This window comes from Nestor notabilis, unplaced genomic scaffold (genome assembly GCF_000696875.1).
Source record: "Nestor notabilis isolate BGI_N333 unplaced genomic scaffold, ASM69687v1 scaffold21342, whole genome shotgun sequence".
NCBI classification, from domain to species: domain Eukaryota; kingdom Metazoa; phylum Chordata; class Aves; order Psittaciformes; family Psittacidae; genus Nestor; species Nestor notabilis.
In genome coordinates this window covers 1-58,294 of record NW_009919961.1, presented here as the reverse complement: position 1 = coordinate 58,294, position 58,294 = coordinate 1, and the positions used below count along the sequence as shown (strand labels likewise).

The following is a 58,294-nucleotide window of genomic DNA, read 5'->3' as shown; positions in this document are numbered from 1 at the left end:
CCTCTGATTTTTCAGGCTAGCCTGCCTAGGTCATTGCCTGAGGCATCAGAAGAAATGTTCCATATAAGGCTAGAATAAGAAGCCTTTCTGAGATCAGTAAGAAGTCCTAAAGATATTCCTGCTTTAGTCTTATCTCTCCTTGCTTCAGTTTAACCATTTATATATTTATCTGTCATTTAACTTTGTATCATTCTCCATAGTGAAATCCAGATAAACTTTGAACTTCCGCTAATTTTACTCTATACCATGGGGGGTTTTTTTGATATTTTCTAAAGATAGATACAGTCCGAAACACAACAACCAGATTCCAAGGTTTTCTTTCCTTGCCATGTGAAAAGGCCAGCTGACCCAACATGTCCTGCCCAACTACCTGCAAAGGAAACTGAGAGTGTACCTTTTCACACTGTGATTCAGACTCCTTGGGATGTTTTTTTGTTTCCTGCGTTCAGGGCAGCAGTGCCTTGTACCTGCGTTTAACCAGTTATTTCTATTCTGACCAACAACAAGTGTCTTTGTATCAAGTCAGCAAAACTGCAGCGCTGCAGGGAATACAAATGTTGTTAGACTGCAGAATTATTTACCTGGAAAATAAGGAGGAGGGAAAACATGACAGCGGTAATTCATGGCTGAGCAGCACCACGCACAGTTCTTTTCACCTTAATATGAAAATGGTGAAAGTTCACACAAACCATTTATTACAAACTGCTTAGGCAAAGAACCTGAGAATCAGAAAGGACTTTTTCAAAATATGATACTTGCCTAGAAGACATAATGGCTGCAAAAATGTAGCTAGTTGGTAGTTCATCAGTTGGCTGTTGACTGTTGTCATCCTTATTCAAACTGATCACTAGTTTATTACTTTTTCTATATCCAAGGTTGGGATGATCTAAGAAAAACTCTGATTACAGTTTCCCTCAGCTGACAGCATTTCTCATTCCTCTCACAGAAAATCTCATTGCCTCCAGTGTGCATGTTGACCAGTAGCCAGTTTTCAAACCAGGGTAAGGAAATTGTATTTACTTGTTGTGCAGCTTGTTGTAGATCAGAGAAGGATTCACATCAGTTTCTGTTTCCATCCTTTACATCTGTAGCTGAAGTTTTAATCTTTTGCCAGAAGGGGTTTACCAGAGCAGGTTAAGACTGAGCTTGGGATATGCTTGCATATATCTGCTTAAAGATCTGTTTGTTTCTTTGGTAACCAATCTCCTCCCTCTGACTTTCACAAATCCTAATATTAGCCATGCCCAGCTGGCAAATCCATTCATAAGATACTTGAATGAGGTGTGCTTGGCTAATTGTATCCACAGATTAAAATATTCTGTTAGGCCAAGAAACTGTTACACCTGAAAATATTTCACAATAGCGCACAAGATCAGCAGTGTTATTTGTGAAGACCTAGACAACTTTTCTTTTTTAAATCATTGTGTTAGCAATTTAAATGGACAGATCTGATGGTTCATTTTGCCTTGTGGGTACTATCTGGTGGTATGCTGAGGATACAAAAACAGCTGTGAGAAAACAATTTTGGCTTGAATTTAATAAAATACAAGAATAAAAAAATAAAGATACAGAAGAAAAAGACAAATTGGAGATGAAGGAGGATAATGGAAAGATGATTGGGAAAATCAAAACTTTTTAGTCTTCCTTTGTTTTGTCTTAGCTAATTAATCTTTCATGTATTATCCACTAAAAGCTCTTAAAGAAAATGAGAAAATTATTTACCAGAGTACTTACTACAAACCTTATTGTTCCATGTCTTGTTCAAAGTTTTCAATTAGCATCTTTAAGCAGAAAGAAGCAGAAAAGAAATATCCAAGTGATACCTTTTGTGAGCTTAGATCTTAGAACATTTTCATTTTAAACATGATTTTTCTATGATTTTACTATCTGGGATTATTGGAACATTAAAGCATGCTTGCAGCTACAGTACCAATGTATTTAGGCAACTTAATTTATTATTGAAGAACCTTGTTTTTAAGATTGATGCATTAATTCCACAGACAAATATTTTTTTAACTAAGAAAATGTTCATCTTTGATGAATTGAATTTGAATTAGTGTCAATGTTTGCCAGAGAGATGCAAATATAACTGTTGATCAATCTAAATCTGGCTGATTGTAATCAATTGAAAAGAAAATAAAAATCTGCCTCAAACTGAGGCATCAGCCTCATAGGACAAAATGTTTTCTTTGGAACCATTGCCCTCTGGAGGGGGAATGAAAAATCACGGAAGGGTAAAATTTCCCTTTTATGTCACTGTTTAACTGAATTTATGCTTTACAGCCCAAGAGTGGCTCTATAGACTGACACAAAAAGGAATGCTCTGTCAGAAAAGCCACAGTGGCCACAGTGCTTATGTCAGTGAAGGCTGAAGAAGTAATCCCCATCTGTTTGACAAACTACTCTCCTCCCCTTTATCTCTAAACTCCCCTTTATCTCTAAACTCACTGAACATCCACTCTACAACAGATGTACTTTCTCTTCCAACTTCATCTTGGATCTGTTCCAAGCTGGTGTCATCCCCCTTTATTTGCCAGAACCTTTTTTTTTATGCAATCCCTAAAGAATTCTTGCCTGCCTGATGTCAGACTCTCTTATTTCATTCTCTTTCTTGACCTGTCTGCTGGGCTTGGTTTTTGGGGGGTATCTTCTTGTTTTGTTTGGTTTGGGTTGGGTTTTTTTTTTGGTGTGTGTGTGGTTTATGTTACTTTATTTTATTTTAAATTATCTTGATTACCCTTTCCTTCTTGATCTTTTATTCTTGCCAGGTTTTTAGAAATTGTGTTCTCTTCTTTTTATCTCTACTTTCATGTCTGGCATCTATTTAAATAGACTCTTTTCCTTCTGTCTCTGAGAACTTCACAGGGATTTTTCCCTTGACCTTTAGTTATTGATTGCTTATATCTTGGATAATCACATTTAAATGTCACCTTTAACTGAATATGAATGAAAGGAAGCTCCTTCCTGCTCACACTTTGTCTGTATATTCTCCCTGTGTTGCAGAGGAAATGACAATATCTCTCACAATGGTCTTTCCAGTTTGATTTATAGCAATCTGATGTCTCCTGACTACAAATCTGGTGACTGTTTTAAACCTAAGTAGGACACATGCACCAGCAGTATGAAAGAATAGAACAGCAACACTAGTCCACCTGTAGGCCTACTGTGTTCAGTATCTAGTGTTCCAAAGAAGAGTGCAATATACAAAAGTCCAGAACCTAAATCAACTATTAAGCAAGGTAAAAAACCAAATATCTCTTGGCCTCTACAACACCGTAACAGAAACCCTGAATTTTGAAATTAATACAGCAGTCCAATTTAATTTCAGCCTTCCTTTAGCTAGGACAAGAAATACCAACTACTCAAATATGGTCATGTTTTTCTCTTTGAAAGCACTAGAACTATTTCTTACTTCCTATCCAATAACTACATTTTGCACTCATGTTCCTCTGAGTGACTGAAACTTCCTCACTGTCTTCAAGTATTCTCTGCCACTCCTTAATCCTTCAGATCTGAAACTGCACAACTCCAAGTAAGGTCACAGTATTTACAAATAGGGTAGTAAACCCAGCAGAAGTTCAGCTGTAGAAAAAGATTAATCTCCGTAAAAGAGGTCTCAAGCCTGGAAGTACTACTCATGTCTCAATGAGGGGTCTTAAGCCCAGAAATAGGAATCATTCCCAGAAGATGGGTGACCCAAGTTAAACCTGGAAGTGAGGTTGTTAATGTAACAGGTCGGGCCACTATTTTTAATCCAGAAAAATAATGGACAATAGAAATTATCTTTCTTGCCACTGTTTTCCCTTCCCCTTTTAAGTTATACTCAAATTAGTGATCACCTTATCTGTATCTTCATATGTTTGCTGCTGCTTGTTCTTCCTTCAGTAGTTTCTCCTTGGTTTTGTATGTTAGTCTCTTTATGATTGTATACCTGTGTATCTTTTTGCTATTGTTGCAGTCATCTGTGTGCCTGCCTGTACACAACTCTCCATCTTTTGTTTGATCTTGAATACATCTGGAAAGATCTGAAGGACATATTTAAGTCTTTCTGGAAAAGAAATCCTGCTTTGCTATTTATAAAAAGAATTAATTTGTATCATGATGCACTCTCTTCTTCCCATTTGCAGGCTGGATGTATCTTAAAGCCCAAAGTCAACACAAGATTATTTTTGGATTTTACTGATAACCTGCTTTGCTGTTAACTTGCATATACATTTTTTACTGGGTTTACGTGATAGTTTGATTCTTTGTTTTAATCTGTGAATACAGGGCAAAAGCCAGTTTTTATTGCTACTTTTTACTCTGTGGAGCTTCTTTTCTTATTCTTACAAACATACATAAAGAAAAAGAAATAAACCCCTGTAACTCACAGATCTGGGAGAAAACAGGGGAAGAACCAACAAAAAAGACAACAAAGTTTCAGCAGTTGATGCCACCTAAAGAAAATACTTAGGAGGTAAATCCTATGACATTTGTGGATTTAGATTCTCCCCAGGTGCAATTGTCTTTCCCGAAAGGCAGCTTAGTAGTGGTAATTGTGTGAATGACAAAATCCTCCTATCTCATAATGCTGCAGTGTGAAGCTTAAGCTTTATATATTTTACAATCAAATGTATGACACTACAGTATACTGCACATATTTTATAAACATGAAATGTAATAAATCTGGAGTGTCGTGGCACAGAAAAAGTCAGGTATGGCATCCAGTTCCTTTGCAGAAGTCCATGCTGATCCCAGCATAATGTCTTCCCTACAGACATAAGGTGCCAATAGATTTCCATTACCACATTTTGAGCAATGAAGGCATAGCTGCCTGATTTGTGAAAATGAATTATGAAAGCACCACAATATACTTGTCCTATGTTGCCATAATCAAAACTGCTATACTTACCTTTCCTAGGAAAGTGATAGCAGCTACGTAGTTATCTTTAAGGAAGAAAGGAGTTGTTTTAATATCAGCAGAATAATAATTTCCACATAGCTATGTGGAGCTATATGGGTGGTCTCATTTGTCCTTAGATAAACTGCAATGACAGTCCTGTACCATTCTCATGAATCTGCACCTTAACAGAAAGTTGCAAAACCTTCTTTTGGAATATATTGCATGAATATCACTCTATTTTGCAATATTTCCTAAAAAGTGTAGTCAAACACATTATGCTTTGTCACTCTACACACCCCACTCTGCTTGCAGATCTTCAGCGACTGTCATTCTCCCAGCAGTAATTTTTTCTTTCAGAGGAGCTGATAGACTGTACTGGCTCACTGAGCCAACACTGCATACCAGTCTACTGAATCAGCTCAGTATAAGACTGTAAGTATGTAACCCAGCAAGCATCCATGCTGAGTTATTTTTCTTTGCTCTAGGCACACCAATTAGGAGGTATTTTTTGCCGCATTTGCAATGCAGGCAATTCAGCCTTCTTCCCAGTGTTGTAATCTGGGAAACACAGTACTCTGAAGTCACTCATTCTTTGCAGCATTGGCTGAGAGTATTTTAGATTGGATTCCAGTGAACTGAGGCTAAATAATATTTCCATTTACATGGTGCAGCTGTCCTTTTTCACACCCTGTCTCTTCAAGGGCTGTCAGTGTGGCCACAGGTTAGGGTACTATGTGTGTAAGAGTGACTTTTTGGCAGCACAATATATGCTCAGACTGATCCTAATTTCTGCAGGTAAAGGACTATGTCTACCTGTTCAGTAAGAGAAGAGAAACACAATGTTCAAGAGTTGTAATTATTCTAGTGTTACATTGCCACATTAATGACTTCAGAGCAGCTGTCCTGAGTTTAGTGGGCACCTTTGTCCCATTTACCACAGCATAAAGTCTTTGTGGAAGTATTTTTTTCTTTCCTCACCTGCCTCATCAGCTTGTCTTCTGTTACAACAAATGTGTGTAACTGCGGCAAATACATTTATTTAACAACAGTTCAGGTCTGAGAATTCAAAAGAATGAGTTTCATTAATGTTGCTTCTCGTATCAACATCACTCTTCTCAAAATGTGCTTGAACATCCAATCCCTTTGTTTTGATGGATTTTAACTTTTCCCTTAGGACTAGGTTATGTCTGATGCCTTATGCGTTGGCAGGTGGTTTGGATACAAACTAAATTTCTCTTTGTTAGTGTGTAGTGTAGGTAGTGTGCAATGCTTCTCCAGACATGCTATTTAGCTTATAAGGGAGGTATTCCTAATTAAATGTTTAATTTATTGCATTCCATTCTACGTTACTTAGCATGGGCAGTATATCTTGATATGAAATCAGTCATAGTTATTACCTCTGTACTAGCAAAATAGCAACTTCCAATTAATGCAAACAGCTTTTGAATGCAGCATACTCTACTTAGGAGTACTCAAAATCTCTATCATTCATTTACCAGTGTTACAATTTTAATTTCATGTTCACTTCTAGTGTGCAAGCTTAGTGCGAAGTGGTAAGCGTCTTCAGCCAGTCTACGTGTAGATGACAATGAAGAAACTATTACTGATCCTTATTTTGCAGTATTAATGTTTGTTCTTGTAGTAGACAACAGCACTTCATAAATGGTGTATCATTCAAGTGCTTACTGTCCCATCAGCAGAAAATATGCTGTACAACCATTTTCTCAGGGAACACCTAAAAGTTTCTTCCTTGTCAGTAATTGCTACTTTGCTCTTTTGTTAAACAAAATCTAGAAACTTCTTTTCACCATGGAAAATAATGTATTTTCCAGTTATATTGAATGGTATTTCACTATTGTTCATGTTTTGGGCAATATCTAGAATTCGAATTTGCCAGCCCTTCCTAGACTGGAATCTGATTACACATGGGCTGTTCTCAAAGAGTATTGAGTTGTTCTATATTCTCAAGGAACAATGGATTGAAAGTTGTGAATTACGTAATCTCTGTGCTCATTTGGACGAAAGCACACAGAAAGCATCCATCTCCCATGCTTAGCTATGCTTGTGCAGAATTTATGCTTCAAAAGTTCAGAAAATTCTGCACGTGCTGTAAACTACTCAGGAATGTCCCTGCAACAGGTAGCAAGAGCAGCAGCAGCAGATATTTAGTTTGCTTAATGCAAAATATTTCATAGTGCAGCAGGTACGTTCTCAGTATTCCAATAGGATACTAATGTTTATAGTGTCTAGATAATAATGACAACACTAACAACAATACCAAATTCTTATCATATGGCTCTCATATGGCTCTCACTAGTACACTGCATGATGATTTTCAAAAAAGGTCTGGCTATCCTCATTCTACAAATGAAGCAGCTGAGGAACAAAAAGTAAAAGTGATTTGCTAACATTGATTTAGGAGTTCATTGGCAAAAATAAAACCTGTGTTAATATGATTTTGTGCTCACTACCTCATATTACTCTCTGTCGCTTGTACCTCTGAAATGTTCTAAAAGTTGCTTGCATGAGAAACTGTCTTGTCCCTCTATAAAAGTGTAAGCCATAGTCAGGCATTATGAAGTTAATTCAAGCATCTATTTCTTTGCCTTCTGCTGCAGACTACAAATCTTCTCCCTGAAAAAATGGTCTCAGTCACTGAAAAATGTAGATTGCACTGCCAAGGATCAAAATTTATTTGTTGTTGCTAGTTGTGAACTAATACAGGGAAATGCAGAGACCGTGTTTCAGTAATAATGAATTGTAATAGTAAGAGGTTCTGAATGGAATTGAAGTATGCAAGGGAATTTTTTCTTCTGTGTGTATATCTTGTCCTTGTTCCAACTGCATCTGATGTCCAGGATGCTTTGCTTTATTTTCTTTCATTTCTTTTTAGTGAAAAATGGCCCAGGTATTACTTGAAGCAGCCTACTTGATTTTTTGTCACTCTTGAAATTTTCTGAAAAGAAACATCATGAGCATGAGGAAGACAGCACACAAAAGTAGAGAATGAAAAAGAAGCACAAGGAATCAACAGTGCAAAGGACAGAGAAGATAAACATTCATCAAGAACCACAAAGACAGAACTGACTTGCCAGAGGGAATTGCTTTGCCTTTGTGGGAAGTTTATTAGAATTGTGCTTGGTATTCCAAACTGGCCTTTCCCAATCTCTCCCATCCTATTCTTCCTCAGTCACTCCTACAAGGTGTCTCATCTACTCACCCTCACAGCAGAAACCACCTTTAGTCCTTACAGAACACCTGAGAGGTGTAAAAAAAACCTGCGCATAGCTGGTGTCTGTTGACATGGTATTGTCATACTTCTCAGCTGCCTGGGGGTTATGTGAAGATAATTTCTGTTGTGGAGACTGACCAGTAGTTGAGAAGAAGACAAGAGAGACTGCAGGTCTAAGGAAGCCCATGAAGAGCACACGCTACCTTTGATTCAATATGGCAAATTCAGGAATTGATAGTAGGATGCAGACTGGGAGAAGCATGATCAGAAAAGGAAGGAAAAGAGCGAAAGAGCAGGGACACAGTTACACAGGAGGAGGAATGAATCTTTGGAGGAAGGTACCATTTAAAAAGAAGAAGACACATAGAGTAGCATTGAAAGAACATCAAAAGTGAGAAAAAGAATAATCTAGAACTAGAGAAAAAGAACAGGAAAGCTGATCAGAGGGAAAGCTGAAACGTAAGTGACTGGGAAAAAGAAACAGACAGAGAAAGAAGCAAAGACGGTAACAGAAAGAAAACAATGGGAAATACAGTCAGATTTTTTTCTTCCCTATAGAAAATGCACTGCAAATATATGACTACAAAATCTATACAAAAAAGTTGTTGTTTATACAGAGTACAAAATGGGCACTAAACTCTAGGGTGGAAGTGATGGAAATAAATAGGCAGATCCCCTTTCCTCAATGCAACAAATCTGAATGCTGGATTTGTCAAGACAGGCTTTTTTTTTTTTTTTTTCCACTGACTATTATGATTGTATGTACGTAATAGGAAAATATATCAAGCATTTCTGTTCTGATCACTATTTCTTCATTATTACAATTTTCACAATAAAATCACAAGAAGCACAATACTATAGCACTAAGCCCAAGTAAAATATAATTTAGGTGCTTGGCACTGTTTGTGTGTCACAGACAATTTAAAAATGCAGGAAATGAATTTGAAATGAAGAGTACAATAATCTAGGACTTTGCACAAATTTGTTATTGCCAACTAAATATGTCATTATTTGCCTCCCTTTCATGCGGAGTGCTGAGAAAAATTATTGAGCATGTACTAATTTATATCTCCTCATAACCCATTGCTCTCTGTCAGTATCCCCATTTCAAAATGAATGGCTCCTAAGAGAAAAAGAGAGTGAAAAAGAACATAACAATGAGGTATTAAAAATTATTAATGTACCAAAGGGTATGTAGAGAGAGATGCAACAAGATTTTCAGTCAGATAGATGTGTTTTAGTGGACGGAGACATGTGCAGACAGAGAAAAAGAGAGTACATCATAAACCAAAATACTTTTCCTTCCAGGTCATGGAAATCACTTTAAGATCACCAACTGGCAATTAGGACAGTGAACTGCATGCAGCCTACCAGCCAGCTACAAAGAGAAGCACACGGGAGCATCATGTTCACAAAAAATGGTGTTGATTGAACAAGAGCTTTTTCAAACTTTTGTGATTTAGTAAAATGGAGAAGTATGCAGAGAGAACAGCTTTTTGTTTAAGAGACTGATTCATTCACACACCTCATGATCATGAGTATAAACATAAAATGGCATTAATAAGCTTAGGGGCTCCAGTTTTTGTCATTCCTTGGCAGGCATAGATAGCAGTGTTTAATGGAGACGTATAAAAAAGGGGAATGCAGGATGTCAGAGAGGATGCTAATGCTAATCACAGTGTGACATTGTGGAGAGTGCTCCGAAACACATCCACATTCTGCTTGGAACATGAGTCCAGACCTCATGCTTAGAGGACACTGCAGACACACTATCTGGAGGTAACTTCATGCTCAGGCATGGTTTTGGGGAAGCCTTACAGCACATCAGCAGAGGACATATGGGCCAACATTTTAACTTTGAACTGTCCTATGCCTGAATCTTTCTCACCCTTTCCACCATCCTGTATTTTATCTGATTTTGCAGTGAAGTTGCAATGGCTGCCATCAGGCAAAGGCCTTTCTAGAAGAAACCTGACGCTGAACCCTGGAAGGTGAGATGTGATCACATCAGGAAAAGAGCAAAGGGTACCTTCTAATAACATGAGAAGTGCTGATCTGTTGGCACATATAGGCATATTTGTTCTAAGGAACTCCCAGCTCATGAAGTTTCAGCTTTTCTCATCTGTAATTGAATTAGGAATAGCAACGGGCAAGCAAGTCAATATTGGAAAAAACATCATACCTGGAGTCTGTGTTTTCTTTTCCCTTTTTTTCTTTGTTGTACTTGCCCTAAAAAAAATAAATATATATATATATAGTTCAGGAAAAAAAAAATAATCAAAAAACCCATCATGCCATTGCCAAGAAATTCAGGAAAAAGTCTTAGCCTGGTAATACCATTATGTACCAGGATCAATATTAAATATGTGCTAAATAATATAGTAAGCTTTGTTTTGAAGCACAGGCACACTAATAGAGATACTTGAATGGTATAGACTGCACTTAAATATAATAGCACTGAAGCACTGAGCATTCATTCACTTTTGCTTGGCTCCTGTCTGCGTGGACCTAGTGTATGGGAGAGTGGGCAGGGGGAATGGCCTTTCTAAAACCCCTGAACATCTGAGAAACCAAAGTCTAGATACTTGGAACCCCCACCCTGTATTCTTCAGGTTCCTAATCCATTAAAGCATTAGGAAAATCACAGTAATCCCGAAAAAGCGCTGCAGACAAAGATGACACATTTCACTTTTCAAAGTCAGCAGCAGAAATTAATTATATTAGATTCATTTTCCAAGCATACCTACCTAGTTTTCCTCTTTTCTGAGCTTTTGCTCTTCATATCCAGAGAAAGATTCATATTCTTTGACTGCATGGTGATTTCCTGCCTTGCTGGTTTCAGGCTGTTGTAGAAGGTTTCTCCTTTTATTCTGCTCTCTTCTGTGTGATCCACTGTATCTGAGAGGGGAATTTGGTTGGAGGAGATTTGCTTAATAACAACTTCTTCCTCTGCTTTGGGGTTCAGCACACCTTGTGGGTCATCCCTCTTAAAGGAAAAAGGAAAGATTAACAGATGTGAGCAACTGACATAAAGATCTGCACACACGGTTGATCAGCACAGCTGGAACTTTGTGGTATTTTCCTACAGTCCCCTATATACTGAATATTCAGCTATAAAGTGGTGTCAGACCATCCATAGGAAACGTGATATATTTATCTAGAAGAGAGACTACTGTTTCTCCTACATTATCAGTTTGTTAGTGATTATTGGCCCGCAGCTTTGCCTAGAGGTGACTATGCCGTCCATCAAGGGATAACAGGTCCAAAGCTTAACCTCTGAGATTTGTTTATGGTTTCACCTCCAAGTTCTCTGCTTCTGATTCATGTCCAGGACAATTTTATCTCCAGAGTATTCTCCTCTTTTTGCTCATATTCAGAAACTAAGAAAAGATCTTTGCTTCCCATTCTGTCCAGATTTTGAGATTGGTTCTTATGAAAATCTTTCTGAGCATCCTGCTTTTAAGTAGCTGAGGCAGAGATACTCGTTTCTCACATGCAGACAGTTTTCTCACTAAACAGAAAGAGAGCAGGGAGGATGTAATAATTCAAACTTAAAAACTATCAGTGGAAAAGCCAGTAGTGAGTGGAAAAGCCAGTAGTGAGTGGAAAAGCCAGTAGTGAGTGGAAAAGCCAACACCTCAAGGTATTGAAACACAAGGTACTGAAACTGGAAAAATAAGACATCTATTCTGCAAAAAAAATTTGAGATTCCAGGTCTGGGTCATGATTTTTGTATGCTGAATCACTAGTAATATCTGTTGTACATGCAGGACCTGATATTCATATCAGGCCAGTTTATGTCCAGAAATTGGAACAAGGGTCTAGTGTCTGACATCCAATAAGAGAGAAAGCAGAAAACCCAGAAGAAAGGTGGCTATGTAGGAATATTTGAAGCAGGAGAATATAAATTAAAAAATTTTGTAAATCCTATACTTACTTTCTTACAATCTATGTATTCTCGACTTAACCGGTGTGGTGGTTAGATGTGGCTGTGCAGATTTTTCAGCCAAATCTGAGTCTATACTTTCTGCAAATCTAATCTTAATATGATAGCTTTCCCCTAGATTGTTTTCAGTCATCTGTTTACCTCATCACTGATTTTTCTTGAAAGAATCATCTCTCACAGTTTTCTCCTCTCTCAAAAATTATATTTTTCTAGTTCCCTTGTATTTTTTCTGCTGCACATACACAAAGTTGTTCCTTATCTCTGTACGTGCAGCATTGAGCACTGGCCATGTGATTTTGTTTTTTCTTCTCCCTGCGGATGTGGCTGTGCTTGGCTGAGAGATGAGCTGGCTTGAATGGGAACTAAAGACTCACCAATACTGTGCTGACAAAATGTTTACTTGGAACTTTGGGGAAATAGAGTTAGGTAAGATTGAGCAGCATCATTAGCCACCCAATTGCTTCCTAAGTGTGACGCTAAAGTAACAGGTCCCTTCTGTACTTTAGTGAAACTTCTGTATGTGATATTCTCTTTAGGACCTGAAGCATTTTTGCTGACCCTCACTGTTGTCCTTGTTTCTCTCTTAGCTACAATGAGCAGCTGCCTTCTGCCTGCCTGCTGTAACATTTCCCTCAAGAACTTTCTCTTTCTGTCCTTTGAATGGACCAAATGACTTTGTCCTCTTTGCTTAATTAGGTGTCAGCCCCTGCAGGGGTCTCAGCTGTGCTGCATCTTTCCTTCTCTGCTTTTTTTCAGTGTGTTGTGGTCAAACCACTGAAATTCAGTGGTTTGACTGAATTCAGTCAAAAAGAACTATTTAAGAACATACCCCCAACTATGAGGGAAAGCTGAACACCGAACAATAAGTAGTATGCTATTTACTGATTCGCAAAACTTTAGGAGGACCCTGAAATTCTGCAGCGAGTTTACAAGCCAACTATTTTGATAAACAGAACTGTAGCTCCTTTAAAGCACTCAAAATATATGACTTGAGAGATAGTACAGAATATGAGCACAAGTGATACTTTCCAATTGGTCAGCTTGAAATTTTGATACCTGTTTGCTGAAGACCCACCTTTTCCGATGGGTCGTTTGAGCTAGGAACTTTCTTGGGACACGTGTCAAAATCCTTGCATTTTACATCTACTTCGGTATTGCTGATATCTTCAGGGGGTTTCAGGAGAGAGATGAGCTGCAGCCACATGTGGAATAGGTGTTGTTGCTGGTCTGGTGGGGCACAGAGCTCTAGGTAATAGGAACGGCCATTTACTAATTTCAACATGAGGTGATGATTAACTGTGCTGTGGACAGAGAGTTCCACAAACTTCAAGGGGAAGAGCCTATAAAAAAAGGGGGAAACTCATCATTAAACACAAATGGAGAATTCTCTCAAAGAAGATACTGTGTCTGTCAGACCTACAGATAAAGTAAGACTGAAAGTGATAAACCAGAATAGGAATGATCTGCTGAGTGGACTTGGACACTCTTCTTCTGCATGACCCTAGCTAAATGTGGAAGAAATGCTGGGCAGTAGTGTGCAGAATGGAGGTAAAGGAAGTTCGCATCTCTACAGTGTCTTTATTCCACTACCCTATTCGTTTGCAATCCTGTACCCCTAATCTTCCTACCAGCTTTCAGCTTCTGATATATTTAGAAAGTAATAAGTATTTGTAATTATCAAGATATCTATATGCACGTGGGTAGCATTGGCCTGAAATTATGACTGGAATGGAGCCTAAAAATTTGTACTTGAATTTAAGAGTTTCTCCCAGCTTTATGGTGTTAGTGCTGGAACAAAGAGCCAGTGCAGGTATGAGGCCTGTTAATAAACTGACCCTTCAAAGAAGGAATATGCTGAATGGAAATGAGAAATACATTCATATTTCTTATTTATTCTTCAAAGAAATATTTAATCCTTCTCAGTGCTAACTCACCTGGTAAGTGCTAGCTGTTCCATAGGGGATGGCATCTCTGAGAGTTTCCAGAAGTTTTTCATACTTTCATGTGGGAACAGGGACACTTCACATGCTACCAGCATTGCCTCAGGCACTAGTAACGTGGGATCGGCAGGACAGATGCCGATGGTCACGCAGCTGGGTCGGTTATGGACAGAAATTGGTTCCCCTCTTTGATTAACCTGAACAACAACAACAAAAAAAGCCCCATCAACACTGACATCTGCTGTGTGACCTCTCAGAGAATATGCTACCAATACATTTAACGGTGTTTTGGCTTGGGGGCCCTAGAGCTTATGTATTGGATTGGTGAGGGTAGAGGAGAATGTGGAATAACAAAACGTGAATGAATGTGAATGAAAACAAAGGAAAGAAGTTGAAACATAGTAGAGGAGGACTGGAAATCGCTGGCTTTTTTGCAGTCCAAATAATTTGGTATCTGATTGCTGTGGTCAGAAACCTCTTGAGTACCATTATCTGTTAGTGTAAATACAATGGAAGAGGCACTCTGTTCTGATGACTCACTGTCTTTGTCAGCAATCCTGTGATAGTAATGAGACCTCGTTACAAACCAGGGTCCTGCTAGGCACTGTACAAACACAGGAAGGAAAATGATTCCAGGTAATTTATGTGTAAGACTTGAAATTACAGAAAGAAAAACGAGAAAATACAAGGAGATAATAGGTGGCGAATGTGATCAAATCACATGTGATGTACCATTGACAGGATCTGGTTTTGACAGGCAGAGAAGAAGTGTGTCCTAAAAAGAAATCTGAGGGAGGATAGTGCATTAAATTAACGGATATCCAGTAGAATCTCCTCCCATGTGTGAGAGACAGTATGTAAAAATGATCAAAGGCTTTTTTTTTTTTCTTCCTTCCATTTAAATGTAAATGAGTCAGTGATGGAGCTGTTTTCTTGAGTTGACTGGTTAAAGGCAACTGCTTCCTTGATAGCAAATGAGGTCTGATAAATAAAGCAGGGATAAATCATAAAGTACCTTGAAAATGGGGACTCATAGCTAATTAACATTCTCTATGTGTATCAACAGTGCAAGACTGAATTAATCAAGGCAAGACCAAAGGATGTTGCAATTATCACAAAGTGAAGTAATGAAACCCTATGAAAAACAGAGCTCAGATACATCATGCAAATAGAATTCAGATATCTTAGACTCACTGTGAATGCAGTATTGTAGGAGTGCAGACTGTTGCCACAGTCTTGCAGGGTTCTTTGGCCAGTGCTTAGGCTAAGTAACAGGCAGGGCGGTGATACTGCATGCAAGGATACTACAAGGTGCAACTGTGTGGGAGGGATTGCCTGGGAAAGGCTGGCTGCCATATAGGCTAGATTTGATGGCTGAAAACATTAACAGGATAGCACAGAACCAGGAATTTGCTAGAACAATTCTAGCTGCTGCTATAGGAAGGAGTGAACTGCTGACAAAGAAGAGTGAAAACACCACTCTGTGTTCCTTCTCTAATTTGCAGCATTGCTGTTCATAGGTTTCTGAACTGTTGCCTTTAGAATATGAGCATAATGAGTCTCTAGAGAGAGGAAACATTACCTATGTGTGTGTAGCGGACAGAGAGTAAGAATAGTGAGAACAAATGAATGAGGAATACCTGTTGAGCTGAGAGAGGGGAAAAAAGGTAATAATTGCAAGCAACTTTACCTTGAGCATGCCAAATAATTTAATTTGAATGACTTTTTACCTGGACAAACTTGCTTTCTAAGATGGGAGCAGAGATAAAAGGAGCATATTCTCCTTGGCTAAGAAGTTTCTGGAGGTCACCCATAATGGATGCCTGACTTGAACTGATGGTCTTAAAATCAAGCTTGCTATTCATTTCGCCTCTCTAGAAAACAAAAATAAATTTGCAAGTTAAAGGGAATAGAGATCAGAAGGCTTGTCACACCCTCCCCTCCAATAATTATGAAAACAAACATAATCTTTTTTGACAGGCTTTATTATACTGCTGAAGAATAGAACCTCACCCCCTCAAACTTACATTTTTAAGAACATGCAATCTCAAGTGCAAAAGGGAACTTAGTAAGGCTTTCTCATAGCTCTTGACTCCTCTTTTACTATTTAAGGGAAAAAGGCCAGTGAACCTCTAAACACTAGTTTGCACATGCTGTTCTACACTTCATTATGTTCTTCTTGTTTATAAGTAATTTTTGTTATTTTTGTCACTGTTAAGATAACTTTCTGTATTTGCCAACAACAGTAGAAACCCTTGAGCTGTTCTCAGTGCTAGATAGTGACGTCTATATTTGCATCTCTTGGACCACATGTTTCTGTTAAGAGTCAAGAAGAGACTTAAGAGATGTTCTGAAGTAGAAATTCTCCAGCAGCTGAACAGGCTGACTTTAACACAAAAGCTGGAGAATAAGTAACATAATATTGATTGACTCATTGAGGGGAAAAAAATAATATTAAATGCTACTTGTTAATTAAATTTTGTACATCTTCATTAAACAGCTAATTTCTATTAACCCAAGTAGATGCAAAAGTCAAATTATCTGTTCATAACTGCTCAGTAAGTGGCAGAATGCCAAGAATAGAAATACCCTGCTAACAGGCTTTAAAAAAAAAAAAAAAAGTAGGTGTAGTAGACTTCTGCTTCCTATTCTTTTTACTTATTCTACTTTTTACCTTATTTTACTTAGATCAATCCATTTCTTACACTTATGAATATGTCTAAGAAAAGAGAGGGCACTAGTCCCTTCTGCAGAGCCTGCTGGAATTTTCCCAGCACTAGAAACCAATGATTGGCAGCAGCATCATGCACAGGCTTGATGATATGGTTTCCCTTCTTGAGTTTCTTTAAGAAGTAATAACATGAAGAAAAGTAGCGTATGAATCTGTATACATGAGGCAGCAAGTGTTGTAACAGGCAGGCAGAGTGGTTTGGAAGAACCCAGCCCCATCACTGCTGACATCACAATACATCACCTGGTTGAGCTCTCATCAGTACTGACAGCAATTTCATTTCTTAGTTGCATCAGGGCACAGGGGTAACAGGTAGCATAGACTCACCTGTAAAAGAAGAACATTAAGGGTATGATAACATCAGAGGTTTTTGCACAGCTATTGTTCATGCAGCTCAGGAACAGCAGCATGGTCTGCTCCACGAGGGATGATGAGCTGGGAGCCAAGGTGGACCTTGTCAGAGGCATTGCTTTGAACAGTCAAGGCACAGTCCTCTAATCCTGAAGGATTCAAAGTGAATGGGCTGAGCAGGATGGTGGTAATAGGGTCCACTAACAGACACAGACAAGATGCAAAACCAGATCTGGAGTCCATCCTGAGACTGTGTTGCACGAACCCAGTCAGTAGTAGCAGGAGGCAGGACTGGAGACAAAACTGTAATAAATGTCCAAGAACGTCCACCCAGGAGTCAGAGCTGGCAAGAGATACACCTACAGCTTCTCTCTAACAAGAGCGACCTGCCCAAGCCAGTGCTTATGTGTAGCTGAAAGAACCACAGGCAAGGGCTGTCGGGTGGACCCACCCACCAGGTGAAGCTGCTCAGGGCGGTTAAGGCCTATTGGTGCACTCAGGGCCCTGGCCTGAGTGTTAACGAGCCAATCTAAAATGGCACTTGTGGGCATGTGTCTTGCTCAGGTTTGTAAATTTTATCTTCTCTATATACATTCTTTTACTGGAGAACCTTTTAGATCACCCAGGTAATACCATAATCAACCTATGATATTAACTCCTCCTGTTCACCTGATGCCATACCACTGCTGCTTCCAACTTAGCCTGGTGTTTGAACAGGGTTCAGGCCATGACTGAGCACCAGGATTCTTGAATAAGAATCAGTATTGCAAAATGAGGATTATGTTGCCTGACAGTTTGAAGAATTGTTGTGCAATCTCCCTTGCAGGTACACAGCCTCCTTTGGGTAGGTACACAGCCTCCCTTGCTTAATAGGGCCCACCACAGAACAGCCTCTGGACTGTCCAGTAATACTATGCACTGACATAGCAAGCTCCAGTAGAAATTCTTTCTGCTTTCTCCACTATACAAGACAACTCTGATCCAGCATGGAAAACAATGGTGCTTTTCTTTCCCCGCTTGGTATCAGCTGTGAAGGATAAATAGCATTACTGTAGCAAAACCACCACCACCACCAAGCCCTTTTCAACATTGAATTCCCTTTCCCTCTCTAGTCAATGGAACTATAATTACAAACACCACCATGAGTGAGTAACTGAGCTGGAGGAGACTGACTCCAATGAAGTCAAGTGGTCACAGCTCTTGTGTAAACCATGGAAGGTGCAAGTCTACCTACCCTATACACACATACACTCAGCCCTTGCTTGTAGTGTGCAGTAAGTGTAGTATGTGGATACTAGAGGAATGACAGTCTGAGCTAAGAAAAACTTAGGAAGCAGTAGAGCCCCAAGGACTGTCGTTTTTGTGGGAGATGAGGTAAATCCAGTAGTCTTGTGGAAGTGAGGCTGCTGCAGCAACATGTCCCCAGGTGCAACCAACAATAAGGCTGAGCATGTATTCCCTCCCAGGACATACAACACAAACACACACACAACATGTACACAGCACTCACACAAATACAGCATCAGCGGCCTTATCCTGTTCCCCTCTCTGGCTGATCAGGATGAAGGTCCATTAGTGGAAAATACAGACATGTATATATGATATCTATCCCTTCAGCAGCTGGGCTCAGGCAGTATCTGGCCCCTGGACCCCAGTCTCCCCAGATGCTAGCACCTGGACATAGGAACCCCTGAGGCTGTAACCCCACTCCTGTTGCTGATACAGACCCCTCACTCAAACACAGATGTGTAAAAACACATATACACATCACGGTCTCTGCAGCGGCCAGCTTTGGAGACACAGTTCACCCCATAGCTGGTCCTGGATCCTTGGTCTTTCTAGGTCTCTTGCACAATGGAGACACCTATATACATACAAAACACACACAAATGAGTCTCATGTGACCCACAGACCCCCTGGTGTCTCCAACAGCTGTCTGGGACTCCTCTGTTCCCCCCATAGCTAGCTCCTCCCATGGTCTTGCCTCTTCACCAGGAAAAGAGTTAGAAACAACATCTAATAAGACAGGACAGACTGTAGTGATCAGGCAGGGCACAGGGCCTGGCCAGACAAGCATACCTGTTTGCACTTGACCAATCCTCTTAATCCCTTTATCGCTCTTTTTTTCTACATCTGTTCTTCCCCAAGCCCCTTACACCCATTCCTTTCACCACTTTTGTTTTTTCCCTTAAACATCTCATAAATCTCGTGCAATCCTACAAATGCTTTTCCTCTGCATCCTGTAATGTGTCCTGCCCTCCCAGACAGTAACCTCCCATTGTCTGAAAGGTGACTGTGAGAGCCCTCCTGTTGCTTCATGTTGATGGGTTTCAGATATGGGCAGGGGCTGAGGTACTCCTGCAACAGCCCTGGCCAGGGCCCCAGCCAAGGCATCCCTGTGAATCCTTAACTTGTGTTTCTGCCTGCCATTGTGCCACTGCAGTGATGGGTCTCTGGTGGGCTGGTAGCTCCTGTGATGTGCCAGGGAGTAGCTGGCACAGGGTGTTATTTGGATTCGCCTAACTGCCATCTGCTCTGTGCTCCTTTGTGTGTGTGCTTTTTATCCCACTCCTTAACATAGGACTGTTATTTTTGTTATTTTTTCTTTTAATCTAACCCTAGCCACCACCTCTTATAAAAACTCTAGTTAATGGGGAAGCCAGCAGCATGACTCCTTAGCAATGTGGGCTGCCAAGAGCACATTAAATCCTGTCTTCTGGTTTGTTCCCTGGCTTTTCATAGCATGTTAGCCAAATTGATTAGATTTGGCCCACAGGGAGTAAATTATGGCAAGTCAGTCATGGACGTACAGTGCCAACTACCTTTTGTTTAGATGGGTTCAAGTACCATTGCATCTGCATGTGTACCTCTCCCCTCCTGAAGGACTGGCAGATAGGTAGCTCTCAGGCCATTTTCATTTTCATTATCCAATACTTTTAGTGATGAACAGCTACCTAGCACTGGCACCAAAGTCCTGACAGACCGTGTTTGCAGAAGGACATAGCACACCCCAAACAACCAGCTGTAATCAGCATTGGCTCCAGTTTACTCACCTACAAGTTTCTGTGAGCTAATTCCCTTGAGTGCAGCACATGCACCTGCCTCAGGGCACTGCAAAGGCACATCCCAAGAGACTGACCACCAGTCTTCACCATGAGCATGCCTCTTCCAGCAACCTCATCCAAATACAAGCAAGCTATAGGAAAATATTAAACCAATTTTTTTTTCACTGCAGCTTCTCCATGTGTGCATGAGGGTGATCTTCCCTTAGGTGGGATTTATTAGGTCAGCTGGCAGTAATGCACCAGCATGCTAAAACTAAAGCATGGCTGAAGAGGCTGTCAGCACCAGTGGACAATCCAGCTGGCAATAAACCACAAGAAAAGATGAGGCATAAGACATAACAAGGTAAAATATCAATATTACAGCATAGCTGTCAAGCCATCCAAGGTCTTTTCACACAGTATAGAACAGATGTTCAGATGAGGTAATCAATGCAATCTCTATAAGCAGATTAAACTGAAGGTAGCTAAATGAAAGGAACAAGAACTGTGGATGGATTGCTGAAAATAGAGTGGAAGTGACTTAAAACAGCTGAGGAAATTCAACACAGATAAAAGTAAAATTACGTCTATGAGGAAAACATTTTCTGAACTGTCATTGTAATTACGTTCCTAGGTTGACTACTACCAACTAAGAATGAGGCTTTAAGGTTATCTGTATTTTGATATCCTTAAAAACACATTGGTCAGAAGCACTGAAGAACAAAAATTAGCTATTAGGAAGCAGAGAACAAAGAGAAGTAATTGTTATGTGGGTATGTGAGATGATAGTGATGCCTTTTAATGTGTGTGTAGTTCTGGTCTCCTTGTCTCAGGTAGAATATAGTAAAATTGAAGAGGGTGCAAAGAGGAACACAAGCATAATCCAATTTATGGACCGTCAGAGACAGAACATGACCACAAAAGGCAGACTACATAGATTAAGGACTCTTAATCCAGATGATAGCCATCTATGAGTGGTACAGTGAGGATGACTTCTCTGTCTGCCTCAAAGTGAAAACTAAGTGGCATCAAACAGAACAGGCAGATTCAGAAGAAAACAGAGGAGATGATGCTACTTCAGACCGTGAAAATGTGGGACTTCTTGCCATGAACACTGTGGGTGCTGGGGGACTATTTGGAAGATGGATCATTATCTACTTGTAAAAGAAACGTATCTAAAAGTGCAAAGGCCACACAGTGCAGGGAACTTTGCTGTCTCCTTCTCAGAAGTTTTTGGAGTAGACCCACAGAAGCTGCCTTCTCCTGGTACCAGCCATTGCCAGTGTAGGAAGTTGTGTCTGCAAACATCTGGGTTGACTTCTAGTGGCCCAGCGTCTGGTCTACATGTTGTTGCAGAATTGGGTCCTCCTTAGTGGCCCAATCAGCACAACATTTCAAACTGATGAAGTCACTGGTGACTCAGCCACAACAAACATCCGAGTTGGGAAATGCTCCTGTCAGACAGGTAATAATGTGTTAAGCTGTTTTTGAAAAGATTTACATCCTTGATGTGCTAACTCTCATTTGTCCTACTGATCTTTCTGATTCCTGTTTGGTAATGGAATCCTTTCAAACCACCTTGGGACACGGTAAAATCCACATGAGCAGAATGTCGGGTACTGACAAAATCCACTTTACATGCTTCCTAGTCAGTCCGGTGGGACAGTTTTTTTGTGCCAGTGGCTGGTAACATGTCAGTATTGCAATATGACTTCTGTTTTTCTCATGTAAGCAAATGCATCTGGATATAGCTTTCCATCTGGCAGTGTTCTATACCTCCAAAAGGATTATATCAGGGTTTTGAGATTTTACCTGCTGCTGTTACAGACGTAAACTTACCTTCTATCTTGTATTTTTCTTCTACTTTTGAATCCCTGGTTGTCAAGATCATGCCAATGTATTTGCTTTCTCTGGTATGTTGAAATTATCTGTGGAGTTACAGGTGTACAATCGGGTTTTGGTTTTGTTGTGAATTAACTCTGCAAAAATTAAGTTGGCTGCCTGTATCTTTAAACCCAAATTGGGTCCATGCAAATGCAGAAGTCCTTGCATAGGGTCGGAGCATGCTGGATGTCACTGTACAAGGCTGGGATGGAGCAAGTAATCCCTGGCAGATCAGCCCAACAACTAGAGAACTACCATGCATCTGTGCATTGCCTTTTTGAAGGCTTTATATCCCAAGAGCTTTGTCAGCTTGTGTGCAACATGGCAAAGATGCAAGTCTTAATCTAATGCTGAACATGAGTCACTAAGCCCTTTCAGAAAACTAGATCATGAGGTTGCAACACTTGCAAAACACACGGGCTTTTCTTCCTCATGAATCAGCAAAGAAGTGTCTGCATTTCAGTGCTGTGTTTAAAGCCAGCATAGCACTCACCTTTCCGAATGGAGGCTGGGTTATACTTATCATCAAACAAAAGTCAAGTTTGAAAAAATCCCACCAACCCTGAAAAAAGTGAATAAAAGGAAACAGAGAAACAATGTGAATTTTTTTCACTCTGAGTAAATAATAGCAATTATGTTACGTATACAGCTGTTGACAGTATCATGCTCGAATGGGGTGCAAATGGTGTGTTTTGTCTTCTGAGACTGGCTGGCTTTAGGAAGGTGAAGGCGTTGCCAAACCTTTCAGGAGTTACAGTTATTAGAGATCATGTTCTTCATTGTGTGGTTAAGGGCCCTAATTGCAACTTACTGACCAAATACTACTATGGGAAACTGTATCTTGTCTGTATTCTGCAGATTACTGATTTAGCTATCATCAGCTGCTGCAGTTATTCTCCTCACTGCAAATCCTGTGTCTTCATCAATAATTGTGACTTTGACCACCTTGTCCCCTTCTCCTAGGAGTCTCTGATTTCTTTGGCTACATACATAAATGCCCTTCTCTGTCTAACCTGAAGTGCTATATTTCGGCTTTTTCATGCGAGTAGCACCAGCTGAGTTTAGCTTTAGGAAGGAGACTACCATAGATACAAAGCATTTAAGCAAAAGGTTTATTACGTGGAATTTTTGGAAATTAATAGATTTCCAATTTTATTTGGAAATTAAAAGAAGAAATATTAGGCTGGACATATGTTCCTGAATTTATTTTGGATAAAAGTCTATTAGAAATGTTCAGAAAGTGTCAGCATAAATGACAGGCAATATTCACATTTTTTTCCTGATACTAGAAACTAGTTTCAATTTTCCAGCTAAGGCAAAATAAAATCATTGGCAAATTTTGTGCTTGAGCATTTCAACACCTACCCTTTTCCCTCTTATTAAGAAGAATGTAAGGATCATTACAGGTCAGTCTGATCTACTGCTTGATAGCCTGAATTGGGGTCTGATGCCTCATCTGATGCTCTCCTACTCTCCCACTTAGTTCCTCAGGGGAAGTACAAAGCTATATATCCAGATACACTAAATAAATGTTCCCAAGAAGGACATTCTGCCTTTAAAAAACTATTGAACCTGATAGCTAGTGAATATGCACTTCTTGAGTTGTGTTTTCAGCATTAATCAGTACTTACGGCTTTTTGCTATCTCAGTCTTACTTTGCTTGTCCTTTCTTTGTCAAATACTGGTACCTGGAAACATCTCATGTTATGATGTAAGAAAACAAAGCTGTGGTATGTTTCTTTTGAGTTTATGTATATTTTTCTTATCTAACACAAAACCTCATGAACAGTTCAGGTGATGGTGCTAGTTTTGAGAAGTTGAGTATTAGAACATTAATAGAGAGCCATAGGAAGTGCTGGATCATCTTAGTCTGGCATCTGCTTTCCAAAATAACAAGTCCCACCATAAAGTCTTGACTCCCAGACATAGTTCCTGCCCTGCAAGTGCTGGCAGAGGTGTCGGTCTGAAAAGCTTTCCTGAGTATGACTTGAGGTGGGCCTTGGGTGCTGCTCAAGGTATTACATGAAGGCAATGAGGCTGGCATATGCCATCCCACCACTGATAAGACTTTGAAACAAGGCAACTGGAAGGAAAAGGTGGATCCAGGTACTACACCTGGCACTCATGTGGTCAGTGCAGGTATGTGCCAGTGACCTGAATACCATCTTTACTGGGCATGAGGCAAGCAACACGTGTTCTGCACTGAGACATGTGAAAGAAGACAACCTTTAGCACTTGGTGCAGAGTGGCAAGGTGGGGAGGTCAAAGACAGAACCTGCAGGCTGATTTCAGTTCCATATTGTCCTTAAGCAGTATCCATGTTGTAATACGTTTTAAGTGCAATCCTTCAGCTCAAGAATCAGAAAGGTTAAAGATTCCCTGTTAGTTATCTCTGGTCACACAGATCTGTAATAACTACCTACAGATCAAAGACATTTCATGTTTAGCATATTTTAACATCAAGACAGAATTAATGTTGTAATTCAAGTCTTAAAATTAGTATTTGGAAGAGGCCAGTCTACCCTTCTACTTATCTGATTGAATACAGCTGATTTTTGTATCATGTTTCACATCCAGGGGCACAATCAAGGTTTTGGTACCAGGTAGCCAGGGTACAAAAGCTGCTGCAGGATTTTGTAGGTCACTGTAGTATTATCCCGCTGGATGAATGAGACTCAGAAAGCCCACTGTGTATGTTTCTGACCATGATCCTCCCCACATATACACACAAAGAAAATGATGTAAAAAGAAGAAAACTACAAATGTTGTAACACCCACCTTATCTTCAGTCTTTGCTGGTGTTGCTTCTTGTTGACTAAGTTACTATTCTGATTGTGCTAAAGCCTTATCTAGAGAAGTAAAAATAGTGAAATATTCCTTAAAGTGTTTCCATTTGCAAGTCTCAACCCTTGAACCAAAGTAACCACATACTTGAAGATCCCTTTGTCCTTGATCTTTTTTCTGAAGCTTCCAACCTTCCCTGAAACTGCAAATTGGGAATGTTAAAGAAGTCATTTGAATTTATCTATTTGTATCACATTTATATCCATTTATATTACAACAACCAAGGCAGATTCTTCAGATTTTAGGCTTGATAATTGAGACTTAGTTGTAAAACGATTCATTACACTTGTCCCAGAGTTACCTCTCCAATATATGCTATGGTTTTTGGTGTTAATGAAGGCTGGGCTGTGTGCCTCTCTTGGAAAGTGCAAAGTTTATTTTCCTGCATAAAACTTCGAAAACTGGTCAGAGGCCATTACAAAAAACAGAGGGTGGCCAAAGCAGTTTATACTATCTGTGATTAACCTCTAGATGTTTTATTTGTTACAATGGTAATGAAGAGTTACAATGCTAAGATACCGTTTGAGATGCAGTTTAAATGCAGCCCAGAGTTACACACAGCATCGCGCCAACTCTTCTCAGGCACATTTGTTTTGCGTAATGGTTTTAATATAAACCAGACCCAAGGTATTTCTGGCTGGGTTTCCTCACATTTCTCTTTCATCTTTGGCATTTCCAATTGCATATACAATCTCCCTCAGGTGGTTGTTACTGGTGTCCTTTATACATTTCCAATTTTCATTATATATGCTGCCAGTAATAACTTCTAACTATATAATAACCCTTTGGATTATAATAGGCAGTGTTCTACATTATTTCTCAGAGATGAGTTAACTCTTCTCTCTCTTCCTCCTTCTGTGATTTACAATATTGGTACAGTCAACACAGGCATCATGAATTTAACTTGATACCATCCTGCTGCTACACAGAGAGATCACAAACGTGGACATGTACTTCAGAAGAGAGAAATAAGATCAGACTATTTTTCTGAATGATGAGTCCCTGGAGTGTCTTCAAACATGGTGTATGCCCAACCACCTGCCTTCAACCTTTTCGATGGTCTGTGCAGGGAGTATTCAGGCTGTTTCACAGCAAACAAAGAGTTTGGTTTTAAAACCACCACAGGGATGGCCTCTGTGGTTATCACAGACATACAGCTCTGCTCCACTGTGGCGGTCAGGGTTCAAAGCCAGTTTTCTGTGTCCTCCCTGAGTAACTATTCAAAAAAATACTACAGACAAATGTCTGGCTTTTTGAGTGGTGTTGGTGGGATAGCATTTTACCCCTGAACTCCTAGAAGCAAGGTGTTGTAGGGCACTGCTAGGGTCATAATCCCAGATGAAATGTGAAATTACCAAAATACATAATCTGGTGAGTGCTGGAAAGTCCCAGTATCTCATGGAAATAATAATAAAAAAAGGATGCTCTATCAAATTCCACACAGTGCAGCACAAGGGCTGCTGCAACTGCTGTGCAATTCAGATGGGAAAAAAAAAGTATTCTCCAGCTTTGACTAGCCTAACTGTAATCCCCACCAAAAGCCGCTTCCATTTTGTCCCTTGGGAAGTGAGAGTGCTTACTCTGTATTTTCAGTTCACTCGTGACACTTACTGTACATGAGGGATGGACCCTAGGTTCCACATACTATTTCCCTTCCTGTCCTCTTCCCCACCCCAAATATCCTCTTCAACCACTTTTTCTTGGTTCAAACAACAAGGCTAAACAGGGGAAATTTTAAATAATGATTGAGGATTTTTTTTATTCATTTAAGTTTCAATATCATTACAGAAAATGTTATGGTACAGAGTTGTTTAACATTAGTTTTATTTCTTTGCTCATTTAATTTCCACATGAATGCTGGTAACACTAATATCTGTACAAGATCAGTCTTTGATTTTTTTTTGTTTTCAGTTCTGTACATTTTTAAATGTATTGGTTAAAAAGGCTGTCAGCACTTAAGGAAGCAATTTTTTTGTTTGTTGAAATAAAAGGTATCCAGTTACTGCCCAAGAGTACGGAGCTGGGTGGCTGCCGGGACAAGAGAGATCCCTGAATGCGCAGCGAGGTGAGAAAACCTCGGGGCTTCACTGGGTTCCCAGTGCAGCCACTCCGCTTTTGGCACTGTGCACATCAACACGAGATACAAGATAAAGAACAAGCAGAAGCTCTCTGTGAAGCAGTTATGAAGCATACTAATAAGGGAAATCCAAGTGTTGTCTACGCTAGTATAAATAAGCAGACAGCCTTGTTTTAAGAGCATAAGTAGTTGTATCTTAAAGATGAGAAAAAACACAAGTTCTGCAGGCACCTACTGCTGTCTACTAAAAGCTACCGCTATTAGAACTAGCATTGAACACACAAAGCAATTGCAAGGAAAGGAAAAAGTTGCTTTGATATAATCAGAATAAATTTCTTTGTTAAGATTTGTTTTAAAGTTTTTTTTTAAAAGGTATTTATTTAAATTCCATTTGAAATATAGTTCAAGATGTTGACTATACTGATCAACTTTTATCCAAATCAGAAAAACTAGCTGTGCCGTTGCATATTACAGGATACAGTCAATGATATGTGGACATGCATCAAAGCTTCGCTCTTGCTGGTGGCATCATAGCCTTCCAATGACCATGACATCCACCACCTCCCCCTTGTGAAGCTCCACATACTGCTCTGTCTTTGGAGGTAGCATCAACAGTCCATTGGCACTGCGCATACTCATCAGACGACTGCTCATCTGATTCCCTACGGGAGAGTGAGAGAAGAATTTCAGTTAAGTTTTCCGCTATGTTCAAATACTGCAACACACCACGTGAGAAACAAGAGCTGTTCTTATGAAGATGTTCATGGTGCTAACTAACTTATTCACAGAGCTGGGATCTCACTGTTACAAAGTGGATAGAAACACAGAACTCCACGGAGAATTAGCCTCTCTTCACCTTGGCTCTCAAAACGTTCATTCCCGCTGCTGACTGCTTCCTACCCAGCCTTCTGCATTAGCTATATCTTATGGTAAATTGCTTTTCTGTTGGAATTTCTAATCCTATAAAAATTACTTAACTTTTCAATTTGTATACTTAATACAATTGTAGAAAGACTAAAATCAGCACATTCTAGAATGTTCTTAATATACTGTTATAGAGTAAATAGAATGAATTTATTCTCTCTGAATAGTCTCATTTAGCATTACTAGCTTAGCACTAGTAGCTGAAGTAGCTGAAGCCACAAGCACTGATGGGGAGAAAACTTTTGATAAGACTAATGTTGCTAACAGAGAACTAGTTGAATCTGGCAGGTGCGAGCAGAATGAAGAAGATAAGGACCAAGGAAACAATTCCAAGAGAATGAGGTAACCTCAGAAGAAGGCCTGGTGACAAAGAAAACCAATAAGAAATCAAGAGATGACCAATCAGAACTAAGTGAGTGGACTTGGGGATTGGCTATGGGTATAATCGGAAGGTGTGATCTGGGGTACGGGTCCCTCTCCAGAGGCACCCAGCTCGAGCTGTAACCTGAGAACTAACAAGACAGGAACTGGAAACATTCACTTTGACTTCACACTTTTCAGCGCGATCCCAGGGTTGGACCCTAGGTGGCCGGCTGAACAAATCCGTATCATACACCTCCTCAAAAGAGTGGGTTTCTTTGGGACACTCAGCTTCACAACGTGCCCTGAAGAAAAACAGACTCATATTGGTAGTACCAACAAAAAATAAAAATGCAATAAGAAGTTGTGTCCTTCAGTTTCTTGGGTTTTAAACCTCCAGACTGACAGAGAAATCATTCCAGATAATCTCTTCGCGTAAGGAAAGAAGTGGTGCACAAAAAACTGAGAGTTAAACCAAATACAGCGTTACAGATGTAAGTAATACCTTGGCTTATACCTGGAAATATGTCAGAGGCTGTGTGATCTTGGGAGTCAACAGTAAGAACTTTCTCTGAGTAAACAGTAAGATTCATTTGAGCTAATGTTTATCCTGTGGAGACTTGCATATAGTACTTTGTATTGAACAATTTGGATGCAGCAAAAAGACAATTAGTTGTTTAAGGACCTGAATCTTTTGAGTAACTGGCAGAGTCAGTCTTCCAGTGCTACACAGCTAATAAAGTATTCAAATATAGTATTTACCTCAACTGCAGCTGTGTATCCAGCAGTATCCCTAGGTGGCAAACATGACTAAGAAAAGCCTTGGTCTGCTTTAAAAGAACATATACAGCCTCTGCTATCTTTTCTACTTTTCCAGTTCAGCTAGAATCATACTTTTATCTGTATTGTTCCTACCTAGGCTTCAACTTGTGTTTGTTCAGTACATGCACAACAGCATGAGTAAGCAAATGTGTCTGTGAGTGCAAGCAGCATGGGTGGATGTTCATGAAAAGAAATGTGTGCACATAGCAAGCATACAGATGTGTTGTGTGCGTGTATAAAGATGGGTTATTCAGATAAAGGAAGTTTTAATGGCTAAGTTGGTAACTCTTATCATGACTGAATTTTATAACATACATAGAATCACAGAATCAACTAAGTTGGAAAAGATCTTTAAGATCAAGCCAAACTACACCTGAGCACTGCCAAGTCCACCGCTAAACCATGTTACTAAGGATCTCATCTACGTGTTTTTTGAACATGTATGGATGTGCATAAGTATATCAGCAAATCAGCCTGAATGAGGGAGGTTATATGAAAATGTGTGCACATGCTTGGTTGTTTTTAGACATGGATGTAGGGAGGCAGGGACCTGTGTGAATGTCTGCCAGTCTGTGTGATGGGACACTAACCTGTACTCTGTGCCCAAGGTAGAGGTTCTTGGTGATGCCAAGTCAGTATGCACCGATGATATTCTGGGCGGGGGTCCAATTTTACATCACATGATAACTGTAGAAGAAGCAAAGAAAGGGTGAAAATGTCACACATTCAGATTGAACTAAGATAATGGAATCATCTGCTCAACTGTTTTTCCTTAAAAATAGTCTTCTTAAAGACCTGCATTTCGAGGTCAGATGGTGTCTAGTGCAAGATCAAAAGCTGACAAAGGTAGAGACTGCAATATTTAAGGAAAATACAACTGTGATATAATATTGTTCCTTTACTGGGAGTTTAAAAATAGTATTTCTCTGGAAAAAAAGCTTTTTTCATTTCTGGTTGCTGCATTACACTGCATAAAGATAAAAATTTTATTCACATTCAAAATCCTGCTAGCTCTGACAAAAGAGAAATGGCCATTTTTGAAATGAAAAGAGATACAAGGGATGGCTCACAACGGAATTTAATGGAACACATCGGAAAATTCATGCAAAATTCCTCTCTGTTTTAGAATATTTTAGCTGGATGCCTGAGGATCTGTGCAAGAGAGACACAGGATAAGCAGCAAGAGAAACCTGCATAGCCAAGAACACTAGGAAAACTATAAAAAGTAATGTAACCCGTGGTACTTTATTTGAATCAAAAATAAAAGAATAATACATTATAACACTATACCTTGCATTTCTATTAAACTGAGTTAAAATATCCATGATTTCTTCTAGAAGTGAAATGGATAGTTTAAGGGATTTATATTGCTTGGGGGTGGGGAGTCATGTGGGCTACTTGTATAAATAACTGAAGAACAGAAAGTTTGTATTTTCCATTGCTAGTACAGAACTATCCAACTCTTCTCTTCAGGTTTCCCAGATCACTCTGCATTTTTTACCACAGGTTAAAATCATTTATTTTTTTTTAAACAGGAAGAGCGTCCTTTGTGACTGATTGGCAAATGACTGCCTTTGCACCTGTGTATCTTGCTCCATTAAATGGTCATCTAACTCCTAGAAATTTTGGGACTGAATATTTGGGACACAGAGATTGAGGATGTATCTCTGTTTTGTGTGAACTTCCTTCAACTTGCCAGAATTAGTCTAGGGGTCAGATTCCACAAACAAGACAGGCTTGCAGAGCCTGAAGAGCTGTGCATCAACATTTTGAGAGAATTTTCAAATTGAGGACAAGCTTCTTACCCTGGCTTTGATGATGGTGGGCCGAGGATCCAGGATACCCTGCATTTTCCTCAGTGCGGGAACAACAAAGAGATTACAGGTGACAACGGCTGAGACAGGGTTGCCTGTAGGACAAAGAACAGTTGGTGGTGACTCCCTCTTGATTTACTCTGTGAAATGCTGGAAGTGATCTAATGTTTTTTATAGCAATTGCGCTTCTAAAGAACTCTAAAGAGCTCTTCATGCTACGTACAGGAAACATTTCATTCCAGAGTGGAGTGGCATGTGGGGCCTATTGTGTACATGGATAGGTCCCAGCTGATAGGGCTCTTGATTCATGATTAAGGTTTTCAAGACCTACGCAAAAATAACTTTTAATTCCCTAACATAGTGGCAAAATGCTTTAGTACAAATTCTGAGGAGATTTCTACCGATTTATATATTTTCTGTTGGCTTACAAGAGACGTGTATGACCAACATCTGTCAAACACCACTTGATTCACACATCTGGACTTTCCTAGGTGACGGTTCTAAAACAAATACTATGAGCAGACAGATGCTCCACTGAGCTCTCTCCCGGAAGCAAATGTATTGCAGTAACTAAAATAAGAGAGAGAAAGAGCACTAGAGATACATCTGAAAACCACCAGCTTATCATAAGCAGGATTCCTTGTGTAGTCAGAAATCCGTGAAAACCCAGAGAAAGAGGAATAAAATAAATTCTTCCTGATTTAGAAGATAGAGATTTGTAGCCATTTCCCTAAGGAACTGTTTATTTTGAGTGGTGATTTCCAAGGCATCGCAACACCAGGTGGTGAAGCGATGCTGCCCTCTTTTGGTTCTGCGGTACGATCAGGATTGAAAAAAAGAATTCTGTGACACGTTCCTTGGCACTCCCTCGTTTTTGTCTCTGTTTTCAGTATGTCGGAGTGGATGCACTGACTTGCACGCACAGAATATTTACTGTGAAGGCAGAGGGAGCTGTGGGAAAAAATCACCCCTGCATAGTACCACTTCCAAAACCCAAGGAAATTGTTGGATGGAAGAAACTGGCAAATTCTGAGGACAGGAACAAGAAAGAACTCCTCAGTATACCCCTGTAAGTCTGTCTCTTCTGGAAATTTCTAGGAAAACCTTACACGTACTTTCCTTAGGGATGCCAACACCGTACACAGGTGCTGTGAAATGTCACTGTTGTGTTTCACGTCTATTATATATACATGACAACAAAAGTAATCCACAAAACATCTTACCTGGGAGTGCAAAGATTATTTTTCTTACGCCATCAATATCCAGAGTTGCAAAAGTTGTTGGCAGGCTATGGAAAAAGAAAGTTATTTAATCTGTGCACTAGACTTTGTTTGAACATTATTATGTTATTATTTAAAACATTTGGAAAAGAAAACAAATCAGGATCTCTCTCAGCAGTTCATTAGCACCTGCTGCTTATTCCATACTGGGGATGTAATCCTCTCTTTGTGATGACAGAACAATTAGTTTTTCTTGGTATTCAGCTATGAAGTTTTAAGTAGATGATTTTGTGGTGAGGAAACAGCCAAGAGCAGATGAACTAATAATCAAAAATCTAAATCCTGTCTTCATGGTAGAAGCCAATTAACAAAGAAGCAAGACTGAAATGCATTACAGAGATGTACTCATTTTCATAGAAGGCTCTCCAAATTCTTTGTAACAGTAGTAACTCTAATTTCCCTTACTCCAGTGCCCACAGCAGTAGTAACAATGGAGCAGTATTTCAGAGCAGCAAATGCTAGCTGGTCTGCAGGTGAACACATTCAGATAAGCAGGCAGAGCTGCAGTCAGGTTAAGACCTAGGTCTATCAGTAAAGAGCTTGCTCTGTCTTTCAGAGCTGCTCCCAAGTGATCTTTACTGACTTGTTATCAGGGCTATTACAAATAGGACAAAAATGTGATGGCTCAAGAATGTGGCTGGCAAAGAAAAGGTACTCATCTGTGAAAAAATGATTTCTACATACCTATGTTAATAGCATCCTTTTAAACATTAGAAATGATACTTTGTAGGAATAACAGTTAGACTGAGTTCCTTGGTTTCATTTTGAACTAACAGCAGACAATAGTGGCTGACCAGCAGCAACTCTGGAGATTTGCCACACTTTGATCATTACTACCTAGTATTGTATCTGCTAGGACTAATCAATATCCTATTTCACCAGGGCAAGTTGGTGTTTGAAGTTTCTGTTCTGAAATGTCTCTAACATAATGGGAACTATGTGCCAGACCTCCAAATCTTATAACCAGTGCACAAACTGAGGTACAAAAAAATCTGATTGCTAATTCATATTTACTGAAAACTGAATTCTCATATAAGAGTTCAACACCATCATGGACTAAGTCTTCCAGTATTTTCTTCTGGCAGTGCTGCTAGACAAGGTTCAACTTTACATTAGCTCAGCAACTTTTGGATCAAGTAGAGGAATGGTAAATTCCAGGCATCATGCTGCAGCTGTGTAGTACATCAAAATACAGGCAAACAAAGCAAATTCTGACTTCACTCTTTGAACTTACTCAAGTGAATTCTTCCCAATATAGTAATCACAATTAATGTCTAAGGCCTTTTAAGACAGAATTAATAAAAACTAAGACACAGTATTTGCCATTGCACTACAGACAATGAAAATAAGAGTGCTTGCATTCTCAGTAAGATTAGATGACCAAATGCTTTGGTAGCAGCAAGAAATAACTTTCTTATGGCATAAAATGAAAATGGATATTTGGGGAAAACAAATTTCTTAAAGCTTTCCTGGCTAGTTATTAAAACTGTATTGCTACAAGTCTACAGAGGGATCACCAGAAGAAAGAACTATGTTTGCTTTCAGGTAAGCCAGATCAGAATTTAATATTCTGAATTCTCTAAATCAGGTTACGCATTCCTGTCAGCAGCAGATCCCACTTTTGGGACTTCCCCATACTGGTTGTAAGACAGTAAGACAGAAGCAGTGAGCAATTTCCATGCCTTCATCCAGCATGGGAGAAGCTTTCAGCTCACTCGTTCCCTTTATGTAAGGGAGCTGGTGGTAGTAGCAGCACAAGCACCAAACCCACATGGGCTGTATACAGAGACAGTAAAAGTTTTGTCTGTTTTCACAGCAAACACCGACTTTCTGTTTTGCTCCCTGGCAACAGTTACGGGTTAGAGGGAATTATTCCTCAAAGCTGCACTTGGCCCTGTGTTACTGGACCATGACAACAACCCAGCTGGCAATCAAAGTGCACTCTGTTGTTAGTGAGGCAGAGCAGTAGACATCTTTCTGCTGCTGTACTGTGAAAGGGAACCCTCTATTTTCCATACACATAGTTTTCATTTTCTCTACAGAGCACACTTCCAGACACATTAATTTGCAGTGCTACAGCAAAGGAAAGCAATGCTGAAACAGTTTTCTGAGGCAAACTAAACATATAAAGGATTGTGTTTAATTTAAAATTACTCAGATAAAACTTTGTAAATTAGCTGTCATTCCATCTCTCTCAAGAAATTGCTTGTTTGTAGGAATATGACTTTAGCAAATTTTGAAGTGAAATGAGATGCTCAGTAACCAAACCAGCAGCTAAATGTCCTTATGTTTCCCAGTTATTTCATAACAATGTTGACATTTGAACTCTGTGATGACAGTGAAGACTGTGGCAACATTTCCAGCATGCTGGTTTCTCCCCAGTCCCCAAGCTTGCTTTGCAACAGTTATCAGAGAAGTATCTTTTACTGATAAAAAGTAACCTTTCCATTCCTGTTAATTTCACCCATAAAGATGATGAATAATCTGAACAGGACTGATCTCCCCCCCCCCCCCCCCCCATATCTACCATGTGGTTTATAGTATATTTGGAAAACTCAAATCTACTGAAGAACTTCTACAGGATATTTGGCCCCCATCTGTGCTGCCTAAGTTGAAAGGTTTCTTACCCTGGTTTCATAAAAACTCTGCCAAAGTGAATCTGTGCATGAAGATCAATATCCAGCACCTGTTTAAGATAGTCCTGTTCAAATTCAAAACAGAAAATCAATTCAGTAACATCAAAGTGGCTTACATCATCTAAGCATTCAAAGCAATTAATTAATATCAAGTGAAGATGAAAGACTTTTCATATCCTGAAAGTGCTACAGTCCAGTGGGGAATTTCCAGTATTTGAAAAAAGTATTTTCAAAAAGAAGTGGTGAAGAACAGACTTAGTTTAGGTGCCATCCTGACTCCATGAGGACGTAGTAATGCATTTACTTAAATGTCAGCTGCAGCATCAGAATCTTAGAGGACCCCACAGATACCTACTACTAAAACATTCTCTATGTCAAAGATGGAAAAAACCTGTATGGTTCAAAGTTAAGACTTAAGATCATCAAGTTATTTAATTTTTGCCATGGAAGCTATCTAGCAGTAGATTTAGAAATCTCCTAGTACTTCTGAAATCAATACTGTACTGTAGAAATCATAGTTTTCCAGGATACTGTAATTACTGCAATTTCTTGGGGACACGGTCTAATTCACAGTGGCTGGGGTTAACAGTCCTTACAAAGGAAAAACTGTGGGTAGCTTATGCGTTAAAGTTAAATGATTTTGCATAAATACAATTGATCCAGTTATTAAACCAAACTGAATTACTTGCTTAGTCTTTCTTGAAAATTGCTGTGTTTCAAGATGTAGTATCCTGTTTGTTGTGTTTAGTGAGATTAAAGACAAAGGACATAACAGTCATCTGTGAAGAAAGATTATTATAGCAGTAAATGTGAAGCTCCCTTGCAGTTTTCCCATCTGTCTCTCTCTCTCTCTTTTTTTTTTTCTTTTGGGTGTGTGTTCAAATACTTAGAAAGCAGCAACTTTTTTCAGCCAGGCATGAATTCTATATAATTTTTTACTTTCTATTTACTTTCTGGATGTTCACAGTTATTTTATTAAAACTGCTGAAAGCTCAGTATCAGAGGGGTAACCATCAGGGGAATATAGTCTATGACTTCATGCTGTTGCCTCAAATTCAGGCTGGGGAGAAATTAGCCAGAAGGCAGGAACACCTGTAAGACCATCCAGCAGTCCAGTCACCTCCAAATGTTCCTGTCTCTGCACTACGTTGCCACGTTCCCAATTTAAAGACGAGCACTTGTCCTTCATTATTTTTCTAAGACTACTGAGGACAATAACGGGATTGAAAGTAATTGACACTGGTTTAACTAGTTATCCATTTTCATGATGTATCCAACAATATGATTTCTACTCAGAAAAGCGACAAAAGCAGCACTCATGTTTGCCATCTCCTACTGACTGTCTTTAGTATCTGATATTATAAAAGGAGAGATGTTTCTTTTACCTGCCAAACTCACAGATTCAGCCTGGGATCAAAAAGTAATCTGAGTTTTCCTTGAGTCATGATTAATAAATGTCCTGAAGGTTCATCTACGCCCCACCAGCATCTGTGTATCCCTATTTTCTTTGATGGTTTTGGCACAGGGATTACCAACAGGAACTCAATCAACAATTCTGTTAATGATTCAAAAGGCAAATATATCAGCTCACTGTGTCTCATATGTATTGCCTCTGCAGGACTATCAGGCGCAAAATGTGATAAAACTATTTTTGTAACAGATACAGCTTTGGCATATTCAGGAGACAGATCTGCTGAGCAAGAATGAGCTATTTATATACTCAGGTTGTTTTTCAAAGTGCTTTCGAAGTAGCTTTATTCTATCTACTTTTACCTGCTCTAAGAATAAAAAGAAGTCTGTGGCCTTCATATGCTATTAACCAAACACCTTCCTCATCATAACTATATAAATCATTCCTTAAATAAAAACACATTTGCAAATCAAGAATTAAAATCTTCCCTGTTGTACAGTAAAAAGAACAAAGGGAATGAGGATAGCACTGAAGACTATTTTCTTAATTAGTTCACATTTAAGTGTTCCAAAAAAAGTAAGATCCCTTTTTAAATAAACATTAATACAAAGGTAGAAGCTCTGACGACAGTCTCTGGCTTGAAATTCTTACATATATTGTAGGAAGTCATACTTAAATTTAGCATACCTTTTCCCCCATAGATACACCTCCTGATGTAATGATGACATCAGCACGGCTGATACCCTCATTCAGTGCATTCAGTAAATCATCTGGGCTACAGAAAAGAATAGGCAAGTGGATTAGTGGCATGGAACTAGTACGAGTTGTAGTGTAAGCAAGTGTCTGTGTGCACACATACAGATGTATACACACGCACACACGTACTTTAAGAAAGAGATACAGCTCTTGGCTAATATAAGGTTTTTTCTTTTTCAAGACTCCACCTTGCTCTACTCCATACAATCGCATTAAGTGAACACCACACTGTTTGGCACCTTTCTGTCTAAGAGCTTTGCAACAGGAACATTGGGATACTTTAGGCTGGGATTGAAGAACATTAACACAAGTGTCTGAAAGTATGTAATTTGCACAGTAGGTAGCAATACAAATTATGATTTAGATGAACTGACAGGGCTATATAAAGGGACCTGACACATGAAAATTACTGGCCACCAAGCAGGCTGCAGTACTACCTGTCTAGCTTACCTGATGTGTGCAAAACTAGGGGTAAGGCTCCACTTCAAACTTTCATTAGTGAAAAGTGGGAATAAATCCTTTGTCTATCTTCTCCATTAGAGGGCTCTGCAGCAAAGCCAGCTGTACCTCCACTTCAGCTTGAAAAAACACAATCCATCCTGTTCAAATGTCTATCTAACTTCTTGAGAAACAGTGTAAGCAGATATGTGATGTTCCTCCATACAAAGAGTACAATTGCAAAGGTGAAGGATAGAAGCTGAGTGTATTTCAGTTTTGCTGTCTTAACTATTTTCTTTTTTATATATATATTTTATTTGAGATCTAAACTAGTGGAGAAACTCTGTAATACAGCTTACATAAGACCAAAAGAACTCAAAAGAATTTTCAATATATCAAATAGATACTGTAATATTTGTGAACTGACCAGAAGCTGACCAGTTGCTATGACTGTGTGTAACGTTCCTTCAACAGTATGTTTTTATTTCAATGATTCTCAAAGTTTTTCATGGAAAGCTGTTCCTTCTTAGAATGCTAGTGACTGTATAAAGGACTTCACCTAGAATACAGCACCTCAGTTAAATGCCACACTAGAATTACAAAATACCATTATGGGTTATCAAGGTTTGCAGGCTGCAGGTGGCATGTGGGCTGTCTTTTGGGAGCTTTGGCTATATTTCAATAAAAGATAGAATCACTGCAGTTATTTTGGGGTCTGAGCTGGAAACAGGAAAATCAGAAGTACTAGGCAAGTCCTGGTTGACCTTTTAGAGACTAACAGAAATGGTGTACTTCAAAAGGTCTCAGAAAGAAAAATCCTTTCCTCTGAGCATCCTGCCTTTGCTCATGGTTTATTGAAATCAAAGCAGCAGTTAGCATTATGTGCACAGCATTATGCTGTGCACGCTACTATTTATGTCACACAAGAAAGACTTTGCTCCCTCACTGAGTAGACATCTCAAGTGCATGCAACTGCACACCCCTCACCTCCTCACCAGAAATCCCTCACATGTCCTCTAACCTGCTCATGCCTTACAGGCAGAAAGACTCAAGACCCTTTCTCCACCATGTTCAGTGACTGATGCATCATCTTCTTTGGTATCACGGTGTGGTTATCCTGGAAAACTTTTATATTTGTGTTTGGTTACATCCAAACACAAACTGTTTAGGGTCGTATTTCTTTGTAAGAGGTAGGCAAAAAACCACAGCAGAAAGAAGGGCAGATTGCTGGTGCCACAGAGCAGGCCATAGTCAATAGATAGAATAATACCCTACCATTTTTTTAAAGGAAGCGGTGGTTTCAGGTACTGTGGCATGCCTCCACAACTTTTGCTTAGTGTACTGGGTATCTTGGATACCCTAAATGGCCTATTATGAATGGCTGAATTCTGTTTTCTCTGGGAGAAAATACAGAACATACGGATTCTAACAAAAACCATCTCCTCAATTCTTCAGGAAACAGATGTTTTCTCAGCTGCCCCTTCTGAAATCTCAGGATGATTTTATCCAAAATCCAGCACAAGTCTTCACTAGTTGTTGAAGGCAAGAGGAAAGAAGCAAGTCTGTTGTTGGCTACTGTCAGTATCTTGTTCAGAACCAAGTGTTTCATATTCATTGTCTAATTAATAATCTGTACGTAATAAGATATTGCTTAAGATTATTACAGAGTTTTATTAGGAAAAGTCAAGATCTAAGCATTCCTTAATCCTTGTCAACGGGGACTGGAGTGCAGACTGGAATGCAACAAGGAATATGTGTTCTTTACACAGGTTGATAGAGGTCTTCCTGAAGCTCGATGACAGTCAGACACACTACTGTTACTAGTATAAGACTGCTTTCAGTGTATTTTTCTCATTAGGTTGTGATGCAGCTGAGGACCTTTCTGGAGCTTGCTTCAGGCTGTTTAATTTTATCTTGCTTTAATATTTAAGAGTTATCCCTAGGTAGCAAGACCACCTGTCTGAGAACATCCTAAGTCTGAATTATGAAGTGTGCTTGTTTTCTACTGTGGTTTGAGAAAAATGTAAAGAACAGTGAAAAGCAGTCAAGTGTATATTTAACTGTTGTTAAACAGAATGGAAGTTCTCCTACTTACATACCAAATATATGCATGTGTGTATATATATAAAGTTACTTAACAAAGGAAAAAAACAAACTAACCCAAAGTAAGCCCAAACTCGAACCAGGTGAGAACTCAACTCACACCTTTGTTTATGATGGTAGCGTATCACTGGAGTAGTTCATCATACTGTTTTTTTTATTACATGTAATGTAAAACATTGAAATTAGTGGAGTCGGTGCATTATTTTTTAGCATTTCCACTCGAATGACCTGTATAATATGTCCCTTTCTTTACCATCTGTATTATGCAAGACATTTAAAAATTCTACCTCTAAAACTTTATCCAACCGATAGCACTCTCTATTATCTTCAGATAGTTGCCAAATGCACTGAATCCTTCCAAAATCAAAGATGTGATAGAAATTTTATTGTAATAAATTGAATTATTATGCTAGCTTGGTTCTTATTCTGAAGAAAGGAGACATTTACAGAATTCTCTCCCTTGCCTTTGCAGAAGGTTTCTCTCTTTCTAACACACTGGGCACATTTCTTTTTGTTCACTCAGGTCTGTCTAACTTTCTATCCTACTTGAGTCTGGCAGTTCCATGACTCGGCAGTTAATACAAAACACTCCTTACAGGAGTCACCTGCCGTAATCTTCAATCAACACTGCAGCTAACATTTTTCTTGCCTTTAGTCGAATTAATGCAGAGAGTTATCATTCAAATGTCTATTAACACATATTTGATATAATCAGATAAGAAGATGCTACTTCTTGTTTAATTTGTTGTATAGCAATGAGCAGCTTCACCTTTGGATTGTCACAGGAAAAGAATAAAGTGAAGACAATTAACTTTTGAATAGACAAAATAACTTTGGCATCTGAGCATAAGAGGAAAAGATTGTTCAAAAAAGCCTCTGACAAATCACCATGAAGCTGAGAAATAATACTCACTGAGCAGGTACAAATCAGGAACTATGTTCTGGCCATTGCCAGGGACAAGATACAGGATTAGCTAGACTAATGGTCTAATTTAGTATGATAAATCCTTTAAAATGTCTTGTGAAAGTGCTACGTTTGGATTGTTTTCCTTCCTGGACAGAACTGTAACAGGTCCTCTAATATAATGGTGAATACCTTAATCAATGTAAAGTAGATTTTGATGGAATGTTTCATTTCCAGATGGCAAAACTGTTCTGTTTCATTTGGTGATTTTCAAAGTCAGAGTGACACTGTGCACAAGAAGGGAGTGTGCTTTTCTAACATGCTGCAATTGATTGCAAAAATTACATTCCCTGTATGTTGCACATCACAACCCAGCGTCTTCTGTAAATACAACTAAGAAAAGTTGTTCTAGAACAATTACAGTTTACGAAACTATTTATATAGGTAAGAAAGCACAAATCCAACCTTTTTATCAACAGTAGAAATCCCCATCTACAGCAGATTGTGTCTGTACAAATATGTATTGTACATATATTTTTGAAACTGCAGACATAATACTTTGCATAAAGAAACCACGTACTTTTAAGTATACCTTTATATAATATGCTAATTTTGTCAGTTTGATAAACAGAGTATCAATGTCACTACCTCTATGTCCTGACCCTTCTCATACAGAATAGAACAGAATAAGCAGTACAATCTGAAAATTAGTCGGAGGGTGTCTGCTGTATAGTGGCAGGAGGATGTGTAGAATCCAACAAGCAGATGCATGACATTGCAGTTGACATGCCACTTGATTTCATTAATTTGAAGAGAGGGCTTGCAGGCTGGCAGTACACCAGAATGGGAACGCTTTCTGGATTCATGAAAAATTCTGATTATCAAAGCTAGTTTGTAGAAAATTGTTACAGAGCACTTGATTACTAAGCTGTCTTTGAACTGAAAAGATACGCAGGAGCTTAAAAGCTTGAACAAGAAAATTATGCAAGCCTCATTAAAATAGACATCAGCCATGTAGGAGATTTTTTTCTTTATCTCCCTCAAAAGAAATAGCTACAGTACAGCCAAGAATTCTCAATGTTTTAAGTGCCATTTTGAAGTACCCTAAATTACAGTGTAATTTTCTCTTTCAAATAGAAATCAACATCTGTTAATTCACTTCTGTTGATCCTATTGTGTGCTTCACTGTCATTAATTATAAATCTGTCAGCCTTTTCAGTGATACAACCCTTAACACCAGCAGTTTGATACATGCAATTAAACTGCTCAGTGTTATAATTTAATTTAGAAAACAAGTAACAACAAATGGTGATCTGCATCACCTACCACTTTGAAGTAAAACGAGTTAGTTATCCCTGTAAATTTGAACTGGAACATTCAGTTAGGACTGACTTACCAAGCCATTGTCAAAGTACAAAATCCACAGTTCACTACTGATTTCCAGGACCATTTCCACCAAGTTCTTTGCCACAGTAGTCTCGTTCATTTAAATTAACCTCATTACCTGACAGTCATTTCCAGTCCTTGTTGTTCATTGCCATATACGGCTATTACTGTTGGGTGGCTAATAGAAACACTTGTGATTATTGTACTCTGGCTTTTATAAATCTAGGTCTTCTGTAAACCCATACTTGCAAAATTTGTGCATGCAAACCATCACAGTTAGCCTCTTAAACCTGAGTGCTTTATGGATATATTGGACACAGATACATAAAGATATGCATGCACTATAATGCACCAGAGGCATGCAGAAGTGTCTATCGTGAGTACAAAAGCAGAGCTCGGTAACCTTTCTTGCCTACTGTTTTACTTTATTTGAAAGTATTTCAGTTATACGCTGAAATAAAAACCCCTTCAGACATGATTCTGCACAGATTCAGCAGAGCTACAGGTTCCTGGATGCATAGTGAAAACTGAAGTGCTAGCAGTGATCCTACATCAATCGCACGCTAAAGACTGAAGGAGACCAGCTGCTCCTCTGAACTACAGCAGTTGACTGCAAACTTCAAAGGGCTATGTGCTGCCCGTAGGTACCCTGAGTTTAGCACATTCTGGTTATGCCCACACAAACCAGGAACAGTGGTTTGTGTTAATTTTGCATCTTATGAGGTCTTTTTTCTGCTAAACAGATCTCCCAGAAGAGGCTATATAACTAAGGTACAAGGACCTGCTAGAAATTCCTCTTGTGTGCAAAGATCCCAATCAAGCTCCTAGTTCCACATCAGAAAAAAAAGAAATACCTCCAAAACAACAAAGACTTTACCAAAGTAAAACTTTCATTAAAAAAACCCCAAACAACCAAAACAGACTGTACTTATTGTACTCAAACAGAGATCTCATCAAGCTCAATGACATTTCTGTTTGAGGAAAAATGGGATATGAATTTGATCCTTTATGATTAACTCTCATTTTTCTTGTGCTCATTCAGTTGAGGTGACAGATTTCAAAATGAATAGATGAATGCACCTAGGCATAAAGATAGTCTATCACGCACTTCTCACCTCATGGCCAACAGGAATATTTTGCATATCAGTAGTTTGCAGGATGCAGAATAGTGAATAGATGCCATATTAGGTTTAGCCAGCTAAACCCTGTCTTCCGTAGAATGCAATATTGAATGTAATTTGATGAATGTATTTCAATGTATTTCAATGCATGTAATTTACTGAATGAATATTTGAATGTAATAGGAATTCTGTGTTTTGACTAGTCTGGTTTTCTAAGGCAGAAGATCCGATTTTGATGATGTATGTAGGAACATATGGGCACTCTCCTGAAACTGTATTTGTTTCAAAATTCTCCAGTGTATTTCATCATGTTCTTATAATGTTTCTTCCTTCTACCTTCTGTAGTATTTCCCTGGATCACTTTGAACAGATGCAGTATGTTTTCCCTAAGAATACAGGCCAGCTTGTGAGGAAAGCTGGAATAATCACAGCAGCTTTTGGCTTGTTCAACATGACAATGTAAGTTTTGTCTATCTGATAACAACATAAAAGAATCTATCTTTGCTACTTTTTGCTGGTCCTTTAATTGCTGCTGCTGCAAGTAAGAATGCTATTTTGCAGAGTATTCTTTTTCGTGTTCCATTTACAAACTCGAAGAGACTTTGATCAGAGGTCTTCAACTCTTGCTGAAGTTAACATGAGATCTGCCTAATGCCTTCAGCTTTTTCTCTGTCTCTGTATCCTGATGACAACATATTTTACTCCACTGTTTTCATGAACTATTTCAGAAGACTTCCACTCATATATATGCCAGAATGACAAAAGAGCAGAGAGGTCAGAAAAAGAGATAGCCATGGTAGTTCCACAGGAAAAGGTCCCACATTGTAGAAGCCAGGTGCTTCTGTAGTATGGAACATTCCTATATGAGGGAATTATATGGTTGATGATTAGGTCCTGAACTGCATTCTTGTCTGCTGCTTGTGTACATTCATTTGCAAGCATTTGCTTGGGAATTGTAATAACTATTTTTTTCAGCAATGCTGAAAGAACAGTACCAAAGCTTTGATAATTCAGGTGCCATGCCATTATATTAAGCCCTGAATGTAAGAAAAAGCCTGAGAACAGCTGGTTGCATTAATTAATAAATTATCACTGATTAGTTTACTGGCCGAGGACAATGAATCCTATCCCAATAATTCCCAGAAGTCTATTAGTTTTTCCGAGAAGTTGGGTGGTATTTCACTGGTAAAGATAATAGCTCCTGTTTTATCTTCCTTCTTATGAAAGAGGTGAATCTATATGGATACACTGAAAAGTTTTCACTTTTGGAGTGAAAAATATTCAACAGTTGTAGCTGGGTTGAAATTATATAACATATATATAACTTATATAATATATATAACTTATAACTTATTACACAACTTATAATGTATATAACTTACATAAAACTTATATAAGTTATATATATAACTTACATAACTTATTATATAACTTATGTATAATTGTGTGCTGAAGGTTACACCACACAATACAACAATCAATTCCTCAATAATCAGACACTGCTCATCAGTAAAGATGACAGGGCATTGGTGAGTCTGAAGAGTAAACATGGTTCTGCGGTTAATTCTTTCAGAACACTCATAAAATACGAGGATTGGCTTATACTGACAGAACTGAAAGTAAAATATTATGACTAATGTAACTAGTGACAATTATTGCAAATAGTATTACAAAGTCTGACACATGGTATTGTCATAATGGAATTTCTTACATTTTCATTTTGCCTTAGCTTCAATTTTAAGTAAAAGTAAATTCTAAATAAATTTAAAGTGAATTTAAAGTAAATTCATCCCTTGTGTAAACTAGTGTAACTGCTATTGAACTACAGTGTGGATGTCTCTATGACAGGTAGAAATGCAGTCCCTAAAGGCAATGCTTCCAAATGGAGGCTTTCTCTGTAAAGCTCCGCTTTTACAGAGTCACAACTTAGTCACTTGGAAAAATGTCTGTCTCCAGAAGAAAAATAAGTTGGAAGCTGCAGGTCAGAGACAATATAAAAAGGCCTTTTAAAATTCCCTGTTATCAGCTATGTCTTAAACCAAATAGTTACTTTTTTAGAAAATGTTGAATGAAATATGACATCTATTTTTGTTTACTAAAACATAGTACAAATTATCCAAGAAGAGTAAACTACAGTTTATTACAAACAAGTGAAGAGAAGGAACTGAAAGAGAAACTTATTCTGTCTGAGACCAGCAAGTCAATTTTTTGACAGCTGTGAGGTGACGAAGGAACTAGACCTTCATTTGTCTCTAGGATACTCGACTAAATTCCTTCAAGCACAAAGATGAGAGCAGAAGCATTTTCTTACTGCTCATGCTTTGGGTAGCAAGGTTTTATTCAAAGGGCTGGGTTATTTTTTTTCTGTTGACGCTTGCCCCAGCACTGCTTAGAAGAGCCAAAAGGCTCTTTTAATGAGTCCTCTGGATTTAGGCTATTAGCAATGACATGTGACTTCTACAAGGTATTCCAATTTGATCATCTGCTGATAGCTTTCAGCTTCTAAGCAATATCTGACAAAGCAGACAGTCTATATTATGTTCTTCACATTAATCTAAAATGTTTTAAAGATGTCAGGTTCTTATAAGCTAACTGCAGTTCATTTTTGGGGGATGTGCAGCGTACAGCTTAAGATTCTAGTGGGTTGATCTCTCTAGCCAACTTAATGAGGAAAACCTAAATTTATGACAACCTGGCTTCAGCATAAACAACCAATTGCTAAACAATTTTAGAAGGCTAAGGATACAGCAGATTGATCCAGTAATGTGTACAGAAACTTGTTTTTCTAGTATGCAAAGTGAAGTTAAGCTGTAATTCAATCCTCCAACCTTCTGTTATAAAAAGAGGCCCATTAACCTCAGTGAGGATCCTCACACGGCTGAAGTTTTTGGGTACTAGCCCACCATAGGTTTTTCATTACTTTTCAGCCTATATTTAATTCCTACAAGAATCAAACTATAGAAACTATTTTTTCTGTTTGTTAATGGAGAAAATGACAGGTGGTATACTCTCCTTCTGTTACCACTCCTGCCCCTTTGGCCTCTCTGTGATAGGAGGTAAGTTCTGCAAATTAATCTATATTATTAAACCATCCTCCTAAATATGATCTAGCATACAATTGTACATGTATTTTGGAAAAAAAGTGTCCTGGATAGTTTAGAGATTTCATGAGCAATCCAGTTAGCCTGCTTTAGAGATGATCAGCACGTTAATGGAAAAACAAGTATTCGGGTATGACTGAAGAGTCTTAACAGTGATTTCCCTAGAGTTGTACTCCGCTGCTACCTTCCAGCAGGTTTCTTCCTAATTTGCTGTATTTTTAAAAGGGAAAAGACTTGATGGATAACCATATTTACTGCTACTGGTGAGTAATGTAAACACTCCTGGTATTAACAGAACTTTAAGGTTATTAATGTTGTGGAGCCATGTATGTCTATAGTGCACTGGTGCATAAGAACTTAACTGACAAGGCAAAGTTATTTAATGGACAGAATAAAAATACCATTTCCTTCTGTATGGCAACCACTTGTAGAATCTGTGCTCCAAGCTCTGCACTGACAGACACCTAGTTAAGCCTGACTGTGAGCATGCATGTGTCTCAACGTCCCAAGTGTTTTAAAAACAGTGCTCACCAATCTGGTAGGCCTGTCTCCGCAGTGTTCTGGAAGCTCTGTGTCCCTTCTTCTTTAAAAACATCTGGCTTCCTGAGGGTAAAGGAAGCAGAAGGGGTATAATAAAGAGCTAGGGAAGGAGAAAGGCTCCTGGGGTGAAAGGGATGCTCTGTGCCCAGCTGAGTCCCCCTTAGTGGCTCTGAATATTCAAAATCATCATGGGGAATGCTTCCTCTCTGCAAGACCAGCCAACAGAAAAGACGGAGTGCATGGGAACACCTTTCTGTTATTGTTTGGACAGGCTTCTCACAAGGCTGAAGAGTGAAGTTGTGGATGAATTTAGACTCAACTGAGCATGCCAACAACGCATAGTTCATCTTTCCTTGCAGAGTCTGTAGAGAAACTTTTTTACTCTTGACTTCCAGGCAAAACAAAATGAAGTGTTAAGCACTGACATTTTGGAAGGAGGACCACAGATAATAATGGGAAAATACTTGGAGATGGGCCCTATTGAAACATTTTTACTCACACTTTCTAGCTTCTTATTCAGGAAAGGGTCTCAAGGCATATTAAATGTCACCTTCTTGACTACAAGGGGAATGGGCTGTATTTATCCTAATTTTATATCTCCATAGTCAGTAAAGATGCCACTTCATTCATGAGAAGCTTCATACCAAGCTACCCTGCCCCAAGAGACAGGATTAGAAAAAAATGTACAAAACTAAGAAAGTTACTGCTACTAGGACCTTATTTAAAATGATGTTTTGCTATGAATTCCTATTTTATGAAGACAGCATTTCCTTTTACACACACTTCTTCCAAGTCAGTTTCACTGGGAAGAAATAATCATTAAATAGCATTCTTTGTAACAGAAATATGAAATAAGCTGAAATCTGTCTAGATACTCTTAAATGTAGGACAAATAAATGTAAAATATAAAACATCTTCATTAGAAACACAGATTTAGAAATGTTTCTTAAAAAAAACCCTAAAATAAGATGTTCAAGATTGAAATAGACCAGGTCATGAATAGTCATTGTGCAACTCTTGAGCCCTTTCTTTTTTTCAGCAGGCTGGACTGTTAACAATAACAAAGTCAACCTCCCTCCACAGTCCCCAGCCCAGGCTCAGTTCATTCTGCACATAGCAGCTGCTGTCTATCATTTAGGTTGGACCAGATGATACTTGATCATACTTCAACCTTGCATTCTATGATTCGATTCCGTGATCATTTCAAAGATCACTTCTGGGCACACAGAGAACTTGTCTGACTGAGGAATGTGAGGAGAAGACTGGGCCAGCGTGTCTCCACTATTCTTATACTGCTACGTGTGCACACGGACACTGCTACATGAAATCTAAAATCCTCTTTATCGTCTTGTAAATCCATGCCTGGTTTCTCCTCATATGTCATCACAGAAATGGTACGTCATATCAGACACAATACTAATGTTGTTTGGAAGTCATGGAAAAATGTTAAAACTATTCAGGTTGTAAGTTTTGGTGTCTATTTCTTTCTGATAGTTTTCCCAAGATACCTATTTCCTTAAATGGCTTCAGTCCCTCATTTATTCTTCTATTCACTGCCAAAGAACAAAGTCAGTCTTTGTTTCTCAAAATAGGGTCATTATGTCAGGAAGTGACATACGAAAGACTTTCAGATTTCATAAGTGATTCCAGATTCTGGTTCACTCATCAGCATTACAGACAGGAGTCTCAAAAATCAACTTTTCCCAGCAAGGTTCTAAATTCTAAAAGTACTCTTACTCTCACAATATTCTTCTCCCAGAAGACAGACTGAAACTACAGATGTTTCTAAACAACACAGTGAATTACACAGAGATAAGGAAATCAAAACAATCCTGTTGAAAATTCCAGAAAGTTTTAAATTAATTTGAGCATCACATACTAAAATACCCAAAGCTCTGACTGGCACTCTGTCTTTAAAGACCACTGTTGCTGTGCTATTTCTGCTGCTACTGGTCTTCTGAGTTTGTGCTTCTACTACATATTGTCCATTAGTAGAACATGAAAATTAATTTAATTCTCTGAAGTAAGAGTTCAGAGATTATTTGTGACCAGGAAAAATAATTTTGATAATTCTATCTGATTTGGTATTTAATATAATCTGAGACCCTCCTTGAACTTGCTTCTGTTTGCACTGTGGATCACATTGAAATAAATACCCAATCTTGCTTTGAAATGAGTTTCTATCAAAGCATTTAATATAGTTTCCTATAAACTAATTACTTTCATGGTTTACAGCCTGAAATGCTCTAACTAATATCAAGCCATTGCTGCTGAAATAGAAACTTTATTCAAAGTTTATTCTCCATGTCAGTATTATTGGAACATAATTGGGTCATTATGTAAGATCTTTGTAGAATTCAGAACAGTCTGAATTCTGATACTGTTGGAACATGTGGTCTATCTTTCAACCACTTAAAAAATTTAATAGTTCTCTGAATTTTATAGAATTGTTGTGTTCTATTTCCTGGGAATACAAAGGTAAGATCAAAAATAACCTTCTAATTCTACAGGGGACTTAGCTCTCTATACATCTGCTAGAACTTATATTCAGCAGATTTCTCGCTACAATTCTCAAATCTTCTCCTAAATCTTTACTTTTCAGGATATAGTCCTCTATCCTGTAGATCTTACTTAGTCATTATTTATTAGTCATTATTATTTAGTCATTATATATATAAAAAAATCATACTTGGCTGTATTAATGATATACTAATAAAGTTTTCTAAGTGACTCATATCACTGACACAGTGACGCATCTCCAACATTCACCACTTCTTTGATTTTTCTGTATTTACTGCCTTTATTAGCTTAAATTATTTTATTCTAGGGTATTACTAGTAAAATTTCAATCTTTAAAAATTTCTCAGTGACTTGGGAACCCAAATTCCTATGTATGATCTAGATGTTGAAAGTAGCTTAAGTGAACGATATTTTGGCTTCTAGAGGCTGAAGTTCTCTTCTAAATGGAACTTACGTCTCCGAGAATTTTTTTTAAATGTTAACACATGCCTCAAAAATTGAGTAGTTTTTATTTCCCTCCAATAAGTAAAGTTACAGATTCCCTCTGTTTTCTAATACAGGAAGATTTTCACAGTTTTCTGTCCTCTCTATTATTTGCTTTTTAGTGTCATGTTCTACTACTGTGATTCTATAAATGCTAATTCAGGAAGAAGTTCATGCTTGTGTTGAGGACAATTAGGAGAATGACATGTTGTGCATTAGCTTTGCACCTGTCACCTCTACAGCATAAAATTTTATTACCTGTCACACTACGTAGTTTCCTACTGGTACAGAAGATCCCCTGGGCCTTGCACTGGCCCCTTTCACAAGTTCTTTTTTCCACCTCTGTTTTGACTCAGACATTTCTTTGTGTTTTCTGAATACGTGCATTAGATGAGATGACAACTTATCTGAAGTTGGCCCTAATGATTATCAAGAGTTGTGACAGATACTAAACATTTCTGCTTGAAAAGAAGAATATTCTTCTAGACAGGTCACAATGAAAGAGAAGACCTCCATGTCCGAATCACCTTCAAACTGTTACCCAGTGTCACTGGATTCATTAGGCTATGATCATACCATCATTCTTTAAGCAGATCTGGAACTGAAGTCACTTTACCAAAACCTAATATTGTGACATTTGATTTACAGCCTTTTCTCTGACAAGCCTTTTCTTGCAGTAATTTGTTAAATGATACTACTACTATTACTAAAAATTCTGTTCACAGTATATTTGATCGTACCCAAGTTGGACATTAAATTGGAGTTTGGAGAGGCTCGGATTCTGTGCCTACATTCTGCCTATAACTCACTCATATGATAATACATGTCAAGTTGATATTGCATGAGAAATGTTAGTTAGAGCAGTTTCTCGGCTCTTCTGCCTCCAGTCCAGATGTTCCATCTGAATTATAATACTAGTAATTACATGCAACCCACACAAGTACACAAGACTTAAACCTCTTTTTGAATGCAAAACATAAAATTCAAGCAGACTAAATCCTTGAATCATATCGTAGTGTCCCTTCCAAAATATGGAAAGACTATTTGAAAGCCTGTATTTTAGGGGTATCATACAACAATGCTGTCACAACAGCAAGGGTGATTTTTAATAAGTATACCTGTCATTTAGGAGCTCTATTTTGTCAAACAATATTGTCAAACAATATGTGATAAGAGAGATGTATATAAATGAGAGACTAATCAATTTTAATGTAGAAAAGCTCTCATAGGCTGCTGATTTTATAACTATTCTGATAAATTTTAAAGCAACTAAGCAGATAAAGATGCGAATTTCCTAAATTTTTCTCCTACAGGGAGAGGGATATTCTTTCTCTCTCTCTCTCCATTGTGTAATCACAGGCCCATAAATGAAAATGCATCTGGAAGCAGCTAATGTTACATTTGTCTCAGAGGAGAATGACAAAGGAATTAGAAAATAGAGAAAAGAATGCAGAGAAGGGGAAAATGCACTCATGTAAACAAAGGTAAAACTAAAGGAAATTGAATTCATTACATACGTAATCAAAATTCTTTAGCAAGTTTAATAAAAGAGCCTCTCAGAAGGAAAACTGTCAAAATGGAAGATGGCTTTTTAAAACAGAGTTCCATGCTATAGCAGATTTTGTTAGGGCTAAAGTTTAGAGCTTTAAATAAACAGTGGATACAAAGAACAACACAAATGAAATAATCAGACACAAAAATATCCTGAAAATTAAGTTAATGGTTCTACAGATCAGATATGTAACTCTTGTTTCATCAATGGTTTCCAAAGAACCAAATAATTTCATAGACTACAAGCAAAGGAAATTAAATTAGAAGCCTTTCTAACTTGGTCTTGTTATACGAGACAACATTCAAAAGTACACTGGAATACCAGTTCTAACTGGCCAATTGTTTTTTGCAATTTTGTGACAAGTTATTCAGCTATTCACACAAAGATGAAAGACACAACAGTAAGAACAACATCAGAAGGGTTCTTCCTTTTTTTGTTTTCGCATTTGTTGTTTTTGGAGTAGTTTTAGAAACAAAGTATCTTCCATTTCTGCTCAGAGATGTGTGCTTTTTATGTGCTAAGAACATAAAAAGAGAAAATCTTGGCTTCTAGCCACATGTAGCTTCAGCTGTATCGTATTTTCCAGGTTTGTTCTTTTTTCCTATTGCTTGCTTCTAGGATTTTAATTGTAGATCTTATCTATGTGTTTTGAACTTGCTGTTTTCATTTTGAATATTGAGTAATGTATACAATTTAAGAGAATGGAAACAAACAATGACAATCTCAGAAACTGTTAAAATGCTCGAAAATAAAGAAATTATTGGTTTCAATGGAAAATACAAATATTGGCTAAAGTGAGATTTGAGTGGCCAGTTCAAAATGTAACTTCACATATGATTAGTAAGCTAAGGTATTTTAAAGTGTTCCTAACTACTCTGCAGACACTCACAGATATTCCATGTGCTTCCCCATCCTTTCATGTTTTCTGTTGGAACGGGTTTACATCTATCACAATTCCAGGCTATGAAGCAGCTGCACAAGCTATTTTCTTACCTAAACATCTGTGATTGATTCATATGCTGAACTGAAATACAGGAATACTTACCTCTAAGTTTATCTCTGCAAGTACTACTCTAAAACAATTTGAATATTAGCTCTGTAAATATGACTGACAGGATTTCCATGCTTGTTAAGAAACTTGACTGGTTACAACAATAATACTGCTCAACTGCACTCCCTATTGCCTGCTTTCTCAAACTCTTATGGTACACAGTGACACTCCCAGTAAAATGGAGTAAAAATTTACTCAATTTAAAATGTATAAGCAAAAAGAAAAAGGAAAAAAAAAGAATATAACACCCAAGTGTGAAATATGGGAATGAAGAAATACCTTATAGTGATACCTTCAAAGAAAAAATTACGAATCTTTAATTTTCCCTTCTGAGAAGTATTGTTTGCCAGTTATTTTTACTACATCTATTATTACTACAGGTGTTGCAGGCATATAAAATCTTTCTCTTTTTCACTCTTTAGATACACACTGTACATACAAAATAAACTGCACATATACATGAGCACAAACACACACAACATAATCTATGGTTTAATTCTAGTAAACCATGTAACAGACACTGAAGGCTTGTTCACCTTTTCTATAAACATGCTAACTAAAACATTGAAATTGTACCCTTTGTGAGATCTTTCCAGTAAGTCTCTTGCATTTGTTCAACATTCGCTTAGTAGCTTTATTACACAATGAAATAATACCATACTTATTATCAAACTAATTGACATAATCAGATTTTCCCTTTCACTGAAACAGAACTGCAGATGTATTTTGTTGTAAAGGGGACTATGGTTGTTTATCCTAGAGTAAAGAGGCTCAGGGGGGACCTTATCACTACCTATAACTACCTTCAGGAGGTTGTAGTGAGGAAGGTGTTGGTCTCTTTTCCCAAGTAGCAAGTGATATGATGAGAGGAAATGGCTTCAAATTGTGTGAAGGGAGTTTGGTTTGGATATTTGGAAAAATTTCTGCACTGAAAGTGTTTGTACTGGAACAGGCTGCCCAGGGAAGTGGTTGAGTTGCCATCCCTGAAGATATTTTAAAGACGCATAGACGTGGTACTTAGGGACATGGTTTAGTGGTGGACTTGGTAGTGCTCAGTTAACCATTGAACTCGATGATGTTTAAGTTCTTATTGAACCTAAATGATTCTATGATCCTATGACTCTAAAATTATTTGCTATTTATTACTGAAAGCCTTCAAGATTATTTATCTTCACAGACACTCCACGCGTAGGAGGTCACAGAAAAAATTCCTGGAGGCAATGGAGCACATAGTTGTATTTTTGCACAATGATCTTCAACTCTGGTTCACTTTATAGCAAATTTGAGACTCTAACTATTTGGTTAGGACAAGGCCATAAAGAATAAACAATCTTTACATGCTCATGAACAGTCTCATGAGCTTAGACTCTGTTCTCATAAAATCACCACCTGAAACTAGAAACATTCATGGGCAGGATGTTTTTGATATTTATTGCTATTTGCAATAACAATGGAGTTCTGCCAGGCAATAACTAGCAATAAGGATGCCTGGATGCAGTCAGTGAAAGTATCCAGGAGGGTTTGCTTCCTCTGAGATCACAACCACCACTGTAATTGCTGTGTGTCACATTCCCTACATGAACACTTCAAATACAACTGCATGTCCTGGAGCCATCATTCAGGTTTGTTCACTATTGTGAAACCACTCAGTGGTTGGCCCATTCACATATTTTCTGTCAAGCCAGTGATGTTTTGTATTGAATCCTGCACAAGGGAGACTGGTTTTGAAATGAGGTGTTCCCTAGCAGTAACCTTGTCTCCCTGCTTGGGAATTTTGTCATCAATCAATGTGAAAAGTGGATGCTGAAATTCACTATTTCTTTTTTTCTTTTTTTTTTTTTTTCTTTCTGATCTGGCCTGACTTTTAACTACCTACAAGGAATATCCCTTTCCTCAAAGAGGTAGAGGGGAACCTGAACAACTCCCCACCAAACCAAGTCTGTCAGTTGGTTTGATACCCAAAATGAGAAACAAGAAAGCCTGTTCAAAGCCTTTGAGGCACAATAAATTGAGGAAATACATTATGCTGAGAAACTCGAGGCATGGATGACAGGCACTGCACAGCCTTGCAAAGGACAAAAGACTGAACACTTCAATCACTTATCATAGAGCTCTCAACAGGAGAGGTTATTTTGCTACAACTGGGAAACAAGAAGCAATCACTGTCAGATGAATGGGAAGACTGATCACAGGTACTACTCCATGGCAATCAAAGTAGAGACCATTAAAGGAAAAAAAAATATTCACTCTTTTAAATTCTTTAATATATTTCTGGAAATGTTGAGCAACATCCAGCAGTGGGGCCTTCCCCAAAAGACAGTTACTCATCATCTGACAAAATTTTACAAATTAATTTTGTCATGGAAAATAAACCCTGAGAAAAACTTTCTTTCTCCCTTAATTGGATCAGAAAAAAGTATAGTTGCTGTAGAAATGTCTCCTTTTGCATTTTTAAGTATGGTGCTTGTAATGATAGTGCAGCAATAAATACAATTTGCACAGTAATAGATGTTTCAACAAACAGAAAGCAAAACAAGATAAACACCATTCAATAAAAAAATTATCAAATGATCCCTCTTAATATTAGAATAGACTGACTTATTTCTCTAACGAAAGGGGTAAAACATCTTCTTCAAGATGTGCCCTGTCACAACACTGTCACACTTGCAATAAGTGACATTTTCTCTGTCATTTCTTTTTTCCATGGATGCCATAAAATGCACCACATGAATGTGAAGTGACATCTTTACTAACATGTGGTACTTACTTATCTCCCACAATTCCCAAGTTGATTGTTGGATAGCCATGTTCTTGGATTGTAGCTAGAAGAGTTGAACGGTTACTGTCCCGTATTTTTCCTGGCAAGAGGTCGTCTTCGGGATTCAGTAGCTATAAAACCAAAACACTTTCAGTCAGTCTCCTTGCAATACTTTGCACAAGTAAGAATTTTCTTCTTCATATGGGACAGAATATTAGAAACCTATAATAAAATATATATGTAAGGTGATTTAGTGAATTTAATTTAATAAGATATATGCTTGTTTAGTCCAATCCTCCATGTTGCTTAGTTTGTTTCTATTGGTCCAAGCCTGCAAAATCTTCTTTCTTCTTATGAGTACCTGGCTTCTACTCTCAAACATTATAAATCGAACTACAAACTTTAAGTTTCCAAGTTATCTCTTCTATTTAAATGCTTCTAAAGGAACCTCATTGATATTGCTAACCAGATTTAAAGGTATTAAAAGAAATGTTGAAGTCCATTGTTTACTTACCAATAAAAATGTTTTTTAAATACAACAATCTGTATTGGAATAATAGACAGAAGCTTAAACCTTGGTTCTTATACCAATTGCTGAATTGGATTAAAATCTTTCTCTCAAGATAGTATCACAGCAATTGTCTTACATGCATCCTATATTGTGGAAATTAAACTACAAAACATACATATGTAAACATGTTTTACACATAATAGGAAGTCTTTTGTGGGACACAGACGGACAACACAATAGTGTCAGGAGGTAAATAATAATAAAAATGCCTATGTGAAAATGACAGCAATATTATTAGGTAGTAAGGTCAGAACAACCGAAAGTGAAGGATGGCTAAATTTTGATGCTCTGGCTAGTAGCTCTATTTCTGTGAAGATTTCCGTAGGATGTTTCAGAAACCTACCATGTAGGGTTGGAACTAGATGATCTTAAGGTCCTTTCCAACCCTAACTATTCTATGATTCTATGATCTTTTTTAACACAAGATACAAAAGAGAATGCCCACATCAGTAATGGACCCTTTAATGACATGCAAGAATCGTCAGTCATACAGAAGATACTATTCAGAAAATCACCACCTGCAATCCTTGTGGCTCTTTGCATTTGTTCTTCAATTACCAATATGTTTCCTGCACAACACACCCTATTTATATTATGAAATCTGGCAAGATTCTGTCCCAGCAAGGCTGGCCTCTGTCACCCACAGTACCCAGTAGTTACAAAGTAACCTTCACTGGGGCTGGGGAACTTGTAAGGACACCGCCAGATGACAAAATTCAACCTATTAAAAGTGTCCAGAGTCTTTCAAAATTCAACCTATTCAAGCGGTATGGGAATACAGCTATTAGGTTTATGTTTGTGTCTGAATTTCAAAAAGTTTGTCTCACAAGACAGTCAAAATTATAGGTCAAACTTCATGCTGTCTTTAAACTTCAAACTGACTTTATCTCAACCCACAAGTTCTTTTACTTTTGTTCTTCCCGTTCTCTCTCTGTCCTGCTGCCAGAAAGAATGAGCGAGCATAGTTGCTGGCCAGAGTCAACTCACACATATATAAATTCACTAAATTAACTTAATCTTGAATCTGATTTTTCTGATGTAGTTAAAATAAATCAGTTAGAAAGCTGGTTTGCAGTTCTACCAATTGCAGATTATCTGGATTTCAACATGTGCTATTATTAAAATATTAAGGCACAATACTACAGCCAGGCATTTGGTAGTACTATTGAGTTTTCAAAGACAGGTTAGCTGCTATTTGCACTACAGCTACAGAAGAGTGCTGCTCAAAAGAAATTACTCTTCCAATCATGACTGGCAGTACAAATTACCTCCCTGACTGCCCCACAGGTCCTCCCTTCCTGGCAGGAGAAAGCAGCTGGCACATGGTTGGATAAAGTACTGAAATTCTGGCAAAGACAGTGTGTGAGACTTGTAAGAGACCATCAAGGGAGAAAGCGATGGCACAAGCACAACAGGCACAAGCAGCCTATTATGGATTGATCACTCATTAAAATACCTCACGTCAGCACAAGTTGCAGCTCAAAATGCGAGCCTACTTGGGAAAAGGGTGGAAGCCACTATTCAAAACACTGTCCAAAGGAAGGTACAGTAATTCAGACCTTCATCTAAACATACTTTTCTTACCTCGTTCCCTGTTGACATGACTGCAACCACTGGAAACTTGTTAACTTCTACTTCGGTTACTCCAACAGTTGCTAAGAGACCAATCTCAGATGGACCCATGTGGGTTCCTTTAGCCAGCACACATTCACCTCTTTTAATGTCATGTCCTATAGGTCTGAGCACAGAGAAAAATGAAAGAAAAACAGAATGAGATTGAAAGTATATTTCCTTGATTGGTCCTGCTTCACGTAAGGAGTGTCCAGGGATGCTCATTAGTCAGATTGTCAAAATGTCAGTACTACTTACAGTTAAAAAATTACTATAAAAATCACCAGCCCTTCAATTCCCTACAGAGATGTTTTACTGTTTATGAAGTAGGCTGTTACAGACCTGATATCTTGGCCTGGTCGAGCCTGCACCAGGATTCGAACTTCTAGTTCTTCAGTGCCCTACAAAAAAAAGGAGATCAAATACGGTCAGCTGGGTTATTCAAAGATTAATCATCTTTAATTTCTCAGAAGTCTACATGGCTTATGGTACTCATTACACTGAGACCATAATGTTTAAGCATCGTCACTGTTCTCCTGACCCGTGTGTCAAGACTGTAATACAATGTGTGCTAAAATGGAACTGCTTTCTAAGAAATTCTTTCCTTGATGAGCTCACCAACATTGAATATATAGTCTTACCTTCCTTTCTTTAATGATCTCTGTGCTTATCTAGCTTTCTTATGTCCTGTGTTTATCTGTTGATCTGGTATATCAAGTGGATTCTTTCTATTCCTCTCAGCCAACTCTATGTGCTCAAACAATTTCAAAGATGGCGGTTCAAAAAGACCATTATTCTGACAGGCAATACACCACTACATCTGCAGAAAGACAGGAAGATGCTACACACACTAGCTGTTTCAGGATTTTCAATGTTGATTCCTGCACTGGAAACACCCACCATTTTTCATGGGGTTAAACCACAACAAGAGACAGTGGCCTTAAAAGTCTGATGTCTATTTGTGTTTACTTCTTCAGAATTTCAACGGTTTGTAGGCTCATTCAATGCAAATAAATGCCAATAAATGGAACATGACCTATATTGTTAATATTTGGTTTATATGCCCTGCAAGTGGGTTGTACACTCAGCTTTGACTGCTAGTCTATCTGTAGCACTAAAACTACAGTTGCTTACAATGGAACAGATTTTGGTTTTACATTATCGTGTAGCACTTCATACTTACAGCAACTCAAAGGGACCTTGACACGCTTGTGAGGTGGG

The 58,294-nt window shown here is 38.4% G+C and overlaps 2 protein-coding genes across 2 annotated transcripts; both read right to left on the bottom strand.

Moving 5' to 3' along the window:
- Nucleotides 1–10,861: 10,861 nt before the first annotated feature.
- On the bottom strand, nucleotides 10,862–15,865 carry LOC104402572 (protein FAM71D-like; the record flags this gene model as incomplete). The annotated part of the gene is made up of 4 exons (XM_010010476.1): nucleotides 15,731–15,865; nucleotides 13,995–14,197; nucleotides 13,136–13,400; nucleotides 10,862–11,100 (listed from the first exon to the last, which is right to left on the bottom strand). Coding segments are annotated over exons 1-4 (842 nt in total), but the record flags the coding sequence as incomplete, so codon positions are not given.
- A 10,721-nt stretch (nucleotides 15,866–26,586) lies between these two features.
- Nucleotides 26,587–57,474, bottom strand: LOC104402571 (gephyrin; the record flags this gene model as incomplete). The annotated part of the gene is made up of 9 exons (XM_010010475.1): nucleotides 26,587–27,593; nucleotides 29,628–29,724; nucleotides 30,843–30,946; nucleotides 32,075–32,139; nucleotides 34,759–34,832; nucleotides 36,866–36,953; nucleotides 54,901–55,022; nucleotides 57,047–57,200; nucleotides 57,416–57,474. Coding segments are annotated over 9 exons (897 nt in total), but the record flags the coding sequence as incomplete, so codon positions are not given.
- Between the last annotated feature and the right edge of the window lie 820 nt (nucleotides 57,475–58,294).